This window comes from Mesoplodon mirus, assembly GCF_964341445.2.
Source record: "Mesoplodon mirus genome assembly, chromosome: 7".
Taxonomy (NCBI): Eukaryota; Metazoa; Chordata; class Mammalia; order Artiodactyla; family Ziphiidae; genus Mesoplodon; species Mesoplodon mirus.
Window position 1 is genome coordinate 92,942,860 of NC_138983.1, and position 62,892 is coordinate 93,005,751.

General features: G+C 48.1%; 2 protein-coding genes across 2 annotated transcripts; one reads left to right on the plus strand and one right to left on the minus strand.

Moving 5' to 3' along the window:
• Nucleotides 1–3,101: 3,101 nt before the first annotated feature.
• Nucleotides 3,102–38,980, plus strand: LOC309808875 (BCL-6 corepressor-like). The gene is given in 21 exon segments (XM_082629450.1): nucleotides 3,102–3,251; nucleotides 15,551–15,681; nucleotides 17,001–17,020; nucleotides 17,023–17,078; nucleotides 18,027–18,083; nucleotides 18,085–20,208; nucleotides 20,210–20,230; nucleotides 20,234–20,851; nucleotides 21,494–21,547; nucleotides 22,014–22,200; nucleotides 22,853–23,074; nucleotides 27,805–28,050; nucleotides 28,492–28,548; nucleotides 28,551–28,718; nucleotides 29,300–29,481; nucleotides 29,700–29,963; nucleotides 34,853–35,019; nucleotides 36,170–36,315; nucleotides 36,751–36,828; nucleotides 36,993–37,149; nucleotides 38,576–38,980. Coding segments are annotated over 21 exon segments (5,361 nt in total). The 5' UTR covers nucleotides 3,102–3,137; the 3' UTR covers nucleotides 38,868–38,980.
• Nucleotides 38,981–41,951: 2,971 nt separating this feature from the next.
• On the minus strand, nucleotides 41,952–43,442 carry LOC309808876 (uncharacterized protein; the record flags this gene model as incomplete). The annotated part of the gene is made up of 1 exon (XM_082629451.1): nucleotides 41,952–43,442. Exon 1 carries the CDS (start codon nucleotides 43,377–43,379, stop codon nucleotides 41,952–41,954), a length of 1,428 nt encoding a protein of 475 aa, XP_082485577.1. The 5' UTR covers nucleotides 43,380–43,442.
• Nucleotides 43,443–62,892: the final 19,450 nt, after the last annotated feature.

Consider the following 62,892-nt stretch of genomic DNA (forward strand, 5'->3'; position numbering starts at 1 on the left):
GTTCTGTCCACCGGGAACCGTGCGGGCAGGGGGACCTGGGTAGGGTCTCCGCGCTCTCGTGGGTGTTGTTGGTGTGCCTGTGATAGATGGGTCTAGACAGGCATGCAGGCTCCCTCCCGGCTGAAGGACTGGAAGGGGGGGGCGGGCCGCGGAGGCGGCGGCAGACCCCCGTGAGCGAGCGAGCCTTCGGGCCCAGCGACCAGGGTGGAGGGAAGGCTGCGAGGGTTTCTCTTAACCCTTTAAAGACGATAGGGAGAGTGGGGGTGGGGAGTGTAGTAGAAATTCCTGGAGGCAAAGTAGCCCCCTGGGGAGAGGAGGCGGGAGTCTGGGCTTAGGGTTTTCCTTTCTCTTCTGTGTATGCAATCTCACATCCTGGTACATTGGGCTCGATTCTTCGACGAACCAAACGCAGCTGCTAGGTGATCTAATTTGACCCGATACTTCTCAATGGGGAAGGTGTGAACACACACAGTGGGCACCCTCACTTAAGGAACTGAGTTGGGGAGATGCAGAGGTTAGACCTTACCGTTCCCAGCGGCCCAGTATGTGAAGGTCTGCTCAGAGCTTTAGTCAGTGGGGCCTCTGACCGAGAGTGTTGCCTACCAAAGACCCAAGCCTGAAATGCCTGTCCAGTGCGTACAGGTATGCGTCGGAGAGAGCAAAGGGGTCCTTGAGTTGTCTATGGAAATAAAAACACTTTTAACCATGAACTTGTGGAGAGTTCAAATAAGATATGTGCAGGGAGGCAGCCTCCAAACAGGAGTTGGACAGCGATGTGTACAAGATCAATCATTTGTATACACATCCATGGGGTCAACATTGAATGGGTCTAAAAATTTAATACAGCTCTGCAGGCATTGGTCTCGTTCTTTCCCTGAGGTAGACCCCTGAGGCAGGTGGGTTACCCTATAGAGAAATGAATCATTAGTCACACTCCTCTCTCCTTCCCCCTCCTCTTCCTTTTAGGGTTTGTAGTCTTAGGGGATCCTCTAGTTACATTAAACTGCAAACCCATATTGGTCTGGGAACGAGCCCCATTATAGGCAAAGCAAGAATGTAAGTCGTGGGGAGGTGTACGTGTTAGACAGGAATGCACAGATTAAGATGTGCGCCTGAATGACATGTGCTGAGACAAATCAAGACACTTGGGCTCTGGTGCCCACATGGAACAAGAGATAGAGAAGAGAGAAAGAACTGGCCGCGAGGAATGTAAACATGGGTATGCAAATACTGAGACGTAGAGCGAGATTCTAGGAGAAAATCCCAGACTTTGTTGAGCTGGAAACTGGAGCAGAATTTCTGTAAGTTCGTTCGAGAGACAAAAGCCCATTTAAAGGTGTGAAGAGGGTCACTTGGAAACACAAAAAGCATTCACATGCATACATCCATGCTTAGATACACAGGCTGAACGACAAAAACTCCTCAGTGCCTGATGAAGATTTTCCTGCCCGGTGAGACACAGCAGGGCACGGAAGTGTGGGCCACACAACCACATTCGCACACTCATTCACTGGGAAATACTGTGTCTTCGGCTAGAGGGAAAGTGAGGGCGACGGTGCCTAGCTAAGGGTGGATGGCCCTTGGTTACTAAGATTGCTTCTGGTTATAGTTTCTTCCCATCTAGAGTGGGGAAGAGAGTATGTCTTGAGCAGGTAGGAGGATTTCTGAAAGATTTTTGAGTTCTGGACCCTGAGAGGATGGATGGTGGAGGAAAAAGAGGAGTAGCTTTGCATTCTGGGTCGGAAGCAAGGGATGTTGCGCTCCTCTAAGCCCTGTTTGCTAAGGTGGCGCAGGGCCTAGTGAACTGAGAGAGACTGAACCGAAAGAAGTGCGAAGCTCGGCCTCTGGGCGGAATCAAGGGGAGGTATGCTTACTTTCCCTCCGCCCCCCCCCCCCCCAGGAGACCGTGCGGGGACGGCCAGCGTAGGGAGGATTAGCAGGCTGCCTCGCCCGAGTGAACGGCCGGCAGGATTCCCGTCTGTTTGCAAGGCTGGCTGCGCTGCCGGGGCCTAGATGGTGGCGCTGGCTTGAGAAGCGGCCGGGGCAGGAGTGGAAGGTCTTCTCAGGCCACCCCCGTGGCAGCCAAGCCGCCTGTGCCCCGAGCACTTGGCCGGGGACGTCTCCCAACCTCCAGCCCGGCCCGTCGGCTTTCGCTGGTTGCCCCCCATGTGTTCCTCCGGAAGGGATAGCTGACTTTCTGTTGGATGGGAATTAACCAACGAGCTTTTCCCGCCCCCGCAACGTTTCTGTAGCAGGCCCCCTTTCCCAGCGCAGGCTCATTTCCGCCGGCCTCTAGTCGAGGGTATTGGAATTGGGGGGGGGCGTCCCCGCACTTTGTTATTTCTTAGAACCATGTCTCCCCGGCCAGTCATCGCCCCTCGGCACCCATGGGCTCCGGCGCCCCGTGATTAGACTAGCGGGGAAGTCCGCTAGGAGAAGATCCTGACAGCATTAAATAGAATTTGATCTAAAAGACAGTTTCCAGTATAATCTCGTTATGCATCACAGACTCCCGGTGTTATTTTGTGGAAGGCGGACAATGATCTATTTACATTGGCCCGGGGCTGGGCGAGCTTTTAGATGGTAATTGTCATATTGATTTGCATGCAAAAAGGAGACCTGCTAAAATTAAAGACCGGAAGCTAAATGAAACTAAATTTATTGTCTAGGTGCAAACCAGAGGAACTACTGTGGGGGAAGAGGGTGAGTGAGGTCAGGGTGCCAGGGGCAGAGCAGGTGAGAGGCCCAAGAGCTCCGGGAGGTCACAGATTTGGGAGCGATCTTTGCCCTGGTGATTGCAAAACGTGAGGAGGGGGCTTGTTTAGGGTATGGGGACCCAGCAGGGAAAAGTTATAAACAGGCATTATTGCATTGAAGGCACTGGGATCTTTTAATGCTAATAGTAACTGCGAGGGGGGAGGAGAGGTTTATAGGGTTATAGGGGTCTTCCTGCACCATTTCCGGCACCCCCCATTTCTATTGTTCTACCCTAGCGCTCATAACCGTGCCAAGGGCACCCAAATTCTTGCATCTGAAGAGTTAAATGTTTTTTTTAAAGACAGGCCTTAAACTTTCCCCGCCCCCCCTCCCCCCGCGTCTGGTCTTTCGAAGAGAGCGCGAGTAGGGGGCGGTTCTGCATGCCGCTGCGGGCAGGCCTGGACCTTTGGAGGCTGCGGGAGTTCCTCCCCGGACGCAGCAGCAGCCCCAGACTCGGCCGGACGCCGATCGCTTTGGGAAGCGGCTCGTTCCAGGTGGCCCAAGTGGCGGGGGCGGGGGAGGGTCTGGCGGGGCCAGGGACTCACGGTGCCCGGGGGCGGGGGTCACCTCCCTGGAGGTTGGAAGGGCCTGCACGGAGGGTGTGGAGGAGGGAAGGCGGGGGCTGGAAATCCTGTCCCAATTGGCAAGGCCGGAAGGTTTAAAAAAGAGAGAAAGCCACTGGCTGCAAGCCAGGGGCTGCCGGGCCGCCGGGGCGTGTTTGGCTGACTAGAGAGATGAGGACCCGGCTCCGCCATCGCCTCGGTCCCTCCCGCTGCGTAGGCCCTGGCCTGCCCCAGGCGCTCCTGGAGCCATTTCACGCATCCGGAGCCTCGGCCACTGGAGGAGCCACCCGCCCGGGGCCGGGAAGCCGCAGGGGCGGCTGAGTGTCCGGCGCTCCTGCCCGTTCCCCTTGCCACCGAGCTGAGCTGGAGACGGCCCTGGGTCGTGGAGCCTGTGGCGTCTGTGGCATCGGGTGTGGATGGTTCCCGGAGCTTCTGAAAGCCCGGGACAGAGCAGGAAATTGAAGATGGGGTGGGGAGGGGATGTTGAGCGCTGACCCTGCGCTGCTGGGATGAGAAGTTGGGGAGAGGAGAGAGAACCCCAACCTCCGGCTTGTCTCGGGACTTGGCTTTTTGTGGGGACCCCCAGGAGTCCAGGAGGGTCCAGCATCTTGCAAGCCGCTTCCCCCTCAGTTGCCTCCCCAGCCCACTTTGGGTTTTTCATTAAAGTCCTAGGAAAGGTAGATGTAGGCAGTCTTTCCAAAGGGCTTTTGCTCTGTCTAGATAATTTGATTGATTGCTTTATGTGGCAAAACTAGTGTGGCAAGCCTTCTTGTAGTTCCAGGTGTCAGCACTTTTTCCAGAGACCTAAGAGTAGCACCCACCTCCCACTGCCTGTTCTGGGCTTCTGGAGGAGGGGAAAGTGGAGCCTTGTTGGGAATCCCTGGCCTCACACCAGGGTGTTCCAGTGTAGGGAGATGGGTAGGATGTTGGCAGAAATTTCAAAAGACTTCACATGGACCAAGAGATTTCTGGATGTAGGAGAAACTAGGATGCGGGCTCCTTGTGGACCGAATTTCATAGGTGTTAAGTGCTATCCTTTTACTCTGTATTGGAGTACAAGGGCTAAGGAAGCCTTCCGAACTTCTTGGGGATTCTGGATGGCACAATTTGACCGATAATTGGCTCCTCTCCGCAACTCCAGGACTGAGTTTGACCGTGGCCCAGTTTTACTAGCTGTGTGACCTTGGGGACAGGTTATTTATGGCCTCTGAGCCTCAGTAAGTTTCTTCATTTGTAAAACTGGGTATAATTTTCCACCTTTAGGATCAAAGAATACTTGGCACATAGTAGGCCCGGAGAATTAGTAATTGCTTTGAATGACTGGTCAGATTCCTATAGGTTGCTTCTCCGTTCCCTGCTGCCCCTGAGATGCCCGCCGCCCCCGCCCCCCCCCCCCCCCCCGCCAAGACCTGCGTAGGCCAGTGTCTGGGGACCAACCTGCAGGTTAAGCTCCCCTCCAAGGGTATTCCTGAGGCTATTCCTCCAGGTCTGCCTCCGTGGGTTCCTCTTTCTTTCCCTTTGTTACAGTTCTTTGCATTCTGGGCTTTAAAGGAATCCATATGAAAAGGCTGGGATTTTTTTTTCTCCCCCTAAGTGGGATCATTTATATGGTTAGGAATTGATTCCAGAACCGGTATCTAGGTGCTCTTTGGCAAGTCCTCCCGTCATTCTTTTGGGGGGAGGGAACAGCAGCGGCTGGAGGGGAGAGACCTTGTGGGAAGAGGTGAAAGGGTCTGGCCCGCTGCAGAGGCCAGAGGTGCTGTGGTTTGTCTGATAGAGATTAAGTCCGGATGTTATGAGGTCTCAGTGTGGTTTTCAGTAAAAGTCTGTCAGGGATTGCTTCTTTTCTATGGATATGTATTTTAAAAAATTTACTAGCATGAGAAGAAAACCAGACCTGTATGGATCCAGGCCGGTAGTAAGCTACTGTGATCAGGTTTCCTACTAGACTCCCAGAGGGGAAGTCAGCGTTTGATTGAAGCTACACTTGGTTCTTGACTCTCTGGGGATGCCTGCTCTGAAACAGGAGCCCTCCCTTTCTCTCCTCCCCCCCACCCCCCTTTTCCCTTCTTCCCCTAAAAGCCTTTGTGCTGAAAGAGCTTCAGTAGGCATGAGTCCCTGGTACCTCTCTAAAGAATGCCTTCCAGTCTTTGCTGACATTGTTTTGTGAACAGTGGGTTTTACCAGGCCAGCAGTTTTCCCCCGATCTTAGCTCACTATTTTAGAGGTTCGAGTGTGCCCAGGATGCGCCCAACTGCAGTGCTTTCCAGTGTGTGTAGCCAGGGCCTTGCCTGTAATCTGAAGACACCTTAACCTTTGCCCTAGGTGCCCCCCCGCGGGTGGGGGTGGTGAAGGTGGGGAGAGCAAGGACAGGGGATCTTGTTGAGGGTCTGTTTGTTTTCTCCAGCCACAGAGGCAGAGGGGTGGAGTGGGGCGAGGCCGAGAGTACGTTCCAGCCTTGGGTCTGATTTAAAACTTGGTTTAATTGGAGAAACTCTTAGGCATTTAACAGTTCTGTACAAATGCAAACTTGACATAGCTCTAGGCCTACGTCACTTAGGAAAGAATAAATGAAGTACAGAAATGTCCAAACTATGTAATTCCTAGAGTTGTTTGCCCTCCCGTAAACACATGACAAGTGCCAAGGCATTTCCAGTCAAAACACCCATGGAACCAGCAGCCTCCATCCTTTGTATTTATTATTTTATTAACAGCATTTTACAGAGCATTTAACAAGCACAGCCTGCCTGCTTTCCACCACGGCTCTCAGCAGACTGAGGGGTGGAAAACAGATGGGGGTGGCGAGGAGTGGTCTCTAGAAGAGACTTCTAAGCTGGAGAAATCTCTTCAGATGGGCAAGGAAAAGGAACATTTGGGGTTCCTTTCTCCTGGCCCCAAAGAGAAGACAAAAGTAATGCTTTGGAGGAAGAAATCCCCTCTCCCTTCTCCGGAGGAAAGTTGTGCAGATGTGGTCTGTCTAGTCTCCACTTGGATTCCAGAAGGTTTGAAGCAGGGTCTGCTTTCCCAATACTCTGCCCATCAGTTATTGGTGCTTTTCAAAGAATAAGTATTTGTCTGCTATCATTATTCTATATCCTGGTGGAAAGTTTATAAGGAAAACTAATGCCTTTCTTAAGTCATAAAATGAGCCTTGTATGATTATTTAATTAAAATCTATTTAAGGACCGATTAGGCGTGTAATTTGCGCTAATAATGACGATGATGGAAATGTTCGACTTAACCAAAAATCATAAAAGGAGACATTTTGATCAGTGGGGCGACCAGGAAGGATTCAGGGAGTTGGACGGTTTTCCGAAACACGAGGCTTTGGGCTGCAGAAAGTGCCAAGCTGCCTAGCCTCTGGGACCACGGTAGAGAGGGCTGCAGGACCCCAGGCTTGGCCGGGGCAGGCCGACCCACGCTTTGCTGAGCAGAGAAACCCACCCTGGGAGTCTGAACAACCTTTATTCCCAGCTGAGGAAATGGGGGAGGGGGCCTGAGAGGAGGAAACTCTGGGAGAGAGCTGATGAACCCCACAGAACTCTGCGCGAAATGGCTGTGTTCTCTTGCTTTAACAATCAGCAGCGACACACGCATTGCTGCCTAGGCTAGCCTTGGCTGGAGCCTGGAAGGGTGGGGGGAGGGGGGTCTCTTGTTCCGGAGAAACCTGCCAGCTGCCGGGCTTGGTGCGAAGGCAGACACAATGCTGCTGTTGGTTTGACCTCTAACTGGATTGTTAGTCCGGCTTTAACTGTGTGGTGAGGGGGGAGTGTGAAGGCTGTTTCCAGCGAGTGCAAATAATGTGACAGCTGTTGATGCAGGAGCAGCGCTGTGCCTCCTCGGCGCCCACACAGTGCGCGCACCGTGCAGGCCCGCGGAGAGCTGCAGAGGTGGCCGCCCCTTGCTGGCCCGGGAGCCCTCGGATGCGCTGCGAGAGAGCCCTCCGGCGGCGGCACCCGCACCCCCGCACCCCGCGACACGCATCTTTCTGGCTCCTGGGATCGTGGTGGACGTGCGCGCTGGTTGGTGTGTTGTGGATTAGGGAACTTGTTAGGCAGAGGTGGCAGGAGAAGGCCTGCGGGGTCATGAGTGTCAACTGTCTGGAGGGGTTTGGCCGGGATCTGTTGACCTGGGGCCTCAGTGGCTTGTGACCGGGTTGTTAAGATTTGGGAAAGTAACTTTCCACCCTAAAGCAAGCCTGTTGGAAAGAATGTATTAACTGAAGGCTTTCTGGAAATTGCAGAGGCTCTGAAGGCCGTTGTTCTTCCTCTGAAATGGCCCTGTTATTCAGACAAGTTCAAGAGACAGGCGGCCGCTGTGTTCTATGCCCTCGGCCCCGTTTCCTGGATTGGAAACACAAGTGTGTAGGTTCAGGACCCGAAGGGGGGTGATGGGGGTGGGGAGGGGTGCAAGTCGGCTTTTGATCACCCGCCTCCCTTTGCCTTCCCGGTTTTTAAGAGCGCACTTGCCTTTCAGCTGCAGGACCAGCGGTGCTGTCTTGAGGTCTGCCCACAGCGCCACCCACTCTGTGACTTAATCAACGAGATGCCCACAGCCCGGCCTTCTCTGAGTTCCTGGTCCTCTGCCAGGCACTGCGGGGAGGCGCCAGGGTGGGAGGGAGAACAGTTGGTGGGTGGCAGCAATACCCCGCTGGGCCGGTCCAAGCTGGCGGGCTCAGGATGGTCCTCAGGATGGTCCAGAAGCTGGGCCTGCCCCTGGGCTGTCCTGGGGCAAGCTGGGTGTAAGCACCACTCCCCCCAACCTCAAGGTTGAAGGCTTCCGCAGCCCTGGCCCCCGGGCTTTGGAGGATCATTTAGAGCTGACTTAATTCTATATCCTGCCCTTCTGTGTGACTTCGGCCCCTGAGTGTACAGCTTGCAGGATATCTGCAAATTACGGGTCCACCTCCGCTCCCCCCTGCCCCCACATCTACTCTCTGAGTTATAATGTGGACTTCTACATCTAGTTGGGTTCCCTAGTGGGGAGCTGGGAGATGCTTCTGGAATGATACATGAACTTCGGTGCCAGTTCTATAAATTGGTCTCTTTTTAGGACGTGTGCCATTTTCTGTAGGAATGTTGCTTGCAAAACGAGTTTCGCCTTGGAGGAAAGGCGGAAAGATAAACAAGCCTGCAACGCCAAAGCGCTGGCAGTCTTTCCCTCCTTCCAGCTCTCTTAAAGCAGCCGGGCTGCATTTCCAGGATTAGACTCGTGCTTGTGAAGAGGGACTCTAGTTGGCTTTTTTTTCCCCCGAAGCAAATGCAAATTAGAGAAAAATAATTTTTTTTCAACGATATGCAACGTATGAGTCACTTGTTATCGTGCTCCGAGGCAGGTCTCATTTGCGCGTCTGGCAGCTCGCTCACATCTGCTGGGCGCTGTTTGGGGCATTTTAACCTTGGTGGTGTCGTGTCTGGTCCCACGGGTCAAGGAGGAGTAATTAAGCTCTGAACAGCTAGAAGAATTCACGGGCCCCCACGTCTACCGCAGTTTTCCCACAGCTTTGTTTGGGGTGTTCCGGGTTCCAAGATGAACAGACGTGGGGTTCCTATTGTTCCTCGTAAAGAAAGTGGGAGCCCCTGTCCTCCTCTGACCCTCATCCCCAGCCTTCCCAGGCCTCCCAGGCTGCACACAATCAGCAGGGAAGCCGGGTGCAGGTCACAGGACCCTGTGTTTTATGCATCTTTTATTCGTAAAAAGTTCCTTTGTGCTTCCTGTGTGTACTAATGATAGCTGTCGTTAATAGCTTTCTGGTCTAGCTTGTTCCTTGTGGGGGGAGGAGTTTGCAGTGAGTTCACTTTATTTCTACAAAGCCCCGATGGAGGCTGCAGTGCAGTGACACCCCCTCTAGAGTCGTGGTCTATGGATCGTTTCTTCTGGATCTGCCTCCAGGTTGTGTAGACTCCAAGTGGGAACCCAGCCTGTAGGGACCAGACTCGAGGGGGTGTGGAGGGTGGGTGGGCGGGGAGGAGAGGAGTCAGGTTGATTGATTGCTTTCAACCGAGGTTTCCTGTCCTGGGCTGCTGCCTCCTGTTGAGGGACACCAGCTTCCAAATGGGGCCCCCTCTTGCATACACGCGTGGTTGTGTGTGGCACAACCGTGAAAGAAAGTGAAAGGAACAAAAAGCCGAGGCCTGGCGTCGGGAGGGGGGGTTGGCGGGGGGAAGGGGAAGTGTCTGAGGTTGGTCCAAGAGCTGACGGGGGGGCCACGGCTCTGTTTTTGGGAAAGGGGGTGTGTGGCGGGCAGCCCCGGTTTGGCAGCGGCTCTCCCGGTCGATCCTTGCTGGTGCCCCCCTCCCCAAGCCCCCGAGCCCCCTTTTACAGCTGGCTACACCTGGCTTGCATCTTTGAATCGGGGAAGGTGGGGGGAGGCTTCCACGGAGAGAACACTCCAGACTGGCCGAAGGGAGCGCAGGACGATGGGCCGGAGCGGTCTCCAGTCAATGCCCACTCCCCTGGGGCGCGCCGCCGCACATCCTGGGTTCTCCGTGCGCCCACCCAAAGTTGCTTTTTGTCAGAGATTCAGCGGCAGGCGCCTGGGAAGGGGGAGCCCAGAGGAGCGCGCGGGCGGGGTGAGCTGGGGTCGGGGGCTGGCCGAGAGAGCCGGGGGTCCTGGAAGGTCGGGCGGGGGGTGCGTGTGGGGGGGGCGGCCCCGCGCGGGGACCTGGCGTAGGAGAGGCGCGGAGCCTGCGGCAGCGCGGGTGTGTGTGGTGGGAGAGAAAATCCCTTTGCTGCCGACCGATCCGTGCTCGGGGCTGAGGCGGGGGAGGGGGCGCCCCTCCCCCACTCGCCGCCGCCGCTGCCGCTGCGGGCCAAGTTCACTCCCGACAGACCCGAGTGGCTCGCGGCGCTATCCTGGCGCCCTAGGAGGAGGCAGGGAAGGTTCTGGTTGCTCAAAAGGTCAGGGCCAGCCGCGTGAGTTTCCCGTCCCCCACCCCGTCACACCCGCACTCCTGCTCCGCAGCTCTGTTACTAATGCAAAACTTGGGTCGTGAGTGGGGACGCCTCTGGAGGCGGCGACAGCCATGACTTGGAGTGTGCCAAGAGACAGTGCCTGGGCAGGCTGGATCACTCCTTCCACCCCTCACTCCCCCCCAGCACCCATGCCCGGCTGCAGGACCCGTCGGGCGACCTCCTTCAGCCACACCCCAGGAAGCCTGCGACCCTCGCCCCGACCTGGGGGCATCCTTGGGGTTCCCTTCTCCCCACTGCTACACATACTGGGGAAAACATCCCAGGAGGACTTGCCCCAACACTGCACACCCTGGACCGCTTTTTCTCATCTCCCACCTCCTCGCGGCCCCCAGTGCTAAAATAGGAACTTCTTCTTCCCTCCCTTCCTTGACACCAGTAGAGAAGTGTCTGTGTGTGACTCAGTCTGCGCTTGGAGCAGTCCCAGGAAGGGCTCCCACGCCATGAGCTTTGGGCTTCCATGAAAGCCACACACTCTGCAGAAGGTCACCCCTCCCTGGCCCCCTCTGTGTCCCTGCCTCAGCCTTCCCTCTGCCGCAAGGAAACTATGTAGCCATTCTGGGGTTTGTTTGTTACGTAGAATGTTTAGTGGAGTCAGATGCTGTTTAATGGGTTAGATGTGGCCTGCACCAGTTATTGCCAGGCAGAACTCAAGTCCATAGTGCAGTTTAATCTTCTGGAAAACACGGTGCCAAATATTTACAGATGAGGGGGCCAGAGTTGAAGAGGTCCGGCCACCTGCCCAGAGACACGCCGTGGATGAGAGTGGGAGCTGGGAGGCTGTGGTGACTGCGCGCGCGCGCGCGCGCGCGTGTCCTCCACAGAGAACCAGCCATGCCGGTGCAGCGAGAGACACCCCTTCCCCGAAGAGGTCCCCAGCCTACGGAGGACCGTGGCACATGGCATGCTGGCTGGGAGCCCTGCCGTCTGCCCGGCCTTCTGAGCCGGAAGCTCCCCAAAACCCGTCCAGGTCTTCTTGGTCACTAACTGGATAAGTGCCTGAGGCGGCATGGGGTGCCTAGAGAGTGAGGCCCTAGGAAGGGGCACCGTTCGTATTGGAGTGGGGTTGGGATGGTTTGGTGGCACTGCTTCCCATTCCGTCGCTGTCACTTGACAAGCGTGCTGTGCAGACTTGAACCAACCCATCAGCGCCTCAAGGGCGGAGGCAGTGGAAAGTGGCCCGGTGCCAGGAGGAGCTGGGGTGGAGAGAAAGGAGAGGTGGCAGGAGTGGCCTGGTGCTGCCTTCCTCCCTGCGCTCACGCCAGCCTCTCACGGCCACTGCTCCTTCCTTTGCAGCCTGTTTGTTGCCTGCCAAGGGAAGTCGCCTTTAAAGAAAAAAAACAAAATAAACGTTCTCTCCTTCTCCTCATTCCATAATGGTGTCTTCATGGCAGGAATCGGCAGAACGGTGGTGGGTGCAGCTGGGGACCCGTGTGCCCCCTCGTGTCTTTTCACAGAGGGCCAAAGTGCCCTCGCTCAGGGATGCCGAGGTTGGGGGGACAGCTCCTAATCTTGGTCCCTCTGACCTCTTTCTGCCAATCAGGCTCTTCTCCCCAGCGTCCAGGCCAAGCTCGGATGCTAATCATAACTCTTGGCTCCCGGACCAGATGACTGCCCAAGTCTGTCGAGGGAGACTCAAGCTCTCCTGTGCTTGCCCCTAGGGCCAGACCGAAAGCCGGAGACCACGCGGCAAGTCTGCGTTTTGCAAGCCGGGTCTCTCCCAGAACTGGGTGTTCAGCGGGCAGCCACCACAATTCCTGGTCTGTTCTTCAGAAACCAGACGCTCTTCCGTCTCCCCAGCTGACCCCTTCTGTTGGCCACCTTCCCTCTTCATCCCTGTCCCACATCCTTGCCCCCTTCTCTCCACTGCTGGAAAAAAAGGGTTAAAACCCAGAGCCAGGGTATAGCTTAGCAGCTCCCACTGGAAACAGGTTGGTGCTTGTAAAGTGCTTTTCATGACTGACTTCACACATCTTGGCACTCCAGAAGCATCACCCACCTGTGGAAGAAAAGGGGGGGTCGTTGAGAAATAAGGGCAGATGAGCCTCTTATATACAGCAGCAAAGCGCCTGCTCTGTCTGTTATCTAAATCACGTCATTTGCACCCTGCAGCATGACCCACAGCCAAGGGTCAGGGAAGTCACTTTTGAAGAACTTTTCCTTGGAGGTTAAAAAAAAAAGAAGAAGAAGAAAGTAAGAAAGACCCCCAACTATTTCAATAGCCGCTTCTAGAAGAGGAATGGGGTGAGCGTGGCGGTGTCTCTGACCCTATCTCTGTGTCCCTTGTGCCCACGATCCCCTTAGTTAGTTTAGTTCTACATCCCAGAGAGATGGGGGGTGGGCCCGTTCTTCAGTGATGGTGGGGTGTACGCAGTATGGCCTTTGCCCAGGATGAGGGTGTTCCTGCCCAGGATTTGGGCTGTCACTCTGGAGAAGGGCCTCACGCCAGGCAGGGCCCCCGGCTCCTTGGCCCTTTCCGCTCAGGTCCATCTTTGGCCCGGAACCTGAAGAGTTAAAAGTCTTTAGCTCGTTGCAATGAAATTATGGCTGGCAGTGGCGCCGCTGTTTGTTCAACAGACCTCCACTTTTAAACGGTTCACAAAAAGTTCATGGGGCAGCTAAAGTTTATAAGTGTGTGTGTGTGGGGGGGGGTAGTCAGCAGGATCCAGTACTGAGCCTTGCCCCTCCTCCTCTTGTTTCTTCACGGCCAGCCCCCCGCCCCGCCCCGCCTCCACTCCCGTGACACCGGACCACGCGCGGGGCCTCAACCCTCCATCTGACCCTGTGCACGTAAGAACACTTCATCCTGACACTGGGTGTTATTTATCTGTGCGGCGTTAATATTGAAAACCCCACCAGTCAAGACCTGGAAGGGCGGGGAGAGGCTTTGAAAGCACCCCATGGTCCCAGGTGTCTCTAAAGTGCATTCCCCTCTCATGCTAAGTCCAGGCCGCCCTTTCTAAAGAAAAGCCCTTTCAAGGGAAGGGGGCTGCTGGCCCTTTTTGAGGGGAGGGGAGAGGGTTCAGTAGGATGATTGTGGCAGGGGCCTTTCTGTTTCCTCAGTCAGGTGCTCAGAGGTCCTTGTCCCAAGGTGACAACTGAAGGAGACATGTAAGAGGCAGCTTGTGTAAGTTTTGAAGACTGGAGCACCAGAAGAAGATTGGGGCTTCGAGGGCACACACGCTTCGTCCCTCATCCTTTTCTTAAGGGTTTGATGGAGTGACCCTTTGGCTTCTGGTATAATGTCCAAATTTCATCATGACACCCAGCCAGGGGGTGGCATGGTGTGGTCCTCCCGCTGCAGCCGCGGCCAGGACACTTGCACCGAGGAATGTTGCTCCTCCACCTTGTAGATGAGGCTTCCCTGGACATCTTCCTTTTGGTCTTCCTTTTGTAGAAGGGGCTGCAGGGGTTAGGGAGGGGACACTTTGTTGAACGTGCCTTCTGGTCGGCCCCGCACTAGTGGTGGCCTGCCCCCAACTTGATTTGTATGTTCGAAACACGGAAGAACAGCCCGTGAGCCCCCCACAGAACCTTCCTTGATGCCCAAGTCCATCTGAGTCCACCTTTTCGGGGCACTGTGGCCAGCCACTGGAAATGCCCCAGTCTGTCTAAAGAAAGGGACGCTTCCTAAAGAAATAGCTTCTCTAGAATCCCACCAGGCCGGACACAACTGGGAGATCCCTGCCTCTCCTCCAGCTTCATCGTTGAGCTCTAACTACGTGCCGTGTGTCTGCGGCGTGGGGCTCTTGATGAACAGATGGTGTTCTCTTCTGTATAGGGGCCGATGGGGGGTGCTGGTGGACAAAAGCCTGTGTTAGGACAAAGAAATGCAGAGGGCTAGCCTGGCTGGATTTGGGATTCAGGTCTCCCAGGTGCTCCCCGACCCCACCCCTAGTCACTCTCGGAAAAAGAGTCCCCAGTCCTTGGTGGCTCCCACCCAACAGACCTGGCAGTCAGCTCCGTGTGCTAAAGTGTAAAAGCAAGCATTTGCGTATTTTTTCCTGCTAACAAAGGAAATGTGTCGACTTGGGGAACATTTGGGCTTTCGGGAGCTGTGTGGGTGGGTGTGTGAGGGAGGAGAAAGAAAAGTTGCCCCCATGAGCTGCACACCAGTGATTTCACACTCAGGTTTGGGTCCTGTGTAAAAAGGCCGTGGCTGGGGGGGGCCCTCCCCCGCCACCCCGCCCCGGACAAGGGAGTCTGTGAGCAGGGGAATTGCCTAGGGCCATCGGCCAAGGGCTCCCCTACTTACTAACCCAGCATTTAACAGCAGGATATGGAGCTCAAGCGCAGTCAAAAGAAACGGCTCAACCTCCAAAGAGCAATTAAAATCCTGCACGAGGATAAATCACGCGCCGCGATAATCCTGTGAATAAAATGCAGCTTGTCCTGACGCTTCACTCATGCAGCAAACTAGAATGTGGTGTGGGTGGGGCTGGTGGGCCGGGAAGTTAAGGAGGGGGCGGGGCTCTCCCCTGTGCCTGAGCAGCCTCCCCCGTCCTCCCGGTAGACGGAAAACGGGTGGCTTCTGCTTGCTCCCCGTGGGCCGGAATCTTGCAGCCCCAGCCCCAGCCCGGCAGCCTGGGCTGCTACGATTTCTGCACTCGCTCCTGATTGCTGGTCCCCAGCGAGCAGGCGTCATTGAATTACTCAGCCCCCTCCCTCTGCAGCTCCCAGGCCAAACCACCCAGGTTTGGGGCTTAATCTAATCTAGGGCTCGGGTGGTGTGGCTCGCCAGCCCACTGACTCTTTTTACCCCTCCATCTGTAAGTCACACGCACCGCAGCCGTGGAAGTGAGTCGTAGTTTGGGCCGCCACACCGGACTGTTGTGCCTTTTATCCCACACCCCACCCCTGTCCCCAATCCTTTCAGCCACAAGAAGAGTCAATGTGGGGCTCCCTGGAATCTAGCACCGTCCACTTTCGATCCAAGTGTGTTCTCCAAAAGGCTGGGAAAGGGGAAGGGAGAAGGGAGAAGGGCAGGTTAAGGGTGTCATGTGCTGTACCTTGAATGGTGTGGCCTGTGGCTCTTGAACTCTCTGCATCCCCAGCGCCTCCTGCCAGGGAAGTTCCACCTCCCTCCTTGAACCTCTGGCTCAGGTGTGTTCCTTTGCTTCTGGCCATCTGTAGAACGTGGAGCAGGGTCTGCCTTCCCAAGTGCATTCTGTATGAAGTGCCTAGAAGGAGGGTTTCTCTTGTTCCCTCTTTGGCTCCTTTTTTATTCAACCTCCTGGGCTTCTTTTTGTTTTAAACAGACTAGACGCTTGAAGAAAAGCTGCCATCCAAGAAGACGACATGCTTTCAGCACCCCCCCCCCCCCGTATGGGAATGTTCACAGCTGGATGAACAGCGAGAGGGTCCGCATGTGTGGGATCAGCGACGACAGGTAAATGCGCGTGTCCGGCTGAGGCCTGGGGAGAGCGTGGGTCCTTCCTCAGGGCTCCTGAGCAGAGCCCCCCCTTCATGTCCTCACAGCCAGAGTGGGCCCTAAGGGGGTAGGGGGGAGATCTCCTGCCTAGCTGGTGGCCCTTGATTTACAGTTTTAACAGGCAACCTGGCTCAGCGAAGCATTGCCGCCCTTTAAGAGGTTAGCCCCTAAAGCGGCCTTTGAGTGCACTTTCGTCCTTAATTTATTATTTCATATTTACGAAGGAGAATTAATCCCAGTCTATATGCTGCTTTAACTCTAAATGTCAGGAGTGTGGGCCCAGGTGGATCGGCCTTCGATGTGCTTTTAAAACAAATAGTTTGCTCAGTAATAAATGGGACGATAGCCACCCTTCACACCATTGAAGCCCAGGGTTTCTCTGCATCCTCCGCCACCTGTTAAGCGAGGCCACTGGCTCCTGGTTTCAGTCACCCGGCAGCTCTGTTATGCTTCCTCATCAGTAATTTTGGAGTGCGGGGTAGAGGCAGCTAAGCAGTAGATAATTGAAGCTGCTCTTCCGGGTAATGATGAAACTTCTCTCTGCCGCTTGTCAGTGATTTTATCCTGGGGATTTGGAAGTTGGCACCAAGCACTTTCTTTATCGATGCTCTCTGATAACAAGTTCCAGGGGCAGCCGCAAGCAGCCTGGCACAGATGTGCGGCTTCCCCTGGAGCAGCTGACATTTGTATGATATTAGTGTGTTATCCCCCCATCATTTTGATAGAGGCAGTCAAATATGGCTTCATTATCACCATGGAAACCAGTTTCATAGGACATGGTACCTAACTTGGTTTGGGGAAAAGTTTTGAAAGCCTGTCCTCACCGGTAACACAGAAGTGATTGATGTAGCCAGCTCGCAGACTCCAGCCTTGAGGTCCCCACTTTGGCTTTGGACATTGTATTACTTCATTCCTGTCCTCAGGTAGAGCTTATAAGGGTCTGCTAGGACAGCAGAGCCCGGACTGTCCTGCCCGGCCTCTCTGGAGGAAAAATTGTGAGGGTGACGTGGTTGTGCAGAATTTCTGCCTTACCCACCTCGAGGACATAGCATCTGTGATTTCACATCCCTGTTGCCCTGCCTTTCCTTTGTTTTTCCCAGTCCCGTTGAATCACCATTCGGGGACAACTTTCAATATGGGCCATTGGGGAGGATTTTTTTTTTTTAAGGGCAGTTGGAAAAACGGAGTTATTAGAAACTGGTCTATTCTGGGGCAATCTATGAAAGATGGATTAAGTGAGGAATGCTTTCATGAAGTTGGTGTGTCCTTCTAAATAGGAAAATTCCTGTAAACGAAGGTGCACTTCAAAGGCCGTACTGGAACTAAGGGAAGAAAACCCCTTGAATCACAACGTGGTAAGAGATTAATGGCTTCTGTTGATGTGCTGAGTATCAGTGATCTGTAATCAATCGTGCATTCATTTGCATACCATTAAAGGGCCTTTTGGGGGCGGGGCGGGGTGTTTCAGGGCAGGGCTGAGTAGAAAGCCTAGGCCGCAGGACGAAGCCTCACCCAATTTCTTCCTGGCTCGCTTTCTTGGCTGTGCTCGCCATTTACATCCTCGTCCCCTGGTGACTGGTGGGATACGTACCGCCTTTTCTTCGATAAGCTACGTGCCACATCAGTGCTCCCAGCTGGATAAATGTGTAGCCTCCAAGTAGACCCTTAGGGTTTCCCTTCCCAGTAAAATATGAAACAGAGCTGTCTTCAGATACCAGGGAGAGGAAGTCAAAAGACACAACTACAGTTTGACCCGTGGCCTCTTTATTGATTTAGAAATGAGACAGCTCAAGTCCTTCATTCCTTACTGTCCCCCTGAAGATTGGTTTTTGTTATGTTAAAGAATGCCTCCCCGCTCCATCGGGGGGAAAAACGCAGTGCACATCGCCCCGCCCTAACCTGACTGGGGCCTGGGGAGGGTGAGTCCGAGTTCTGTACCCCACGAGGGTGGTTCTGAGAGCAGTGGAGTTGGTATCACCTCAGTTGCAGCAAAGAATTTCTGCTGAGAAGGTGGATCTTCCAGAGTTAATAGATGACTAAATTAATGCAGGGGCCTCAAGTCTACAGGGGCCAACGTTTTCCGTGCTTTGAGGACACTAGTTGGACACAGGTGAGGCGGCAGGCAGAGGAGGCTTCTGAATAAGCGGGGAGGGGGCCAAAGACCTTGTGAATCCTTTAGTTTTTAACCGTTTCGGCTCAGATGTTGAGGCTGATGTCCTATTGAGCTAGTCCGCGGTTTCTCTTTGGGATGGGCTGCTTTGAAGGCATGTCCTCGGTAATACCCATATTCTTCTTCTGCGAAGGTGGACGCGACCACGGCCCATCGGATCGATGGCCTGGCAGCGCTGAGCATGGACCGCACACACCGGCCTGATCCGGGAAGGGCTGCGTGTCCCCGGAAACATCGTCTATTCTAGCTCGTGTGGACTGGGCTCAGAGAAAGGGCAGGAGGCTGCCACAACCATAGGTGGTCTGGGGTTTTCTTCCGAAAGAAACCCAGAGATGCAGTTCAAACCGAATACACCCGAGACGGTGGAGGCCTCCGCTGTCTCTGGAAAACCCCCAAATGGCTTCAGTGATATATACAAAACGCCACCCAGAATACAAAAAAGTGCTGTCCCCACGGCAGAAACACTGGGCTTGGACAGACCTGCCAGCGACAAACAGAGCCCGCTCAACATCAATGGTGCTAGTTACCTGCGGCTGCCCTGGGTCAATCCCTACATGGAGGGGGCCACGCCAGCCATCTACCCTTTCCTCGACTCGCCAAAGAAGTATTCCCTGAACACGTACAAGGCCTTGCTACCTCAGCAGTCCTACGGCGTGGCCCAGCCGCTGTATTCTCCGGTCTGTACCAATGGGGAGCAATTTCTCTACCTGCCGCCACCTCACCACATCAGTCCCCACATCCCATCATCCCTGGCCTCGCCCATGAGACTCTCGACGCCTTCGGCCTCACCAGCCATCCCGCCTCTGGTCCACTGCGCAGACAAAAGCCTGCCCTGGAAGATGGGCGTCAGTCCTGGGAACCCGGTCGATTCCCACTCGTATCCCCACATCCAGAACAGTAAGCAGCCTAGGGTGCCCTCTGCCAAGGCGGTCACCAGCGGCCTGCCGGGGGACACGGCTCTCCTGTTGCCCCCCTCGCCTCGGCCTTCACCCCGCGTCCACCTTCCCTCCCAGCCCGCTGCGGACACCTACTCCGCGTTCCATAAGCACTGTGCCAGGATCTCCACCTCGCCCTCGGTCACCCTGTCGAAGCCATACATGACGGTCAGCAGCGAGTTCCCCGCGGCCAGGCTCTGCAGCAGCAAGTATCCAAAGGCTCCAGAAGGAGCCGAAAGCACCCAGCCAGCTCCCGGGCACACCCGGAAAACAGCAGGTGAAGACAGAAAAGATGGCAGCTCACCTCCTCTCTTGGAGAAGCAGACGGTTACCAAAGGCGTCACCGATAAGCCACTAGACTTGTCCTGTAAAGTGGTGGATGTAGATGCTTCCAAAGCTGACCACATGAAAAAGGTGGCTCCCACCGTCCTGGTTCACAGCAGAGCTGGAAGCGGCCTAGTGCTCTCCGGAAGTGAGATTCCGAAAGAAACTCTGTCTCCTCCAGGAAATGGCTGTGCTATCTATAGATCTGAGATCATTAGCACGGCTCCCTCGTCCTGGGTGGTGCCCGGGCCAAGTCCTAACGAAGAGAACAATGGCAAAGGCCTGCCGCTGAAAAACAAGGCCTTGGACTGGGCCATCCCGCAGCAGCGCAGTTCTTCGTGTCCCCGCATGGGTGCCGCCGACGCCGTGGTCACTAACGTTTCGGGGTCGGTGTCGAGCGCCGGCCGCCCAGCCTCTGCGTCGCCGGCCCCAAATGCCACCGCCGAGGGCAGCGAGACCAGCAGGAGCTCCGTGGATACCACGCCATCCGTCATCCAGCACGTGGGCCAGCCCTCGACCACACCTGCCAAGCACAGCGGCGGCACTGGCAGCAAGGACGCCAAAGCCAGCAACCCAGAGCCGAGCTTCAAAGCGAATGAGAATGGCCTCCCGCCGAGCTCAGTATTTCTCTCACCAAACGAGGCGTTCAGGTCCCCACCAATCCCCTACCCCAGGAGTTACCTGCCTTACCCAGCGCCCGAGGGCATTGCCATAAGTCCCCTCTCCTTACACGGCAAAGGCCCTGTCTACCCTCACCCGGTGTTGCCCAATGGCAGTCTCTTTCCTGGGCACCTCGCCCCAAAGCCGGGACTGCCCTACGGGCTACCCACGGGCGGGCCGGAGTTTGTGACCTACCAGGACGCGCTGGGGTTGGGCATGGTGCATCCCATGTTGATACCTCATACGCCCATCGAGATCACTAAAGAGGAGAAACCGGAGAGGAGGTACCGGTCCCACGAGAGGACCCGCTACGAGGACCCAAGCCTCTGGAATCGGTTTTCTGAGATGCTGGAAGCCGGCAGCACCAAGTTACATCCAGAAGTCCCCGCGGACATAGAACCTAAAGCCCAGCCCCAGCTGAAATCAAGGGAAGACCGTCGTCAAGAGTGACAAGCTTGTCTATGTAGACCTCCTCCGGGAAGAGCCAGATGCGAAAACCGACACTAACGTGTCCAAACCCGGCTTCACAGCTGAGAGTGTCAGCCAGAGTGCCGAGCCCACCAAACCCCCGCCTGACCCGGCTCTACAGCCACACCGGGATTTCATTGCCCTGAGAGAGGAGTTGGGGCGCATCAGTGACTTCCATGAAGCCTATACTTTCAAACAGGCTCCGGGCCAGCCAGTCTCCGGCTTAAGCAAGGAGAATGTTCCAGCGGTAACCAACAAGGAGAACCTGGCGACGCCGGTCTCGACTCCATTCCTGGAGCCGACCCTGGGGAGCGACAGCTCTGCGGTCACTTTCGGGAAAACCCAAGAGGATCCCAAACCATTTTGCGTGGTGGACGTCACCCCCACCTACACCAAAGACGGAGCTGACGAGGCAGGATCAACCGATGGCAAAGTTCTGAAACCGAAGCCATCTAAGCTGGCAAAGAGAATCGCAAACTCCGCTGGTTACGTGGGTGCCCGGTTCAAGTGTGTCGCTACCGGACTGTACGCAGACTCCAGTCAGCTCGGCCGGGAGCAGCGGGCATTGCAGGTGAGCCCCCCTCACCCGAATTTCAGGAGCCTGACCAGTTGTCAGGTTTTTGTAATGTGTGAAGAGGAGGGGGCCGGGGGTATGATAGGGCAGGACACCGGGCTGATTTGGTTAATGAAGCTTAGGATAATTTAAATGTTTGAAATGTGTCCAGTAAGGGGACGTAAGTGGATACTTGAAGTTATTCTGTAGATTTTAAGCGAACTCCACTCGAATGCTGATAACGGAAGTTTTAATTATTGCGAAGGATGTCTAAAAGACATTTACCTATCAATCGCTTTGATTTCTCTGCCGTTACTGTACATTAACAAATATACCTAAAAGCGCTGCTTAGAATGCCTTACGTGATACTTGGTGGAGGTGTGTAGCGGCCGCATGTCTGTGAGATTCGTGCAATTTTTTTTTCCACCAAAAAAACAAACAAAACAAAAACACAAACCTTGCTTAAAGGGATAGAGTATTATTTAACTTGCTAGTGAATGATAGATGTTGTAGAGGAATTTCCTTAAGATATTTTACTTTTAATTAAAAGACAAATAAAGCCAAATTGTTCTGCAATGTTAAGAAAAAAATTGGTTTATGCTTATAAAAATGGATGAAGTTATCTAAATGATCCATTGACTGCCGATTTTAATGACATAGATGGAAGGATTACAAGAGGACAGTATTTTATGTCTACCTGCTGCTTACTGTGAGGTCAGTTCTTCAAATTTTTATTACTAGAATCTTCCATAAACCTTTTGAGTTAAATTTCATTTCCAAATATACAAAGGGAAGTTTGTGGGCCATGGTCGTCTTTATTCACTGTGCATTTGTTTTCTGTTGTGTTTTTGTTTCGCTTTCTTTGCATTGTGTTTTTGTTTTGTTTTATTTACCTTCGAAAGAGAATGTCTGTCTCTATGCCACAGTGTATGTATGGCTATACATACACACCACATATATCTCTACATACATATGGCTTTACGAAGAAAGAGTGTGTGACTAGTTACACATAGACACACTTACGTTTTTATCGTTCAATTTTAAAATATCTCAGTTGTATCATAAATTGTGGTTGGTTTTGGGCAAACTTTTCTTTGAAGATACTTTCCTTTAAGGTAAGGGCAGTGAAATAGCTTTGGTGGTAAGGTGTGTCTTTTTACCATCTCCGTTCTCTTTGTAGCGTGCAGTGATGCGCTTCTCCGAGTTGGAGATGAAAGTGCGAGAAGGTGGCCACCCCACGACCAAAGACTCCGAGGTGCGCAAATTCAGCCCCGCTGACTGGGAAAGGCTGAAAGGAAGTCAGGACAAAAAGCCAAAGTCGGTCGCCCTGGAGGAGGCCATTGCCGACCAGAACGACAGTGAGAGATGTAAGTGAACCCAGGCGGCTCGCGTGTGGTACCACGTCGGTGGGAATGGGGCGGTTCCGCTCCCAGTGCCGAGGGAGGTGAGAGGAAACAATACGCTTCCGACGGCCCAGCGTCTGGGTGCTGGCTGTTCGGAGAACGGGCTGCTCTGGCCACCCTTCCCAGCTGTGGATTGCAAGGCTGGTTGTCCTTTTGAGTGTTGCGGCATCCAGGAGTGAAGCACCTATGAAATGTTGTTTCCTGGCACGCATCTCCTTTTTCCGGAGCAATGCTAGTCCTGTAGTTAGTAATAGTCTGATACAGTAGAGCAGAGGAATGGCGGTGCAAGACCTCCAGCATAGCAGGTATGTGTTCTGTTTTGGAGCAGGTACGGATACGGGTTTTTGGTACCAGTGGAATGACACTTGCAGCCAGAGCCAGACCCTCCAGAGTGACAGTCTCCTGTGGGAGGGAGTGGAGAGTACTCGGATTCTCCCTCCAAAGGCAGAGGTTTCATTAAAGTGAGATGAGGGCTGATGAAGGCACCAGAAAGACGAGCATAATTATTTTCTGTGGCAGGCTTGTTTGCAGTCATTAGGAGTTGACAGCACGCTCCAAGGGCGTGGGATCAACGAGGGCGTTCTTCCTACCAGACGGGGTGTATTCTGTTTTGGAGGCCAAATTGGAGAGAAAGCTAGTGTTTGCCTCGAGTCACACTCTGCGGTCCCATCAGCTGCTCCCCCACTGGGGTTGACTTCGGGCTTTGCCCTCGAGACTTCCTGGGCTAATGAGATGTGTTGGCAGCAAGTGGAGGTCTTTCTCCCGCTTTCTTCAGTGTGCGTGCTTGTGGCCTGTGGCCTGCAGCCTGCTCCGGACCCCAGAAACCTCACCGGCGATGGTGAGTGAGGGCACCTAGGTGAACGTCGAGGACAGGGTGGGCGTGAAATCCTCCTGAGACAGGACAGTCGGGGGTGGTGGGCACGTTTGGGAGGCCCAGGCCCTTGGACCCAGTCGTAGGGTCAGCGTTCGCCCGCACGCTTGGGTCGTGGGTGCCTGATGCAGTTTGGGAAAATTGTGGTCAGCCACAGCGTGTGCTCTCTCTGCTGCTTGGAGCACTGCCCTCCCCCAGCTCATCTTTGGGGTCAGACAAAGGCCTGTGGCCAGGGTTCTGGGTAAGCCACACCGGGACCGGTTTGTCCTACGTGGCTCCCGTAGAAGGGGATTTCTGGGGCTAGTCAGTGGCGGCCTTACCCGAGGGATGGGGCTCTTGATGTGCCTGGAGTAGCCGATTCCGAGCTCCTCCCCCTCGGGATTGGAATGAAAAACGGAGGGTCCAGGCCTCCCTCCTTGCCTGTGCTCACAGCTGACACGCAGCCCTTACCCTCCCGAGTGGCCTCATAACTCAGCTCTTGGGGAAGTTTCTCAGAGAGATGTGATAAAAGTGGGCAAGGCCAAGTTCACGGGGCTGCACTTTTCTGAGGAGGGGATCTGCCTGTTGTGGGTGGACGGTGAGGGAGGCTGGAGGAAGGGAGCGGGCAGTTAACCGGCCTCGAGTCTTCTCGCCCTTTTCTCCAGCAACGTGGCCAAACCCAGGGTGGCCGCTGCCCTTCACGTCTCAGTGGCCTCACCCGCCCTTCTTCCCAGAGACGTTTGTGTGCGTCCTTCCCAGTCTTTCCTGCTGAGCGTGGAGACGAGAACTCGGTGTGGCTGATGGGGAGCAGGGCCTGAGCCCCAGATGATTCCGAAAGCCCCCTCCCCCCACCGCCTGTCTCCAATCTCAGACCGACCGACGGGTCTCTTCCTGGAGCACCCGGGACATGGCCCAGTGAGCCATGAATCGCCACCATGGCAGGGCAGGAGTAGGGTTGGGGAAGGTGAGGGGCTCTGTTTGAAAGGTTGGGGCAACGGAGGTGGGTTCCCCACCCACCCTCTGTCTTGTAGAGACGTGGGGTTTGTAAATAGCTGGTCAGGAAAGGTCACCTGAAGGGGCCACTGTTCTTACCGCGGCCTCCACGTCCAAGGCCCAGCAGGTGTTCACTCCATTCAGCTGGATATGAACGGGCCTTCTTGTTCTCGGGCCATCATGTCTTGAGCTGATATGGGCTCAGGTCCTTCTCATGGGTGTCGGTGTGGCCGAGAGCCGAGCTGTGAGCACATGGGAGCTGGGGCGGGGATTTGGGGCGGGCAGGGGTCACAGAGAGGGTCCAGGATGCCTTCAAGATGCCTTCCCCCTTCTGAGGCAGGCCCTACCCATGGAGGGACCAGGAGCTTCCAAGGTGGTGGGTGCTGTTTGCGTGGCCCTGGTTGTCCTGGTGCGGGTGCATCTTGTTGCTAGGGGCTTGTTTAAAGAAAGGAATTAACTTGAAAACACAGTGGCCGAGATACTCATTTATTCTTTATGATCACATGGGTGGCTGAGTGAAATTTTTATTTTGGAAGTTCACCAAATGAGTTGGGAGGTTCCTCAGACTTGGAAGTTCATCACTAGGAACCCTCAGTGGCATTTGAAGATGGGGCGGGGCAAGGAGGCATTGGTCCCTTCCTTCTCAACCTTGGAGTAACCATCTCCCTTGCCAACCACTTGGCTGGGACAGGCCTAGGACCTGCTCAGTGGCAGTGCCTGGCCAGGAGCTGGAGGAAGCCTCAGTCGAGGGGCTTCATGAAACTTCTTTGCTCAGGGAACTTCTCTTCCAGCTGAGCACCTGCACGTTTGTAAACTCCTTTGGAACAGAGACCCCCTGCACCCCTTGTGTAGCGGGTGTAACTTTGAACAAGGTTAGCCCTGACTGGAGGTGCTATAGTTAAGCTACAGAGAAGGGGATTTTAATCCTGGGGAGCCTTCCAGCGACTCAGAACCCTCTCACCTTGTTTAGGCCTCACTGGGCATGGCTCAACAGTGGTGAGGGTGCTTTGCTGCCACAGTGACTTGTAAATGTTGCTGTGGTGATGCTTCTGTGAGGTGATGCTGTGGTACAACCATAATGCATTTGGGATATAGGTGCTGTGAGTCATAGGACCATGCTGCAGGGACCACGTTCACATCTTGCTTAGACTGGGTGACCAAGGGCACATGGCTTCCCACTTTTAGAAGGGCCAAAAGTAGCAATGATGGCAAAGCCTGATGGTTAGGATCCCCGTGTATCTATTTATCTCCCCATCTCCTTTGCCCTCAAGGGTCATCCTCCTGTGGGTCGTGGTTAGAACAGTCTTTGAGAAGCTCCAAGTGACACGGAGCCTCTACCCCATAGCTGGTGGCCATGGGCATCTTGGGCAGTCGGGGTGGGTGTCCTTCAGGGTTATTACTGGCCTGGGTAAGGTCACACTAGCGTAAGGTCTTGGGGGGCCTTAGCTGAGGGGACTTGAGATCTTTGCCCTAAAAGGCTCCGGGGTTGGGGGAAGGGTGGATGGACCTAGTTTGGAAAAAGAAACTTTCAAATTGGACATGGGGGTTCTTAAGGTAGCCCTTCCATTCCTCCATGGATCCCCTCCCACGGAGCTTTTAGGGAAGGCTGATTGGACCAGATTGGACCCGAGAAGTCCAATGGTGTAACCAGCAGGGCTCACCTCTTAAAATTTCCTACATTTCAGGCCTGAGATTCAGGCTGGTCTGAAAGTCTTGGCATCTTTTGGTTAAAGGGATTTTTCCAGCCTTTCTCTGTGCTGAGCCCGGCCCGTGATTATGAAGCCCACCCCTGGAGGGAGGCTAGCAGTAACATTCCCACTTTACAAGTGAAGGGGGCCGAGTTGTAAAGCGGCGCCATTCCTGCCCGAGTGTTTAAGAGGGTCACAGAGCAGCCGGAGTGAGAGTTACAGCACGCCGTCTTCACCGGGCCTGCGGTAGCCTGGGCTGCATCACCCGTAAGCACAGGCCAGGAGTTTGGGGTTTCTCCTGCTGCCATGGCAGGAGACCCTCGCGGTTGGGGTGATTCCACCATTCCGGCAAGAGTAGATGGGGATCTGCCCCACCTTGGGATACCCTTGGAGAAAAGCTAAGTGTGTTCCACCATTGAGAGCACAGGTCAGGCTAGCCCAGGCCAGGGTGAGGTTCATCCCCACAACTGGCTGCCATTAAATGCTGGGAATGCCCCCAAGAGAGGCTGATCAGGGGACCAGCCGGCTGGGCAGAAGTGGGAGTGATACTTGAAGTGGTCTAGGGAGAGGAGGAATGCGAGCAGCATGTGAAGGGTGTGTCCATGATTTCATCTAGAAAAACGGGCTGTGGGAGCTTAGCTCAGGTGTTAACGAAATACCAAACTCATACACCCACCCCCACCCCCGGCCAGTGATGGACACAGGGTCATCTTCGGGGAACTCTTTAACAGCACAGTGATCATTATGGAATTCTTTGTGTGTTAGAAACAATGTGACTAGCAAAGCAGTTGAACTGTTTCTTTGGCTAGAGCAAAAGTGAGGAGTGAGGGCCTCCCTGGTGGCGCAGTGGTTGAGAGTCCGCCTGCCGATGCAGGGGATACGGGTTCGTGCCCCGGTCTGGGAGGATCCCATATGCCGCGGAGCGGCTGGGCCCGTGAGCCATGGCCGCTGGGCCTGCGCATCCGGAGCCTGTGCTCCGCAACGGGAGAGGCCACAACAGTGAGAGGCCCACATACCGCAAAAAAAAAAAAAAAAAAAAAAAAAAAAAAAAAGTGAGGAGTGATGTTAGGCTGGGGTGATTGGAGGAAAAGCCCCAAGTGGATGCTAGATTGAGCAGAGGGGGCAGGAGCAACACAGGCGGAGCTGGGGTGTGAGCAGTTCAGCCCTGCCCGCCACATCCCCCCACCCCACCCCCATGAAGGGGGTTGGAGTCTTGTCTTTGAAATGTCCTTAGATGCTTGTTGCCTGGGAAGGAAGGCGTGGAGACGTGCCAGGTGGGTGACTGGTGTCACTGAGGGCCTTCTTCCTAGACAGGAAATAGGAGCAGCCCCTCGATGGCAGTGAAATGCTTTTCCCCCCACGGGTGTGGAAAGAGGACAGACGGACTTGTAGCAATCTGGTTGAGTTCTTTGAAATTGCCGTTGACCCTTGTGTGTGCACCAGGAAGCCTTTCCTTTCCCTTTGCCAGGCTCCTCTTGCCTTGGTCTCCCCAGCTTCCCAGCCTCCCACCATTCTTTCCCTACCCTTTTTCTTCACCCTCGCCCCTGCTGACCCAAGTGAACATGGGTGCTATGTCTGTGTAGATGGCAGTTGGGGGCTATTTGGTCTCTTGATGACATCAGCCTTTTTTGTTGACTAGCAGCTGTTTCCATAGTCATTTGTAGCTCTGCCCTGATTGGTTGGCTCTTACTGTGAGGTCACTCACCCCCCCTTTAACAGTAAGCCACCTTGGAGAGTTAAGCAGTTAGGGAGTGATCTCACATGCCTATAGAGGGATGGTGTAGATGCCTCACCTCGACCCTTGAAGGATGGATTGTGAGTGGGCTACGCGCCTCATTTTCTGCTTTCTTTGCTGGTTGTGTTCAGCTGTCCTTCCTTTGGGACGTCTTTCTGAGGGTTTTGTGCTTCCGGCGTGTGAGGCCCCTGGTCTCCAAAGGGGGGTGCGTCTGTTGGTAGCAGATTGCCTTGGGCATGGGGGTCCTGCCTGCTCCTGGTGACCTTTGTTCCCTCCTTTCCGGGTTGTCTCCCCTCCCCTAGGGGAGTGTTATGATGGAAGCAAAGCTGACCGCTTTGAAGCCCCAGAAGACAGTGATCTTCCTGAGGACATGGACACGGAGCCCCCCAGAGAGTCCCCCGCCGACCAGGCGGCCCCGGACGCGTCACGCAGCCCCACCCTCCGGCTGAACAGAAAGCGCAAGGTGTCTGGCAATAGGAACCACACTGAGACCACTGTGCTCCCGGAGGACTCTCTGCTGAAAGCCAAGCCGAGACGGGTCTCCAAAGGTGGGCTTGGTTTGGCTTCGGGCCCGCAGGGCACCCTACGGAAGTCCTGGAGCGGAGCAGTGGAAAGTTCCAGTCCCACCCTGGATCCCTGGGGGGAGCCACTCACACCTCCCCACCCCCCACCCCCATGCCACCCCCCACCCCCCCAAAGCCAGGTGCCAGGGCTGGAGCCCAAAGGTGGCCAAAGGCAAATAGGCCCCCTCCCGAGACTTGGTGACAAGTTCCAGCCAACACAGTGACCACACCCCTCCCCTCCCCCACTCCTGTTAGTGATGTGTACGACAGTTTGTTCCCCGCCCCGGGGGGCTTCTTCATTAATTTGTAGTTATTTCTCCATTAGCTGACTGGCCTGAGAGGGAAATGACAAACAGTTCCTCTAACCATTTAGAAGAGCCACATTATAGTGAGCTGACCAACCTGAGGTGTGCATTGAATTAACAGGGCTCCATCCCAGAAAGCAGCGCCGCTTGCTGCACCTTAGAGAACGGCGGGAGCAGAGAGCAAACCTGGCCGGCAGGGCAGGACGGAAGTGACTCAGGCGGTCCAGCCTGCGGTCACCCCCCAGGGCAATAGTATCTCCGAAGAGAAACCTGGCAGGAAAAGGGCAGAGGCCAAAAGCAACAGAAGCTGGTTGGAGGAGTCCCTTAAATGCAGTGACAATGAACAAGGTACGCACGGGGCGGGGGGCGCTCCTGGAGGGTGGATCACCCGCCCTCTGTGGGAAGCGGCCCTGGAGGGGACCTGAGCGCCATCCAAGTTGACAAGAGTAGCGTGTGGCGAGCGGGGAGTTTTCTTCATGAGGTCCTTTCAGCCTGCACACTTCCTTATGGAATGGACAGTGAGGCGGGAGCTCGACTTCCTGGGCTGCTCCTCATCACCCAGCCCGCAGCTGGGCAGGAAGGGAAGTCTTGGGTGACCCCGGGCGCTTGTCAGTGCCCTCATTCCAGCCTCAGGCTGTCCCCAGTCGCCCTGTCCCGAGCACCCAGGCCCCCCACGGGTGGGGACGGGAGCGCACGAAGGGCTGGCTTCTGCCCTGTCTTGCGGCCCTTTGAAGCGACTTGCCATTTGGCGTTTCGTGGGTTAGCCTATTTGCCGGTTGAATGTGGGATAATTAAAATATTAGTGCTTTGAAAACATAATTGGTATATCTTTAAAAACTGAATCTGCTCCAATGATCAGTGCTAACAATGGGCTTTTCTTTCCTCACCGGCTACAACTGTGTAACGCCCGCTGCTTCTCCCCCTGACAGATGTGCTGTGCATGGACGGAGAAATGGATCGGCAGCCTTCGCCCCTGCCGCAGAAATACACCGACAACAGCGAGAAACCATCCGCGAAGCGACCGTGCAAAACCAAGCATTTGATTCCTCAGGAGCCCAGGCGGGGCTTGTCGCTGCCAGGGGACTCCTACGTGGACAATGCGGATGGCAAGGTACCTCTTGCCCCTGGCTCTCCCCCGCCCCCCGGGCCTGTGCAGGCACATCCCGCCTGCCTACTTCTCTGCTTCTGGGGACAAAGCTTTCCTTTTCCTGAACCCCTCCCCCAAAAATGTCACTGCCCCTTCCTAGGGGACCTGTCTCCTGGGTGGTGGTGAAGTTTCCAGCGAGTAAAAATGCAGCCCCTTCCTCGCGCCCCGCCTCCCTCAGACAGAGAGGAGGAAAAGTGCTTTCCTCCACTCAGGAGCGGCCTGAGCCCAGTTCCGACTATGATCTTTCGCCGGCCAAGCAGGACCAGAAGCCCTTGGACCGTTTGCAGCAATTGTTACCATCTTCCCAGGTCTCGCAGCTGACATGCTCAAGCTCCCCTCCAGAGACCACCCAGTCCCACCCGATGCCACCGGAAGCGCGGAGACTTATTGTCAATAAGAACGCAGGCGAGACCCTCCTACAGCAGGCCTCCCGGCTTGGCTACGAGGTGAGCATCCTTGTGGGTGCCCCGGATCAGGATCCGCCGGCTGCTGCTCCTTGGGTGGGGGACACACTGGCTGGGGATGGGGGGCGGGTCTCAGAGCCCAGCCCCCTCCACGTGGCGGACTGGGCTGGGTGTTCCAGCAGGGTGTTTGCGTTGGCCCCGCTCACACTGCGGGCTCTTTGGTGGCTTGTTCAGTCGTGGTGTGAAAAGAAAGGCAGGCCTCTCTGATGTTCCGTTCCCGTTCAGGCAGGTAGGCTGCTTCGGCCAGTCCGGCTCACTTATCTCTGATACAAAATCTGACCTAACCCAGGGCTTGGCGACCAGGGGAATTTTAATGAGCCTTTTGGATTCTGAATAGCAAGAAGGAGAGTAGTTATTAGCTCTACTAACTTGTGCTGTTTGGGGCAGAGTGATGCCCCTGTGGGGTAGCGGGTGGGACGTGTCTGTGCAGAGTAGGGGTGGGAGTGGGGCAGACCTGAGCAGTCTCTTTCTGAGAGGGCACGGGAGCCGAGGGCTGATGGGCGGGGAGCAGGGGTTGAGCCTTGCACAAAACTCCCTGTCCACACTGCTGTATCCCAACCCAGCACGGCTGATGACAGTGATGGCCTCTATTGCTAGAGCAACATAGAAAGAGAGCTGATATCTGCCTAAGCCCGTGTGATCTGTAGTAACTCCTTTCACCCTGTTAACATCTTCACTTGGGAGTAACGAGTACTAGCCCACTCTCGGATGAGGAAACTGAGCCTCAGAGGGGTTAGCTGATCCCCGTACAGGTAGCAATCCAGCAGTGCTCCACAGCCCACCACGCTCCTCAGCAAGACTGGCTCACACTGGAATTGCCCTTTTTACAGTTCAAAACCTCTGTGAGACAGATGCCTCTCCATGCCCTGTGCAGTTCCCCCACCATACTTGTCAGTAGCAATTGTGATGTAATAGCCCACAGGGCAAAGGCATTTTTCTGTGCTGGCATCAGCCCTCTGGGAGTTGAATGGTGACAGTAAAACGCGGTTCAGCAGGCTGAGCGTGGAGGTGTGGCTGAGCACTGGGGTGGCAGGACCCAGGCTGGCCCGGAGCCCTGGCGCCCACACCCTCAGCCAGCTCTGTGCCCCTGTCCCCCGTCTCCCGTCGTGTCCCCCCACCCCGGTCCATAGTGCCGTGAGCCCTTGGAAGTGTGCCTGCCTTGGCCCTAAGGCCTGACTGTGGGTGGGAAGTTGGAAGCACTAGGGCTATGCTTAGTTTGGGGGTGTTTTGTTGTTGTTGTGGGTTGAATGTGCTCTTGTGTATATCTACACGTCTCTTGGAGACCTCTCCATTAGCTAGAGAGCACTTTGTGGTAGTTAGCGCAGTTACTTGCAGGTGAAGTCCAAGGAGCACCCAGTGGGTTTCCCAAGAGCTGAGAGCGGGCGCCTGGGAGGACAGAGCAGATGTTGCACATAGTGTTGAGCTAGACCCCCCCGTGGTTGAGAAAATAGTCTCCTTGCTTCCAGCAAACGCTGGAGGTAGGGGGGAGACCCCTAACCCCAACTTTTGGGTTAGGGTTGAGAAAGTCGACTCCCGCTTCCAGCAAATGCTGGAGATGGGGGTGGCGGGGTGCTGCTGCACCCGCCGTGGAGGGCGGGGCTCCGAGCCCCACCTGTGAACTTGGCATCATTTCCAGCAGCCTCCCTTTGGGACCAGAGACGTCAAAAGACCCTCGTTGGTCCTCTAAGACAGTTTCCATTTTGGTTTGGTGGCTCTGAGGCCTGGACCAAGGGGCACTTGATCCATACTTTTTTAGGCTACCTGGCCTTTGACTGCACAGGAAGCCTTGGGAATGTTTACGGTCGGATTTGTTTTTTTCTTCAAATGTAAATTTCAATATGTAGATTCCACAGATCACCAGTGTTGATGCTGAACATTGTGACAAGTAGATGAACGCTTTCAACTTTGAATCCAACTTTCTGGGATTTCTCTGGGCAGAATTTTAAATGTTGGGATGATGGCCCAGTTGGGAGATGTGGCAGCTTCAACCTTTTAAAATTGAAGGACAGTTTGCTTAAGCAGATAAGGGTGTGGTTTGGGAGGGTTTTCCTGAAGTTTTGTCTTCAGCATTCTTGGTTATTTTCTTCTGCTTAGCCAAAGATACCATGTGCAGTATAAAGGCTGTCTGAGCTTTATGTCATGATAATCTGGTTCTGGAAGTTTAGAAACACACTCTGGCTTCAGATCCGCATTAAATAGATCACTTGCGTGGCCAAAGACCTCAAACCATTCCCTCCTGGGAAAAAGGCTTCTATTTCTTAGGCTAAAACGCCCGTGTGCAACCACATGCTTGTGCCTTTAGCGGTGATGATTAAATTTTCTATGAATTGAATAAGTCATGTTTTTTTAAAAAGTTAATGAGGCATTTAATTAACTAACAACGTCGGGCTTATGGCCTTTATGGTTACATTTTGCAGGTAATGGCATTCGGCTTATAGCCGCTGAACAGAGAGCTGTCCGACAAAAGCAGTTTGACTTTGCTTGGGAATGGCTGGGCTGCCCTTCGGACACTCCCGTTTATTTCTAGCGGAGAAAATAAAACCAAGGAATGTGTTGCATCGACAGACTCGCCCCGCCTCTTCACCTTTCAGTTAGAGAAAGTGTTGGTGGCGACGGTTGCCATCCATTTAGAGGCCATCACCCTCTTAGCTAGGAGAGTGTAGTTAGCCCACTTGACCCCCAACAGAGAAGGCCTGTGGGATGCTCGTCACAGCTGGATTGCATCCCTCTAACTGGGGCCCTCTTGGGCCTTTTGAATCTTCCCAGCTGACCAGGTACCAAAGACCTGAGTTATAGGTCTAGTACTTCATGTTAATTGAACTTGGGGTTTAATATCTCTGGGCCTCAGTTTCCAAGTGTTGAATGAGGATAGTACTACCTTCCTTTCCTGGTAGCTCCTGGGTTCCTGTGGGTGACAGAAGACGTCCTCGTCTGGGGAAATGAGAAGCACTGTGTAAATAGTGGGATCAACGTGGTTGAGTTAGGACAGCCCGTGGCCAAAAGTCTGACCTGGCCGTGGGGCTACTGCTGCCTTTGCTGCCATCTTCCAGGAGAAGAGAGTTGACTTACCCACCAGCTTGGACGGCCTTTCATTTCTAGGTACCCTTGAATCTGCCCTAGTAGTGATGAAGGTTTCCAGGCGAAGGCCATGATTGTCACAGCAAATAAACCCTGGGTTGAGTAAATTGATGTGTGCACAGCAGTTGGTGGCGTTCAGAGCTGATCCCAGAGCCACGTGACAGGGCCTCTCCCTGGCTGGGGCACACAACTCATTAGCTTGCAGCCGTCCACTCAAGTCTGGCTAGTGAGGGCCTGCTAAAAGCGCAGCAGCTTCATGCGGTATCCTGGATACCAGGGCTCGGGGCAGGTGGCCTGGGAGCCCAGAGGATTGTGGGCTTTCTGGCAGGTTGGGATGTAAACGGAGAAACGCATTCGTGGGCGTGCCTTTTCTCTTCCTCCTCTTGTTTTGGAAGGGAGCTGCTGCAGTGACCTGAAGTAACAGGGCACCGATGGCCAGGTTTACCAGCATGCCCCATTGGGTTCACGTGGTAAGCAAATGGAACATTTCTAGTTCGCTCCCAAGTGAGTGGTCACCTTTGATTGGCGTGTCCTCCAAAGGGCATAAAAGGCTTTACAGAACCCATCTCGCACTTATGGGCGGCTAGAATGACGCCCTTTTTGGGTTTAACAGATGAGTTACCTGAGAGATGTCACAAGGAGGCCTGTTCTGACCCCATCGCATCCCCCCTTACCCTGCAGACCATGTGTTGGGCCACATGCACGTTCTGCCTACTCCCAGCTCTCAGAACCTGCCGGCTCTCTGCTGGGCACGACTTACCCAGTATAAACAGTATAACGTGTTTTCTGGTGGCAAATACTTTCGATGTGTCTGAAAACTTTCTTAAGGTAATAAAACATTGAATAAGTTCCTGCTCTGCTTACTGGGAGTGGTTCATATTAATATTTTAACAAGCCAAAGAAAGAAGGTTAATAACAGTGATTCTAATGCACAGTGTTGACACAGAACATCTCCGGGGTGGGGGGTGGGGCGGTGAACGTTTTATTTGATTCTTGAAATGTGGAGGTTGCATCCTGTGGTGTATCAGGTTCCTGTCATTAACTTGGGGCAGAATCAGTCTAAAATTTTCATATTTACTCGAGAGGGTGGAGTGAGGCAAAATAGAGGGTTGGGTTATTGGAGGCATTTTGTGTCATTCCTCGAGGATGGAGGAAGAGAGCTTCTCTTTAACTCTACTTAACGTACAGACAAGAGCATCTGAGGCCCAGGTTCTGATTTGGGGTCTTAACAAGGGGCGCGAGGATGTAGCTGACCTGGGTGTCCCTGCTTCTCTAAGCTGGGGAATGTTCTCCGGCTGATTTAAGCTCTCTTTAAGTGTTGGTCATCCATACTTTGATCTAAACTTGTGTTATCGTCCACTGCCACTGACCGAACAGACCCATCAAGTGAGAATGGTCTGTGCTTGGCAATGTGTCATCTAAGATGTTAGCAGCCGTGACACCTCTGTACTGGTCACGTCGGCCCCTGGGCTGAGGGCTTTCATCGCTATCCGAATGCGTCCTCTCAGCAGCCCTGTGGAAGCTTGGAGAAGTTCAAGGGTAACTTGCCCATGGCCAGGCCAGTGGTGCAGCAGAGCCTTAGACAACACTGTCTGCATCTCCAAGCCCTTCTCACGCACTCTCGCCCCCCACCAGGATGCCTGCCGCCTGCCCGCGCCATGGTGGGCTTTTGGCCCCGAGGATGTATGCCTTTGAAAGTGGGCACCGCCAAGCTATGGGGAGGTCACGCTTACAAGGTTCACTGTATCGTGGTCTGATGGTATCTCCTCTCCTCTCCTCTCCTCTCCCCGTAGGAAGTGGTCTTGTACTGCCTGGAGAACAAGATTTGTGATGTGAACCACCGCGACAACGCGGGTTACTGTGCCCTGCACGAGGCTTGTGCAAGAGGTTGGCTCAACATCGTACGACACCTCCTTGAATATGGCGCCGATGTCAACTGCAGTGCCCAGGATGGAACCGGGTCAGTGGTGGTCTTGCTCTTGGCCTGGCCCTGTTGGGGCATAGGCAGTGGTTCTTAGGGTGTGCAGGGAACCCCAGAAGGAAAGATGGAGAGTGAGTGCCATGTAAGCACACTGGTGGCGGAGTCCTCTAGAATGGAATCGGACAGATCTTTCTGGCAAATTTACATAGAACTTTAAAAGTCTGTGACGCTCTTATGGACAGAAGTCCCTGAAAATGTTGAGCCTGCATGAATAATCAGGGGTGTTCTCTTTTAAGACCCTGGACTCTTCACCAGCGTCTGTTGAATCTCAATCTTGAACATATATGTGAGTTGAAAGTTGCAGGAGTACAGACAGGTCCAGTGGCAACTGGCTTGATAGGACCTGCCGTGTCCACCCACATCCCCGGGCCTGGCCCCCACTCTGTCCTTGACCTCGGTTTATTGGCCAGAGGCCCAGGTCTGAGTCAGCCCAAGCATCTTCCTGGTTGTACCTGGGATGCCACCACGAGGCAGGGCACTGGGGCTTTCCTGACGGTCATAAAATGAGCAAAACCGTAAGGTATTTGGTGGTTCATGGTTTCCAAATAGCATCCTTTCTGGATGGGACTGTGAACAGTGTTCCTGACCCCAGCCGACACGAGCAGGAGGACTCTGTATCCTCCTGAGAACTCGCCCTGCCTGTCGACTGCTTCTGGGCGAGAGGGTTGATCACTCATCTCCAAGTTGGTTTCAGGAGAGGTTCCACTTTGCCCCTAGTTTCTTTTACAAACTGCACTTTTTGGGTTTTGTTTGTAATGGTGTAACAATGGCTTGTCGTATCTGCTTCCGTGGTGCTGGGGTTCTTCCCCCCAGCCCGCCGTATGTTACCTTCTTACAGTCTGTCACTATTTAAGTTCATTGGAAACGTTTTCATCGTGGCCTGAGTTCCTCCTTGGGCCATGCATTAAGAGAGATTTGCATTGAAGAATTAGGCCTGAGATGGTCCCTTCACCTGTCCCGTAAAGGGTTATGTGTTGAAATAACAGAGTAATTTGTCGCAGCGACCGTACACTCACCTCCTCGGTGAAATAGTGCGCCTACGAGGCTTGGCCACACACGCTCGATTTTGCCCCGTGTCCTTAGAAGCAAGCGTCGCGTGCACAGGTGTAATCCCCCGCACCTCTCCTAGGCCTCTCCACGATGCTGTCAAGAATGATCATCTCGAAATTGTCCGCTTGCTCCTCTCCTACAGTGCTGATCCTACCCTGGCTACGTACTCAGGTAGAACCATCAAGAAAGTGAACCACAGCGAACTTCTGGAGAAGTTCTTAACAAGTACGGCAGAGGTCAAGACACGGTCTTGTTCAAGCATCTAGACGGTGACTTCACAGCCTTTCACCTGGGTTCCCCCTACCCCCACCCCCCGTTTACTCTAAGTGACCCTTTACTGGGAAAAGCGGCCCAACGTTAGTCTGTCAAAGAAGAGATACATACTTTGAGTTTTGCGAGGTGGGGGGCTGGAAAACTCTTAGCTAGCCAGGCTAGCTTTTGTTTGGCAGGCTGGGGCGGTGAGGCGGGCAGTCCCTCAGGAAGGCGGGTGGACGCGTGGGGAGGTTTCAGTCAGATACCTGGAGGCGTGTGCAGTGGGACTTGTCAGGAGGTGACACCAGCCCCAGCGTGAGATGTTCCCGAACTCCAGCAGCATTTGCCTCTTACCAGCAGGCGTTATCTTGTTTCTCTTTCTCTCTCTCTCTCCCCCTCTCTCTGCAGACTGTTTAAATAACCTGCAGGCTCCTGACGATGGTAGCCCCGGTTGCTCTTCGGAGTTCTCTGGCAGCTCTGTGTGTGGTGAGCAGCCTTGTTCGTTTCAGTTGGGCTTGTGGGGGTGGGGGTGGGGGTGGTGCTGTGAGCAGGACTTGCTTGGGAAAGAATTTTTCCAGGGTCCTTTTTGGCGAACAGCTGGAATCTTGCTCCAGTTTACTGACCTCTCTCTTGTTTGCCCCCCCGTTTAGAACCAGATGATGAAAGTGGTTACGATGTTTTAGCAAATCCCCCACGACCGGAGGACCAGGATGACAGCAACGAGGCCTATGGTGACCTATTGGAATCTGAATTTTCCCAAGACCCCCTTTTGCCGTGTTATAATGTCCAGGTGTCCGTCGCTCAGGGGTGAGCGTGGCCAGCGTGTGGTCGAGAGCCAGCCCAGCTGCTCTGTGGGGTGGCAGGAGTTAGAAATCCCCTTCAGCAGATGAGGGTGGCTGGGTTGGGGGGTGAGTGAATTCCTCACCAAGTGTCCACCGACCTCACATAATGCAGTGGAACTTTTCCAGAAAAGTTTGGGGGGTGGGAGGGCTCCCCAGCCAACTGCCCTCATTGGAACACACCCCTAGAGCCCAAAGGACACGGGAGTCAGCGACTGCAATTGCAGTTTCAGTCAGTAAACTCTTGGGGAAGGGATCCTCCCCAAACGGCTACCATAGGGGCCTTCCAAGGCGCGTGAGGTCCACGGGACGATACTGATGTGTACCCTCTTCTCGTATAAGATTAGAGAAAGCCGTATGTGGCACCTGGGCTCTTATGTGTCTTCAGATTTGCTTAGATCGAGTCTTGTCCCCACGGTCGGGCCACTGTGCCCCATGACCAACCCTTCGGAGTGAACACATCAGGAGACCTTGCTCTGCTGTGTGTTGACCCCGGTGCTTAAGGAGTAGCATCCTCCTTGGACTCTGAGGCTGGGAACGTGTCTGCCTTTGTGGTGACATTCTATTCGGGATAGAGATGATAAAGCGTGACAGGGTATCAGGAAGGATTGTACCACCTCCCTTCTCGAAAAATCCTCACTCACGGCAGCATTGAGGGGCGGGTTGGAGGTGTGGGAAAGGAAAGGAAAGCCAGGTGACCTCGAGCGTTTCTCATGCTCTCTCCGTGAGGGCCGGAGGAGAGGAGAGGTCAAAGAGGTGTTTGCCATCTCCCTTGGGTTGGCATACAGACTGGTTTTCCCTAGTGACTAGAACGGGGTGCACTTACTTGGAGACGGGTGACCTGAGTTGTGACCAGAGCCAAGGCAGCACTGGGGTGGCCTGCAACGAGGCTCATTCAGGGGCGCTGCTCCTGCTTTTGTCTAAGTTGGCTGATCCGCCCTAGGTGGCCTCTTAACACATGCACATGAGTCCAGAGTTCCCCCGCTAGAAGTAGATCTTCCGGGCTTCCCTGGTGGCACAGTGGTTAAGAATCCGCCTGCCAGTGCAGGGGACACAGGTTCGAGCCCTGGTCTTGGAAGATCCCACATGCCACGGAGCAACTAAGCCCATGCGCCACAGCTACTGAGCCTGCGCTCTAGAGCCCGCGAGCCACAACTAGAGAAAGCCCGTGCGCAGCAACAGGCCCAACGCAGCCAAAAATAAATAAATAAATAAAATTTAAAAAGAAAAAGAAGAAGAAGTAGGCCTTCTAAGGACAGTGAGAAGTGGGGTGGGGGTGGGGTAATCAAAGTGGAAGTAGCAGGCCCTTTCCCCGCCAGGAGACGGGTAGTTCATAGTTGGGAGCGCCTCTAATTTTGCCGGAAACTCAAACCACTGTCCTTTCTCTTGTGTAGGCCTCGTAACTGGCTGTTGCTCTCAGACCTGCTCAAGAAACTGCAAATGTCCTCCTGCATATTCCGCTGCAATTTCCCAAATGTGAAAATCGTCACCATCGCGGAGGCCGAGTTCTGCCGGCAAGTGTCAGCAAGTCTCTTATTCTCTTGCCCCAAAGACCTGGAGTCCTGTAATCCAGAAAGTAAGGAGCTCTTAGATCTGGTGGAGTTCACGAACGAGCTTCAGACTCTGCTGGGCTCATCCGTGGAGTGGATCCTCCCCAGAGACCTGGACTCAGACGACGACTGGTGAGCTCGCCGGGGCCCGCCGTGTACAGTGTGTCATGGTGTTAATCCTTGTGCATATGTGTCCTAATACGACTATTTCTGTAAAGAAAGGACACTATGAGACACGACTCCAGTCGGAAGGACCTCAAAACATGTTTTTTTCTTTTTAAAATTTGAAGTCAGTTTTTATGAAGTTGTTAATAAAGTTTCTTTACTTTTCAATGTACACATGCTTCGGAATATGTTTGTTTTTACTCGGAACAATTGTTTCTTTTCTTTTTTAAGGAGAAAAAAAAAAGGCAAAGGAGCTCCACACTTTGACTTAATTTCATACAAAGCTCCGACGACAGAGGCCATAACTGTTGAGAGTTGCTTTTGGGGCAAATTAAACCAGTAAAATTTTAAACTCTTCCTGCATATTAAAGGGATTGAATAAATTGGCCACTTTGGTGCACCTGTGTCCTGCGAATTGTCCAGTTGGAGATGGAGGTTTAGAAAGTGAGTTTCAGTCTTGTTTAAGTCTCTTCCCATCAGACTTGTCTCGTGATTTCCTACGCACCATGTTACTTCCTGTCTACCTTGCCTTGGTGTTGTTCATGCCTGGATTGTCTCCTGTACCTGCTCAAACCTTGGTCCATTCTCGTTTGTACCATGGAAGTTTGTCATGCTGGATACTGTCAGAACTAATTTTACTTAAGTTTGCGTTAAGGTGCAAAGCACACGTTTTGTATATTTTCTGTTTTTTGTGTTTGTCTATATTTTATGGTTTCGCTTCAAGAAATATTATGGGACGGGAAATAGCAAGATGTAAAGAGCAAAAAAGTCATCATTCTCTTTCAATTGTTAGAACATCTATCTGCAGTCATAATTATGATGCACTGTGGTATGTGTTAAAATAGTAAATACATGTAACGTCCCGTAGGAGAAGCAAACTCAGTGGTGTTGGTGAGGGTGTGTCATGGAAGTAATCACAAAGCAGGTGACTGTTGGTTGGGGTCCTGCAACATTAGTGTGCCTTCCCTGTGTCCAGTAGTGGTCTGGAGGGGTCAGGAAGCCTGCCTTTGAATTTGAGGGAACAGAGGGTTTGAGGTCCTCTCTCTTCTATTGCTCTAGTACACTGCATAGCAGCAGTATACTGGGTTTATAGTTGACGTTGAAATCGCTGATTGATCATTAAGATTGGGATGTATCTTTGGAAATGAAAATAGGAAGAATCGTATGCTTTTTCTTTTTTTCCCCTATATCTGAAAAGGTATGTAGTACTTTGCTGAGTGGTTGGGAATAAAGTTTGCAGTATTCAGTGTATTCAGTTTTAGTATCTAAGTAGAATTAAACTGTTGCTGTAAACTGGAATAGCGCTTTGTTACTGACAAGTTTTAGAATGCATCTGTTCGTCAATTACCTGTTTGGGAAGATTGTAGTTAATGATTTTGAGAATGTGGCTATAAACCTCCAACTGACTCAAGAAAAGCAAATAAGTCAAGATTGACAAATGTATAGGCTCTTCATCTTATTGTGTGTGTGGTTTTTTTTTTTTTTTCCTTTTAGTTATTTGTCAAGGTATAAAGAATTCTATCACACTTAAGACAAGTTAAGTAAACTTAACGGGGTGTGTTCTGACATGGCATGGAGCAGATCACATGGCCTAGATCTTAAAGGTGATTTTATGTTTAAACTTTCATGAAAACATATGTGATTGAAACACATTAATATATTGATACAGAGGGCAGTTAATTTTTGTCTTTTGTGTGTGTGTGTGTGGTACTGTTGTGGCCTCTCCCGTTGCGGAGCACAGGCTCTGGACGCGCAGGCTCAGCGGCCATGGCTCACGGGCCTAGCCGCTCTGCGGCATGTGGGATCTTCCCAGCCCGGGGCACAGACCCACGTCCCCTGCATTGGCAGGTGGACTCTCAACCACTGCGCCACCAGGAAAGCCCTAATTTTTGTCTTTTAATACATGTGAGCGCAGCTTTCATTTTGCTGAAAGAATATGACCAGTTTTCAGTTTGGGATTCTACCATTTAGTAAAGATAGTCCACTTAATTTTAGAAATAAGAGATTTAATATATAATACCTAATAATACTTTTATGTATGTTTTTTTACTGAAAACTTTTATTGTAATACTGTGAAGAAACTATGCCATTTTAGTCTTCAAGACTTAAATGAATCAAGTGTTTATTAGCTGTTGTAGTTTTTAAACTAATAAAAGTCAGTACATCAGCAATTTGTAAATACAGTTTTTAAAATAATGCCTTAACAACTTTACAGTGGTTATAATGACTGTATTTAGGCCTAAAGTTAGTTAATAATTTGACATGAAGGCTTTTTAATAGTTTGATGGTGCAGATCAGGGATAGGTAAACTCTGGCTGGTGGGCCAGATCCAGCCCGTCGCCTGGCTTTGTAAAGGAAGTTTTTCTGGAACAGAGTCGCACCCATTGTTTACATGGTAGTTGTGGCTCCTTTCACCCTACACCAGTGGGGCAGAGTCGTTGCAACAGAAACTGTATAGCCCACAAATCTGGAAATGTTTAAATTTAGATTTTAAAAATTGAAAAATTCTTTGAGCCTGTACAGGGCGAGTCCATTGACCCCTGAGGTAGAAAACAGTCAGGAACTTGGGTGCGGAAGCCAAATGACCTAGGTTCAAATCTCCTTTCTCCCATTTCTTTCTTTTTTTTTTTTTTTTTGAAATTTACAATCAACCATTTTTAAGTATGCAGTTCAGTGACATTAAGTACATGCATATTTTTGTGCTACCATCACCACCAGCCATCCACAGACTCTTTTAATCATGCAAAACTCTGTACCAATTAAACAGTAATTCTCCATTTCTCCCCCTTTCCCAGCACCTGACAACTACCATTCTTTTTGTCTCTATGAATTTAACTACTCTAGATACCTCATATAATTGGAATCATACAATATTTGTTCTTTTGTGACTGGCTTATTTCTCTTTACATAATGTCCTCAAGGTTCATCCATGTTGTATCATGTGACACAATATCTTTACTTTTTAAGGCTGAATAATGTTCCATTGTATGTGTATACCACATTTTGTTTATCCATTCATCTGTTGATGGACACTTGGGTTGCTTTTGCATTTTGGCTATTGTGAATAATGCTGCCATGAGCATGACTGTGCAAATATCTCTTCGAGAGCCTGCTTCCAGTTCTGGTAGAAGTGATCTGTCAGCCACTTTTGGTAGAAGGATGGCCCACTGTAGACACCAGGAAAATTTTTTCGACCACGGCCATATCCGTAACTGGTAATTCCCATTACAAAATATCGTTTACGTTCTGGTAAGTAGCACATTAATGGTCCACCACTATCACCCCTGCAAGTATCAAAAACTCCATCTTCATCACCTGCACAAAATGAAGCGTAAGGAATTATATCCCCATAGCTCTTGTCAGAATTACAAAAACTTCGAGAAATATAATGCACTTCTGCTTCGTGTAATTTTTTTGTAATATTACCTTCTTCTTTTGTTCTTCCCCATCCACTTATAAAACACTTCGTGTTTCGGTTCAGTCTTTGGAAAACACCAAAAGGTAGACAGATAGGCTGAATATAATCATTATATCTCACTGCTTTCTTTAAATGAAAAAGCGCAATATCATTTTCATAAGATTCCACATCGAAGTCTGGATGGATAATGATCACTTTAACTTTCATCATCTTGGAGTGTGGCTGACGCCCATCTATGTTATTAGTTCCAATCACAGCTCTCCACATTACAGGATCTCTATTTTTCATCAACCTTATTTCTCTTTTCAGTTGGGGGTCATCTGTCTTAGTTGTCTGAGATGTAAGGGTTATGGGAGATGTCATCACCACGGTTTGTGGTAGCGAAGTAGCTGAAGGTGTGGTACGGATCTGATATGTCTGCATATCTCCTGATGCAGTTTGTACAACCACCTGGTTGCTGGGCACAAGTATTTGCTGTCCATCAGAGGTCTGTGCATACTGGAGAATTGTTGTACCTTGTTGAGTACTGCCTGAATTTGTCATGGTTAATGTCTGAAGCCCCTGTACTCCATCTGTACCTGGACTGGCCAGCTGTAAGGCTCCATTTGGGGCAATGGCAATGTACTGTCCGGTGCTAGTCTGATAGATGGGAGTTGGAACAGACATAGAAGTGACAGCAGAGACTCCAGGATTTTCTCCGTCTCCTTTTCTGCCCCGTGTATCTTCAGAAGATAGGTCTTTCAAAATTTTTCTGTAAGATGGGCGCCGTGCTAGGATCCCGTGGGTTTTCTGTGAGGAGCCTATGCTGTCAGATGAGTCCTGAGACTCTTCACTTTCTGATAAAGATGATACCGTTTGCACGTGTGGTGGGTGAATTACAGAAGACTGAGCTGTCTGGATGACCCCCTGAACCTGTACTTGCTCTCCAGGAAGAGGTACAATTGTCACTGGCGCAGATCCTCTTAATGACATCTGTTGAGGAATATGAGAAATATGAGCTCCCTGAACTGTTGAACCAGACTGAGGTGCTGTCTCTGAAGCGTTATTCTTGTGAGAATCTTCCATAATCAACTGCGGTTCCTTTTTGCTTCAGGAGCTCTGTCCCCACTGCTCCCACACGTGTTTTCGGAGGCCAGCACCTGCTCGGGGGGGTCAGGAGACCGCTCGGTGTGGGGCAGTTTTCTTCGGTTGGGGCGTCGCGCTCAGCCCTTACTTGCTGTGGCCTAGAGGTGTCGTCCTCTCCGGCCTTGATCCACGCCTGACCTGCCCTCCTCTTGTAGACAGAGTGAATTCCTTTCTCCCATTTCATAGCTAGTGACCATGGGCAAATCACTTAACCTCTATGCCTCATTATGAGGTTTAAATGCACTTATTTGTATAAATAGTGCCTGGCACATACTAAGCACTGTGTAAGTGATTGCTGTTGTTTCTGCTTGGAGCTTTAATAAGTTATTGTTAATAGAAAAATGACACTAATGATTTTCCTTTTAGAGTAACAAAGGCACTTTGAGTCTTTTACTTTTTCAGGAATGTAATAAGACTTTTTTCATTTACAGTCAGTGTTCCCTGTTACCAAAATTTACTTTATGAACATAAAGAATTGAATGTCTTCAAGACAGTACTTTTGCTTAAATGTCAAACCATTATTTTCCCAAGGCACATCAAACTGGCTCTGCATAGTCCAGGCCTCTAAAGCTTGTGTGCACACCCAAGGTAGCATGTGAGATACATTTTGTAAATATAGTTTTTTAAATAATGCTTGAGACTTCCCTGGCGGTCCAGCAGTTAACACTATGTGCTCCCAATGTAGGGGGCTTGGGTTCGATCCCTGCTCAAGGAACTAGATCCCACGTGCCTGCCATAACTAAGAGCCCACATGCCACAACTAAAAGATCCGGCATGCTGCAACTAAAGACCCGGCACAGCCAAACAAACAAACAAACAAATAAATAAATCTTTATAAAAAAATAAGTAAAATAAAATAATGCCTTAGGAGTTAGGAAAAGAAAATATTAGAACATTTTTACCTTTGTATTATTTTAAAAAATCTGTGTAGTTTATCATGTACATAAATACTATGTATGGAACTTTGTGTATATAATTTGTTAATAAATAAGATGCATATTAAAAAGTTTTCTTATGGTTTGCCCAGTGAGGTGTTTGGAGGCCATTGGAGGACAGGATGATGAAATATAGGGCCTCAGCAAAGATAGAATTTAGAACCAATTCCCTGACTTAGAAGATAAGGAAAATAATTCATAGACTGTAATTGAGTTGTCCAACTTTACGTAAGTGTTCAGAAACAGGAAATGCAGTGGCTAGAATCTAATCACTGACCGAGCAGAATCTGGGTCACTGGACTCGTAAACCAGAAGTGACTGTTGAATTTCTCAGGCTGATGCTCCTGGCATATATGCTTGATCTGTGTGTGTGTGTAAATCTCTGACAGAATAAGCCATACTCAGGCACACCCTGTTTCCTTATTCAAGCATCTTAATTTCATCCCATTAAATCTTTGAAGTATCAGACTACCAGAAGGCATGAAGAAACCTGGGCTGAGAGTCTTCATTCCAGGAGACGTGATCTTGACTGCATGGCTGGTTTGAGGCGCATCACTCTGAACTGCAACCCGCTCATTGGTGACCTGGGTGCAAGTGCTTTGGCAGAATCTCTTAGTGAGGATTTATGGCTTAGAGGGAAATTCTAAAATTGAAAATATTGAATTTTTAATATGCTTAGCTTTTGGCATGATACTATTGTGATAGGATTTTTTAAAGCCTCATTTTACTGATAGCTTTTATTTTGCTTTTAAACTTTCTCTAAGAGTTGCATATATCCTTTATAGAAAATACAGAGTAACAAGAGAACAATTACCTATAATTTTAATACCCAGATATAATCACTGTTCATTTTGACGTATATACTTTCAGTCTTTTTTTTTTCTACAAATATACATGTACACTTAGGGATTACAAAAATAGAATTGTAGTATACCTGCTATTTCATATTCCTGCTTTTTTCACTTAATGATGTATCATGTAGTATTGTGTCGTATTGATGTCCCATAGTTTAATCGATTCTTTGCAATTCTATTTAGACAGTTTGCTTTTCCCTGTCAGAAACAATGTGAATACGTTGTATATACATCTCTGTGTCCATCGGGATTACTTCTGTAGAATAAGGTACTACAAGTGGAATGACTAAGTGTGACCTATTTTTAAGACATTTGATACACATGGCCAAATTACCACCCAGAAAGGCTATGCCAATTTGTAGTCCACCCCAACAGTAGATGCGAAGCCTGCCTCTCACAAACACTGGCCTGTAGCACTTGTAAAAAAATGTAAAACTAAAAAAATGAGTACCTCTCCATTTTCTATGCAAGTGGGATTACTCCAAATTTTATAACTTTTTTCAATTAATTTAGTATGAGCAATTTAGCAAGTCAGTAAATTTGCATCTCCTGCATCATTTTTTGTGATTGTTCAGTATTCCATTATATGAATATGCCACAGTGCACATAGCTTATCCATTCTTGTATATAAGCTTTGCCCAGTTTTTCAGTTACAAATAGTACTCTGATATATATCCTTACCTATATCTCTGACTATTTCTTTTGGTTAAATTCTTAGAAAGAGAGTTGTTGGATCCAAAGGGTATAGACATTATTTAAAGGCTTTTCTTACAGAATCTTGGCTTCATCTGATAGGAGAATAACCACATTGTGTTTTATTTTGTATTCATTTGATTGACTGGTGAGGTTTACTGGCTGTTTGTATTAATTTGGCTATTTGGTTAATTATACCCTGTGTCCATTCTTCTGTAGTGAGAGCTTGTAAGGGTTGTATCATATCCTGTCAGATCCGTATGTCTGACTTGCTATTTCTGTGTGTCATGGGGGTGTTGAAAGACTCCAGTTATTTTAATGTGATGGTCCACACAACACTTAAACAAAAGACTCATGATAGTTTCCTTTCATGTAATAGTTTTTAATCCCTGGGCTTTAGTGATGATCCCTTTGGTTTAAATGAGTAGGTTGTTCAGCCCCAGAACTACTAGAATTCATGATCCGTTTTTCTGGTTTTTGTCTGACCTTTTACTGCGAGGGTTCTTGACCATCATACTTTCATGATAGGTTTTTAGTATGTATTCTGTATTCACACATTGTTGAAAGTTTTTATTATTTGTATCCTCTTAGACTTGTCTTTTTTTCCTCTAAAACTAACAGTTATTACATTTCTTCTATTTTGTTTTCCCCTTTGAACTAGTTTCAAGTGTGATTTGGAGCTGAAGATCATGATCAGAAGAATGCAGTGCATTTCTGAGCTCCACCAGGTTTTGCTTGTGAGGTTTACACGCCCCTGCCGCCCTTGCTAATTATGAACTGAGATTCATTTTGTGATGCTTTTTGCTCATAGGTTATATACAGTTATTCTTCAGTTCTGTAATTGTAAAATATGTTGTCTGATTTATTGTTACTAAAGCCAGGGTTATCATTGCACATCCAAGAAGAGGTTTTTAAATTGGATTATGCATTATGTGTGTGCGTATATGTTTCTGTTTTTTTCCATACCCAAAATTACAAACCTGCCATGACTTGTCTTGTGCAGGACTCTTCCACACGTGAGAAAATGAGAGTTGTCTATATGTTAAATCTGTAGAGTTAGCAAGTGACCTTTTGTCTTTCATCGAAAAGCACTTGACCTGCAGCAGTGCGGCCTCACCAGTGAAGGAGCAAAGGCTTTCCTAAAGGCCCTTGAAACCAACAGAACTCTGCTCGTTCTGGATATAAGAAAAAATCTGCTTGTTGGTATGTGGTCACTTTTTTTAAATTGATAAACACATAGCAAAACAAAAAATTTGTTCAGGTATTGACAGTTTTTTAAAACTTAATGTGTTTAACTTTCCTCATCATATACAGTGGGCCCTTGAACAACGTGGGCTTAGGGGTGTCGACCCCTACGCAGTTGAAGATCTGGGTATAAGTTTATAGTCAGTGGTTCCACATGTGTGGATTCAACCAACCTTGGATCATGTAGGACGATAGTACATATGTATTGAAAACTATGCGTGTGTCAGTGGACCCGTGAGGTTCAAACCCATGTTGTTCAAGCTTCAACTGTACTTTTCTAGTGTTGCACTTCCCTTATGTTTTTAGCAGCTAAGGTACTAATTAAAGTGAATTATACTTGTCAATTTTTCTTATCTCTACTCTGAATAGAGGTGAACCTAGATACTAAGCCTGCTTCCACCAAGAGCATTCTTTCTTTCCTGTGCAACCTCTGAATTCTTGCCAGGAGTACTTTATTCATTTGTCAGATTCACAAGTAATTTTGTAATCATCTTCTGTGTGCCAGAGACGGGTTTAGGGACTAGGGATAAAGCAGTGAACCAGACAGACAAAAGTCTTGCCCTCATGGAGCTTACATTCTAGTGAAGGAGATCAGATAGAAATGAGTAAATAGATAAGTCATATAATTTTAGAGAGTAGGAAGTGCAAAACTATCTTAATGTAAGGAGAGTGAGGGAGAGCAGGTAGGACTCCATTGGATAGATTTGTTAGGGGACAGCTTCACTGGAGAAGTGGCATTTGAACGGAGACCTGAATGAAGAGAGGAGCAAGCCATGGAAGATGTGGAGTAAGCACATTCCAGGACAAGGAGGCAATGAGTATGTAGGCATGTAGGTGTGTGGAGTATTTAAGGAAAAGCAAGGAGACCAATCTGGGCAGAGTACCGAGTGAAGAAGAGTGTGGTATGACATGAGGTCAAGGAGCTAGCCAGGGGTCTGCTCTTGTAAAGTCTTGAAGGCCAGAGTAAAGATGTGGATTATTCTAAATGAGTAGAGGGGTTTGAACTGGAAAAAGGCATGATGCAAATCGTATCTGAATAAGGTGACCTGGTATAGAGAAGGGACTTGGGAGGATAAAGAAGAGGAACAGGGGGCTTTCCTGGTGGCGCAGTGGTTGAGAATCCGCCTGCCAATGCATGGGACGCGGGTTCGTGCCCCGGTCCGGGAAGATCCCACGTGCCGCGGAATGGCTAGGCCCGTGAGCCATGGCCGCTGAGCCTGCGCGTCCTGAGCCTGTGCTCCGCAACGGGAGAGGCCACAACAGTGAGAGGCCCGTGTACCTCAAAAAAAAAAAAAAAAAAAAAAAAAGAGGAACAGGGTGACCAGTTAGGAGACTATCCCAGTGCTCCAAATAAGAGATGTTTATGGCCTAGGTTAGGTTGGAAGTTTGCAGCAAGTGAAAAGTGGTTGAATTCAGGTTGTGTTTTGAGGGTGTAGCTATCAAGACCTGCAGATAGATGTGAGGTATGAAAGAAATAGTAACAAGGAGACAAGTCGTTGATGATTATGTGTGCAACTGGGTAGTATCCCTTAGAAGAAGGGGGCTGATGGGAGGAGCAGCTTTTGAGGGAATATCAGGACTTGATTTGTTATCTTGGATGCCCTGGTTTGATATCTTAGATGCTCTTTAGGTATCTAAGCGTCTGGACGGTGCTCAGACTGTACTTTGTATCCAAAGGTAGCCAAAGCCACTTTAGATGCAAAATGTTTCAAGTTGACCTTTGCTGCTGCCAAAATAGTAGCCACTGTGGGCAGTCTTCAAGATGGCATCTTAGGTTTCTGAGGAAGAAATTAGAATACACAAGGGGAAATAAGTGTATAATTATATAATGTAGATTTCATATTTAAATTTATGGGAAAAGCAATAATTAGTTGGCTTTTGGTTTTAAATGGAAATAGCCACTCACTGGAAAATAATTACTCTAATTTCAATTCATTTTACTTTAGATCATTCTGTGATGAAAACAGTTACCAAAAAAGTTCTCCAGATGGAAGGAGTGCCAAGTCAGAGTTATATAACATGTTTCAGTTCTCTCGGAAGAATTTCTCTTTAATGGCTTGGTTTTCTTTCTTTCTTAAAAGAAAATTATCAAGGTACTTTCTGCCATCTTAAAACTAAGATTTTAGTCAAATCACATGGCTTTTCTGTTTTTGAAAATGTTGTGTGATGCTTTAATTTAGGTTCCCAGATATGCAGATTGAAAACCTTTTAACTTTTTATTTTCTGTAACATATTATCGTTAGTCACAAATAGTCTTTTTTTTTTGGTGATAAGAATGAATAGCAGGAGCAGCATTTGTGAAACCAAATCTAATATGAAACTGTTTCTTGTGAGTAAATTTGAATTTTGAAACAGCAAAACAATAAGGTTTAATAAAAAGCAAAATAAATTTTTTATTTTTATGATCTGCCAATTTCCCAGAAAGAGTTTTGTGGTGACTTTAGTTATATACCAGATACATTAAAATCACCAGTGGACAGCACATCTTTTATTCAGGTGCCCTCTGAAAGTTTTAAAAATTTGTTGACTTCATATCACAGAACGGTCCACTTTAAAATGGTTAAAATTATAAATTTTCTGTTTTGTGTAGTCTACCACAATTTTAAAAAAATGTGTTGTTTGAAGATTTTTGAGTTTTATAAAGGTATTGTATTAGCATAAAAATGAAAAATTTAAAAGACCACCTCTAATCCCATTATCCTATCAAGCAATATTTACATTTTAGTTTTCTCTTCCTGCTGTCTATAAACATAATTCCACATAGCTTCAATATAATTTGCCATTCTTTTCATACTAAATTTAAATTCTGTGATTCATAGTTATACTTTTTAACATTGCATTCACAAGGTTTCATTGAGTAGGTCAATTTCTTAAATTGGTGAAAAATTGGAAATAACCTCAAATAAACTATTGTAAACATCTTCATAAATACAGCTTTTTTTTTTCTACTTAAAGTTGTATGTTTTTGATTGTCTATTAATCAACTTGCTTGGACAATAGTGTATTAAATAAGTTGTTAAGAGTGTTTATGAAGTCAAAAAAAAGCTTATGATCGTCTGCCAATTGTTATTTCAAGAGAGTGATATTTTAATAATCAAATAGTACATTCAAAGAAGTTAAGATTTGTGATATCACACTAATTAGATATTATTATTAAAAGTTTATATCCTATGTAAAGCATTCTTAAAATAGCTACATTGACTTTTGCTATGATATTAGAAATGGAAAGATATATAAATAAAACATGTATATGTAAAACATATTAGGAATTCTGTAAAATTAGTACAGAATAATAGGGCATCATGGAATGAGAACAGTTAAACATTTTTTTTTAGTTAGCATGATTAAACAAAGTGGAAATGTAACTGAAGTATACAAGCTCATTGAGCTCTTTTAAGAGTAATTTTATTTCTTGGGCTTTTTTTTGTATTTGCCTCAGTTATTTGGAGACATAGAGGTAAGCCAAATCAGTATCTGGGTATATACCTAGATCCAGGTGAGTATAGGAGTGAAATAATGGTTTGAATTGTGTCACATTTGTATTGTACTTATGTATGCCTAATAAAAGATGGGAACTTTTATTAGAAATTTTTTAATCTCCTAACAAGAAAAGTGTAATTTAAAAAAATTTTAATACAAATGTATTTGCATTAGTTTCTGAAAGTAAAGGAAGGGTATACACATACAAACCGTATTCATACAAACATTTTTTTTGATGGCAATGAAGTTAAAAAACACAATAAAATAGCACAAAATGAACTGAGCTCCTATATATTTTTAAGAGGCATGTAAATCACACAGGATCGTGTGGTGATTATCAATAAGCTACACTCTATGAAATATTTGTCCTATATTACCACATACACTCCATTTTACCCTGCATCCTAATGCTGCTAAAATATAGTAGAAAGCAGCAGCATAGCACAGGGAGATCAGCTTGGTGCTTTGCGATGACCTAGAGGGGTGGGATAGGGAGGGTGGGAGGGAGGCTCAAGAGGGTGGGATATGGGGACATGTGTATGCATATATGGCTGATTCGCTTTGTTGTGTAACAAACTAACACAGAATTGTGAAGCAATTATACTCCAATCAAGATCTATTAAAATAAATAAATAAAATAAAATATAGTAGCTTTGAAGGATAAATATAACCATTTTAACCTATGATGTTTGTTTTCAGTAAATTCAAATTAAATATTTAAATGTGAATTTTAATATATGGCTTGTTCTAAGTAAAATATTAACACGTAGGTCTAGTTTCTGCAACCAAATGTTTCATATAAAGATACTTGCCTCTTTACTGCTGAAATATAGGGTAAGTCTCCACATTTCACTCTTTCATCCAGTGGGTTTCATTTGGTTTTTTTGTGTTTTCTATATGAAATCAAAGGAGCAGTGAAGGTTGACAGGCTTATAGGAAGGTAAAATTGACTCACCTACCCCCCAGCAACTTGCAGCCTTATAATTTGTATTGTTTTTACATAGAAAAATTCATCTTAAATTTAACTTTTGGTCTACTTCTGAAGATTCTGTTTGGCAGAAGTCATGGGTATATCTGTGTTTCTGTGTCCTTGAGATTCAGAAATGCCAAAGGTGTTCTACGATTCAGGAAACTTGAGTGTTTCTGCATGATACATAAAATGTATCATACTTTGGGATCTTTTTTTAAACTTTATTTTTGCATTTCTGCACATCTCAATACTTTTGTTTTAGTTAAAATAACTTGTTACTGTAGAGAACTTATATTTTTTAAAAATGCTGGCTTAGGGCTTCCCTGGTGGCGCAGTGGTTGAGAGTCCGCCTGCTGATGCAGGGGACACGGGTTCGTGCCCTGGTCTGGGAAGATCCCACATGCCGCGGAGCGGCTGGGCCCGTGAGCCATGGCCGCTGAGCCTGCGCGTCCGGAGCCTGTGCTCCGCAACGGGAGAGGCCACAACAGTGAGAAGCCCGCGTACCGCAAAAAAAAAAAAAAAAAAAAAATGCTGGCTTATGTAAAACCTTTGTACAAAACCGATCCTCTTTTTAAATGGGCTTGGCATCATTGTCAAGTGCCTTTTTGATTCCTTTCGACGTGTGCACGTGTGACAGTTGCTCTGTAGACCTTTGGTGCATCTTGATTCCTTCTTTCCATGCTTTGTCAAACGTAGTCTTGGCCGCAAAGAAGCCTGTAAGTAATGGAAGGAAACACTCTGCTGGTAAAGAATGCTACCCTCCTGAAGCGCTAGCACCTGGAGTGTCTGGTTTCCGGCCATTGTGTCCTGCAGAAAGTGCAAAAAGCAACAGGTAAGCTGTTTGCATTCCCTGTCTTTTTCAGTCATTTAGAGTTCTTTATTTTGGAACTTGTATTATGTGGGTGGTCTCTGGTGCTTTGTGTAGAGGAAAAAAGGTAACTCACACATGGCTTGGCTTCTGCCTAATGAGCCCTCTAAGGAAGAAAAATTAAAAGTAATTGGGAGTTTCAAGTTGTTTCTCAAGTGTCACAACAGAGGTAACTCCGTGGGAGTCTTGAGGAGACTAAAATGATCACCAATTGTGCATGTGAGAAAAGTTTGATTAAAGGCAGGTGTAGTTGAGCGAAGCCCTACAGCACAGAAGTAGGAATTTGGATACGTACGAATGGGAAAAAAGACATTTTAGGCATGGGAAATAGTTTAATGCAGAATGGAGGAAAAATATGCATTAGACCTAAATCAACTGGCTTATTAACTCAGTAAATCAGATTTAGTGAGTCAAACTAGCATTACCTGGGCCTCCCTGGTGGCGCAGTGGTTGAGAGTCCGCCTGCCGATGCAGGGGATACGGGTTCGTGCCCCGGTCTGGGAGGATCCCATGTGCCGCGGAGCGGCTGGGCCCGTGAGCCATGGCCGCTGGGCCTGCGCATCCGGAGCCTGTGCTCCGCAACGGGAGAGGCCGCAACAGTGAGAGGCCCGCGTACAGCACAAAGAAAAAAAAAAAAAAAAAAACTAGCATTACCTGATTTCTTATCCAGGGGATAGCTGTTCATAGTAATTTTTGTCCCAGAACAGTAAATAAAATGGTTGAATTATAGCTTTAGGCTTGCTAAGTGAAATAGATGGCTCTAGATGATCTTCAGGTGACTTACTTGGTAGTAATCAGGAAATTGGGGATTAACAATTGCTTAAGAAAACAAAGAGAATTGATTTTAAATAGTACTTGAAGTAGTTCCTGTGTAAAATATCTGTTCAGTTGCTCATGTTAAATGGATGTTTCTAATCCCCACTGGACAACCAACTACTTTTTTGCAAATGGTAATGTGAATTGCTGTTGCATAAACTATAGTGTTGAATCCCCAGTGTTTGCACTTGAGTTTCACAGCTCTGTGGTTTCCTGTCTTCTTCCTGAGACACTTAATCGCAGGTCCATCCTCGTCACACAGGGGGGTAAATTAGAGAACGATTAATATCACCATTTAAAGAAGAGAGACTGAAATCTCAACCATCCTGAACATAGGAGCTGAAGGGGCCTCTCAGCAGTTCAGAGCGTTATTAGCAAGCCAGTAGGCTGAATTCTGTTGTGTTTTCTCCGTAGCAGAGCCCTCCAGGTCCTTGTTTTGAGCTTATTTATTTTTATACACAATTCTGTATGGATACTGTTCATACTACTAAATAGTTGTATTAACTGGGTTTAACTGGTGATGTATTTACATGAAGATCTAACTTCGTTTTGTTGCTATCTTTTTAGGGGCTTTCCATTCATCAAAGCTCGTGATGTATGTAATCAGTTGGTGGTGTGTAGCTATCATATTTATGATATATAGGGCTTGAATTGGGAAAGGTGGATGGTCATTCTTCTTGCTTTTTATTTTTTATTTATTTATTTATTTATTTATTTTATTTTTTTATTTATTTTTATTTTATTTTATTTTATTTTATTTTATTGCTTTATAACAAATTTAATCAGTTATACATATACATATGTTTCCATATCCCCTCCCTTTTGCGTCTGCCTCCCACCCTCCCTATCCCACCCCTCCAGGCAGTCACAAAGTATCGAGCTGATCTCCCTGTGCTATGCGGCTGCTTCCCACTAGCTATCTACCTCACGTTTGGTAGTGTATATATGTCCATGCCGCTCTTTCACTTTGTCACAGCTTACCCTTCCCCCTCCCCATATCCTCAAGTCCATTCTCTAGTAGGTCTGTGTCTTTATTCCTGTCTTACCCCTATGTTCTTCATGACATTTTTTTTTCTTAAATTCCATATATATGTGTTAGCATACAGTATTTGTCTTTCTCTTTCTGACTTACTTCACTCTGTATGACAGACTCTAGGTCTATCCATCTCATTACAAATAGCTCAATTTCGTTTCTTTTTATGGCTGAGTAATATTCCATTGTATATATGTGCCACATCTTCTTTATCCATTCATCCGATGATGGGCACTTAGGTTGTTTCCATCTCCGGGCTATTGTAAATAGGGCTGCTATGAACATTTTGGTACATGTCTCTTTTTGAATTATGGTTTTCTCAGGGTATATGCCCAGTAGTGGGATTGCTGGGTCATATGGTAGTTCTATTTGTAGGTTTTTAAGGAACCTCCATACCATTCTCCATAGTGGCTGTACCAATTCACATTCCCACCAGCAGTGCAAGAGTGTTCCCTTTTCTCCACACCCTCTCCAGCATTTATTGTTTCTAGATTTTTTGATGATGGCCATTCTGACTGGTGTGAGATGATATCTCATGGTAGTTTTGATTTGCATTTCTATAATGAGTAAAGATGTTGAGCATCCTTTCATGTGTTTGTTGGCAGTCTGTATATCTTCTTTGGAGAAATGTCTATTTAGGTCTTCTGCCCATTTTTGGATTGGGTTGTTTGTTTTTTTGTTATTGAGCTGCATGAGCTGCTTATAAATTTTGGAGATTAATCCTTTGTCAGTTGCTTCATTTGCAAATATTTTCTCCCATTCTGAGGGTTGTCTTTTGGTCTTGTTTATGGTTTCCTTTGCTGTGCAAAAGCTTTTAAGTTTCATTAGGTCCCATGTGTTTATTTTTGTCTTTATTTCCATTTCTCTAGGAGGTGGGTCAAAAAGGATCTTGCTGTGATTTATGTCATAGAGTGTACTGCCTATGTTTTCCTCTAAGAGTTTGATAGTGTCTGGCCTTACATTTAGGTCTTTAATCCATTTTGAGCTTATTTTTGTGTATGGTGTTAGGGAGTGATCTAATCTCATACTTTTACATGTCCCTATCCAGTTTTCCCAGCACCACTTATTGAAGAGACTGTCCTTTCTCCACTGTACATTCCTGCCTCCTTTATCAAAGATAAGGTGACCATATGTCCGTGGGTTTAACTCTGGGCTTTCTATCCTGTTCCACTGATCTATCTTTCTGTTTTTGTGCCAGTACCATACTGTCTTGATTACTGTAGCTTTGTAGTATAGTCTGAAGTCAGGGAGCCTGATTCCTCCAGCTCCATTTTTCGTTCTCAAGATTGCTTTGGCTATTCGGGGTCTTTTGTGTTTCCATACAAATTGTGAAAGTTTTTGTTCTAGTTCTGTGAAAAATGCCAGTGGTAGTTTGATAGGGATTGCATTGAATCTGTAGATTGCTTTGGGTAGTAGAGTCATTTTCACAATGTTGATTCTTCCAATCCAAGAACATGGTACATCTCTCCATCTATTTGTATCATCTTTAATTTCTTTCATCAGTGTCTTATAATTTTCTGCATACAGGTCTTTTGTCTCCTTAGGTAGGTTTATTCCTAGATATTTTATTCTTTTTGTTGCAATGGTAAATGGGAGTGTTTCCTTGATTTCACTTTCAGATTTTTCATCATCAGTATATAGGAATGCCAGAGATTTCTGTGCATTAATTTTGTATCCTGCAACTTTACCAAATTCATTGATTAACTCTAGTAGTTTTCTGGTAGCATCTTTAGGATTCTCTATGTATAGTATCATGTCATCTGCAAACAGTGACAGCTTTACTTCTTCTTTTCCAATTTGGATTCCTTTTATTTCCTTTTCTTCTCTGATTGCTGTGGCTAAAACTTCCAAAACTAGGTTGAATAAGAGTGGTGAAAGTGGGCAACCTTGTCTTGTTCCTGATCTTAGTGGAAATGGTTTCAGTTTTTCACCATTGAGGACGATGCTGGCTGTGGGTTTGTCATATATGGCCTTTATTATGTTGAGGAAAGTTCCCTCTATGCCTACTTTCTGCAGGGTTTTTATCATAAATGGATGTTGAATTTTGTCGAAAGCTTTCTCTGCATCTATTGAGATGATCATATGGTTTTTCTCCAATTTGTTAATATGGTGTATCACGTTGATTGATTTGCGTATATTGAAGAATCCTTGCATTCCTGGAATAAACCCCACTTGATCATGGTGTATGATCCTTTTAATGTGCTGTTGGATTCTGTTTGCTAGTATTTTGTTGAGGATTTTTGCATCTATGTTCATCAGTGATATTGGCCTGTAGTTTTCTTTCTTTGTGACATCCTTGTCTGGTTTTGGTATCAAGGTGATGGTGGCCTCGTAGAATGAATTTGGGAGTGTTCCTCCCTCTGCTATATTTTGGAAGAGTTTCAGAAGGATGGGTGTTAGCTCTTCTCTAAATGCTTGATAGAATTCGCCTGTGAAGCCATCTGGTCCTGGGCTTTTGTTTGTTGGAAGATTTTTTATCACAGTTTCAATTTCAGTGCTTGTGATTTGTCTGTTCATACTTTCTATTTCTTCCTGGTTCACTCTCGGCAGGTTGTGCATTTCTAAGAATTTGTCCATTTCTTCCAGGTTGTCCATTTTATTGGCATAGAGTTGCTTATAGTAATCTCTTATGATCTTTTGTATTTCTGCAGTGTCAGTTGTTACTTCTCCTTTTTCATTTCTAATTCTATTGATTTGAGTCTTCTCCCTTTTTTTCTTGATGAGTCTGGCTAATGGTTTATCAATTTTGTTTATCTTCTCAAAGAACCAGCTTTTAGTTTTATTGATCTTTGCTATCGTTTCCTTCATTTCTTTTTCATTTATTTCTGATCTGATCTTTATGATTTCTTTCCTTCTGCTAACTTTGGGATGTTTTTGTTCTTCTTTCTCTAATTGCTTTAGGTGCAAGGTTAGGTTGTTTATTCGAGATGTTTCCTGTTTCTTAAGGTGGGATTGTATTGCTATAAACTTCCCTCTTAGAACTGCTTTTGCTGCATCCCATAGGTTTTGGGTCGTCGTGTCTCCATTGTCATTTGTTTCTAGGTATTTTTTAATTTCCTCTTTGATTTCTTCAGTGATCACTTCGTTATTAAGTAGTGTATTGTTTAGCCTCCATGTGTTTGTATTTTTTACAGCTCTTTTCCTGTAATTGATATCTAGTCTCATAGCATCGTGGTCGGAAAAGATACTTGATACAATTTCAATTTTCTTAAATTTACCAAGGCTTGATTTGTGACCCAAGATATGATCTATCCTGGAGAATGTTCCATGAGCACTTGAGAAAAATGTGTATTCTGTTGTTTTTGGATGGAATGTCCTATAAATATCAATTAAGTCCATCTTGTTTAATGTATCATTTAAAGCTTGTGTTTCCTTATTTATTTTCATTTTGGATGATCTGTCCATTGGTGAAAGTGGGGTGTTAAAGTCCCCTACTATGAGTGTGTTACTGTCGATTTCTCCTTTTATGGCTGTTAGTATTTGCCTTATGTATTGAGGTGCTCCTATGTTGGGTGCATAAATATTTACAATTGTTATATCTTCTTCTTGGATCGATCCCTTGATCATTATGTAGTGTCCTTCTTTGTCTCTTCTAGTAGTCTTTATTTTAAAGTCTATTTTGTCTGATATGAGAATTGCTACTCCAGCTTCTTCTTGCTTTTTAAATTGACAGAGCCTTACATGAAGCATTTCCCTCTCTGAAATAAATCCATGTAAAACATGTTTAGTCGCTCTCCCAATGCAACTGTGTAGTTGTGTGGATTTGGCACACAACGGGCAGCCTTGTGGCTATGTCTGTAAACAAGGAAGCCTGTTTTCCAGTCCGCAAATCAGCTGTTACCCAGTGAAACGAACTTGACTGCCATTTCTGACCCCTCACATGGAGCTGTCATACTCAAGAATATTCGCATGTTTTCAAGAAACGTTGTTTGCGGGCTATATGTACAAATTCCTGATCTGAAAGCCAATATAAAGCAACATCTCCCAAACCTCTGCTCTCTCACCAAGGCCACACACATTCCCTCGCTTATGGCCTCGTGGCAAGCGAATACTGTCAGTATCAGATTCTCCTTCCCAGTGGTCTTGGGAGACTGCCTAGTTGCTCTGTGAAAGGCACCACTGCTGAGGTTGAGAGAAGAGCATCTTGGGTGTCAGTCCTGGCCTTGCGTTCCCGGAGAGAGGGGTGTGCACCTCGTTCTCCTGTTAGGGTTTTCCTAGGCTGCAGGGTTTGCTGCTTGTTGTCAACATGATGTCCTAGTGACTTGTCCTCTGCGTGGTTATATAATCCCAGCACAGTTCTTTATGATGTGTAGACTTTTATGGGGTTGTGGCCAGGTCAGTTTTAAATGTTTGGAAATGTCCTGTTGAACAACACTGCAGTGGCAGTGAAGCTTGCTGGGAGAATTGTTGCCCTAGTTTTGGCTTAAGGGTGGTGAGAAGATGAAATTTTTGATGGGTCAGTTTTAGTTGTGTGTGTGTATGTGATTTATTTTTTAAAATTCTAATGTCTGTTATTCACAGCTTAGATATGTTGACTTCCTGATTATTCATCAGTCCCTTTACTGATGTATTTTCCTCTGAAAAACTACATTTTCTTCCAGACTGTTTTTGTCTGATGGTGAAGAATAAATTTTTCATTTGCAGTATAAAGTTGATCTGAGAAGAAATGTTTACCTTGGATCTTCACTTGGCTTCTGTGAAAGAAACTTAATAAAATAATATGGGCAATTCCCATTACTAATCCTAACCACGTACAACAGAGGTCTGTACAGTAACATAGCAAAAATAAGTTCCTGTACTTTTACTTAGTCATTGCCTGTTTTACACTAAAGAGCAGTGAGAGACATTTATAAATAATGATACCTCAGATCACTTTTGTTAAATGTCCTCTAATATTTGGATATTTGGTATCTGGCTTGTGTTGTCTTTTATACAATCTTGTCTTCTTTCTTTGCACTTTAGTGTAACAACTCTGTGGTTTCCTATCTTCTTCTTGTGACACTCAGGTCCATCAGAATTTCCTGTGACTGTGACAGTAGAGAGTCCTTCCTCCTCAGAAATCGAAGAGGTCGATGATTCCTCAGAACGTGTTCAGGAGGAGCCAGAGAAAATCCGTTTGAAACAAGAAGCATTGCAGGTACAAAGTTATCACTTTAAAGCTATAGAGAAGATTATTTTTCAAACGGAAGGCTGATTGCAACACAGCACAGCTTGTGTGAGGGTTCTGTTTTCTCCTCCCACCTGCATTGTATCCCCTTGAATGGTTCCTTAAGCTTAGACCAAGGTGAATGGTGGACATTTGAAATCTAAGAAACTATAATCAAAACATGTCGTTAGTAATATATTTTCCTTTGCTTAGAACCTTAGTATATTAGATTTAGGGAGAAGCTTAGTGATCATAAGATAAGGAAATTGAGTTCTGAATGAATACAGTCAGCTGATTCAGTGCTCTTGTTTTACAGATGAGAAAATTGACAGTTCTAGTTGAACTCTCTTTTTATAAGAGGAAAATATGGCCTCATTTTAAATAAAAGTAAAGTTGAAAAAAGTTTTGATGTTGATATTCTCCTTTCCTAAAATCAAAAATATCAAGAAGCTACGTTCTATTACCAAATAAACCTGACCTCTCATGTCATTCCATACTTTTGTTTGTATGGATAGAAAAGAAAAATTGATTTTTATAAGAAATTTTTGCACCTCAAAGTTAATATATTTATTTTATTTCAACTTTAATGCAGAGCTGAACATTTCTAGTAAATAAAGGAACACCATTTCGGGGGGACCTTGTCTTTGTGCTACAAAGTCCACGTTTAATTTTTTAAAATTATTTAATATGATTTTCTCTTCATATGAAACATGACACTTGACAGGTTTCAGAACTAATTATCCCATTATTGTAGGACTACGGGAATTACTCTTTGATTTTGAAAAGAGTTAGTTTTTTATTTTTTAATTAAAATTAATGATAATATAGAGAAATTTTAAGAAAAGAACTTAGAAAATTATGAAATGTTAGAGTAGGAGAAATCTATAGTTCATGTAGAGTTACTCCCTTTCGTTTTATAAATGAGCACCTACAATTTGTAGAACGTAAGTGGTTTATTAGTAAATGGCAGAGTATGACAAGACCCTAGAGCATCTAACCCGCATTCCTTGTCCTTTTAGTTGTGGTGTATTCATTTCCTTCACGAATAGACCACGAGATTGTATTTGTAAAAGCAGTAATAGACAGTGGGGAAGTCCAAGAAGTTTAAACACTGGGACCACAGAATAGCAGATTCAGAATGCACTAAGAACCCTTTTAGCTCTTCTCTGTTTTGACAAGACACTACAATGATGGTATCAAAGTGTTTAAGTATATATGCCCACAACAATCAAGAGATTTCAACATAGTTTTGAAAGAGAGAAGACAGGTGGAAGAGTGTGAAACTGAAGCAGTAGAACAGAGGAAAAGCATCACCTAGAATATGCACAGGGACCACGTGCAACTGAGGAGGATTCTGACCCCACCTGCAGAAGTAGCTCCGTGCTTTGATGCGCATGTAGGAGAGAGTGTGGAGTTAGTTAAAAGTGTGACTGAAATAGGGGAGCTCATTGAAGGGTTGTGTTTGGAGGAGTGGACTCCCAGCCCCGCCCTCACCCTCCTGAAATGAGATGATTTCATTTTGAAAACAGTGAAACTGGCGAGAACTGGGGCAGCTAGTGTGAGTTTTTTCACGCTAGAAAATTGTGTTTGGGGAGATCCTATTACAGTTACTGCCCGCTTCTTCCTGCATAAGAAGCCAATCAATCGTTGACTTCAGGGAGCTTTCTGCGCTCATTCTTAAATAGAAAATAACTGTCATTTGCCTGTTAGTTGAGTAAAGCTTACAACATGAGAGAGGGGGAAAAAGAGTGAAAGCATATCCTAGTAGGACCAGGGACAATTTAGGGAACAGAATAATTTAAGAAAAAACCCTAATTAGTATCCTGAGAGAGGTTTAAAAAGAGCTAGCAACTATAAAATAAGACTAGGGTATTAATGAAAAGGAGAATGGTCAGAAAGCAAAAGAGTTCTCCTGGAAATGAAAATATGGTTGCTGAAATAAATTCAGTAGGAATTTAAAAAATTTCTCAGTATATAAAAAAGAAAGACACAATGGAAAATGTGATAGAAATATGTTAGAGAGGCTGCATCTGGGAGATCCCACATGTTACTATTAGAAACTCCAGACCCAGAAAAAAAATGGAGGGAAGCTGTCAAAGGGCAACAAAATTCCCCACAGCTGAAAGTAGACATCAGGCCTCAGATTGAAAATAGTTATGCAAGATGAGCAAGAATAGACTCATACCTAGGCACCCTTCCTTGTGAAACTTTCAAATACTGAAAAAATAAATTAAAATAGAATAAAATACTGAGAGGATACATCCATTCCAGAGAGAAAAATACTGGTCACCTAAAAAAAAAGGTTAAAATCTGACTTTATCATACTTGTCATGAGCACCATGGATCCTGGAAGGCATTAGAAAGATACCTCCAAAGTTTTTCAGGCAAATAATTTTCACCCTAGGGGTTTGTATCCAGCCAAACTATCAGTCATACGTGGAGGCTGAAGAAGATATTTTGTACCCAAAGAAATTTGAAAAATTGACTTCCTGTGCTATACCTTAAGCTATTTATAGAAATAATCCAGCAAAATGAGGCAATAAACCAAGAAGGAAGGTAATAGGGCATTCAGTGCAGATTGCAGCTAGTCTAGAATGGAGAGGCTTCTATTGATTGTGTGATTGAGAGCTTCGAAACACCTTGAGGCATATCGTACTTACTAGGTGTTAGGCACTGTTGGAAGGGAGGAGGGAGAGGAAGAGGAGAAGGAACTTGAACTCCAGAGGAGAAAAGGCTCTACGGACATAAACCTGAAGCACACTAAACTATGGTTGATTTTTAACCTACTATTGGTGAGGAAGGGAAGAATCCACTTCAGCTTGACACTATAGATGTCCCCCTTTTCAGTGACACACAGGGGTAATGACCACCTATCTAATTTGTTGTCTAAACCGGAACTTGTCCAAACTCCTTACACTTCAACAGTGTAAGGAGGCACTCTAATGCTGTAACATCAGGACAACAGGTATAAACTGGAACAGCCCAAGGTGGCTTGGGGTATGTGGTCACCCTGCACAAGGGCAGTGACACTGGCACAGTATGGAACGAGGTGTAGTCTATACACAGAGACACAGTACATCTGCAGTGGGCAATATTAATTTCATTGTAATAATGGCAATACTGTCTTGGTTTGCAGCTTTTATTGTCAACGTGCATGTAATCACAAATAACTAAAGTAAACAATACTTAGTATGTATGAGTATTAACTTGGTATGTACTGAAATGTATTGTGTAGTAGTATGTACTTAGTATATATTAGGCTCTAAGTGTTTTTGCATATATTAACTCATTTAATCCTCTGAATAGCCTTATGAGGTTGGTGCTAATATCATTCCTACTTTTGAGAACAGGAAGCTAAGACAGGGAAGGAACTTGCCCAGGCTGTACCTAATTTAAGGTTGGATCGAGGCTTT